A 72089-nucleotide genomic window follows, 5' to 3' on the forward strand; every position below is an offset into this window, starting at 1 on the left:
ATTGACACATTTTATCTTGTATTATAGATGATAATATAATTATCTCTGCCATGTTCCTTACCTCCTCCCCCTACCCCTGCCACGTTTAAACAAAAAATATTGATTCGCTTATGCACGATTTGTGCGTGACCTTGAGCGGGACTTAGCCGCTGGCGCTTTGTCGGCTGGACTTTATCTCAATAAGATAAAAGATAAAACTTTGAAACATACAATACACTCGAAAAATTTTTACATCTTCTACTGTAACTTAATATGCTTTCCTTTGCCTGCTCGGAGTATTCATAATGTTTAGAACTGCTACCTGCTTCAAACGGGAGGATTCGGTCCCATCGTTTTTCAGACACTTGCGAGCTTGGGAGGATTCGGTACCATTTTTCCGACCGCGGGAGGATTCGGGGCTGGGCCCATCCGTATATACTCTACCGTTTCTGAAAAACACGACGTTGACCGTCAAGGTATTTTCGAGGTACTTTTACCGTGCGACATGCTTAGATGAAATCGTGGCCCAAGTGCTACAGTCGCGGCTTATTAATATTGCGCTCCTTGTTCTAAACCCGATTTTTATAGTTTTAATTTGTCTACCAAGGTCTGTGGAATGTTGTTAGGTGAAACTAAGGTGGGACGGTTGAGGAATTGTCCCAACATGGACAGACTGGAACCCCATGTCCTTGCGAAAGCAATCAACAGGTTCAGAGAAAAAAAAACAAAAAAATTGTTAAGACCAATAAGAAGCAAATACTATTTAAACAATTACCAAGATTTTAATTAATTTCCATAAAATAGATGTCAGGGCGGACACCTCCAACAAACAACCAACGCTGACTGAATAGCCAGTTGCAGTGGTAAGTTCACAGAGAAGTTAACTGAATGTCTCAGACACAGTTGCTATTAACTGACAAAACACCTGTCATTACACTGAAACCAAGAACAGTTTTGTTTTTTGTACAAACAGCGACCCATAATATTTAAAGGAAGGCAGGTGTGACTAATGCCTCCAATAAACAGTTTTAAAGAACTGAAATCGGTCGGCACTTAATGCACTGTTACAGTCAGCTAAAGGCTCTGAAGTTTAGGAGAGTTTCACATATACACCTACCATTAATTACAAGAACCATCAGTCGTTACACTGACATCAGAAGTACAGACTTTTGTAAGCAGCAATCAGTGATATTTAAGAGGATACAAGGAAGACCGCAGCTTTCAACAAACGCCTTTACCCAATTACCTTATTAAACAACCGGGTACAGTCTTTTGTGGGAGGGGAAGGGGGATCGGTAACCACTTAAAGCACTGAGGGAGCTTAGCAAAATTCCTCATATACAGCTGCCATTAATTATAAAACGTCTTTCATACATTGGAACCAAGAAAAGGCTTTCGTAAACAAGAAACGGCTGTTTTTAAATCATGGGCTTGAGGGGGGGGGGGGGGGGGGGGAGTGCAGGTTATCAAGCAGCCAAGACGTAGGATTTCTAGACAAGATATATGACCACTAAATGGACAATAACAAACAGTTAACTTTACTTGGTAAATTTAGGATAATATCTCATACACAGCTGCCATTAACTATAAAACCTCTTTTCAGACGTTGAAACCAAACACGGGTTTTATAAACAACAAACAACTATTTTAAAAGGAAAGGCAAGACAGCAGCCTTCAATGAACGGCTATAGTAAATAACCCTAACGCAGTGGGATAGATCAATCGTGAAGATAACGCAAAGCCTCCAGAAACAGAAAGAGCAAGAGGAGACATGAGAGGCAAAGGCAATTCACTTAGCTTGGGCAGGACGGAGCCGTTCTTCTTCACCATAAGAAGCCAAGAGACCTCGCCGCCTCCGCTAGCGTCTAATCGGTCAAAAACAACTCCAAGTAGCCGTCACCTTCAGACCATGCTACGGTGCTCACTAACAGAAACCACATGTCGGGACAGACAGTGACCGCTTGTGAACCAGACGCTCTACCGTAGGGCTTGACCGTTGGGCGTCGCACCATCAAAAGCCTCGAGCCGCTCACACTTCCAAAATCACCTACCTTACTGATCACAAACCCTTTCCACATTGCACTTTTATCGCTATCGAGGGCGCCATTCGCGAGGTCCTAAGTTAAGAGGTAAAGACAGGAAATCGATTTAGAATCGAGCCCAAAGGGCTCAAGGGTTACTACACGAATGTTTCTCATCAAATTGGGTGATACAAGGGTGTTATAGCAAGTCACACGTTCACTACATTAATTATATATATATATATATATATATATATATATATATATATATATATATATATATATATATTTATATATATGTGTGTGTGTGTGTGTGTGTGTGTGTGTGTGTGTGTCTGTGTGTGTGTTATATGTTGAGGTGTTACAATCTTTCAATCTTTATCTTTTTTAAGTTCTCATATTCTGATATTTCACTCTCATATCAGTTCTTATATTAAGTCTTGTATTTTATTAAGATGTTTATTCTTCAGGAAGATTTGATGTATTGCCTTGGGTGATACCGATAGTAGAAACATCCCAAACACAGCTATCCAAACACCATGAGCATTGCTCGGCAGCACTTTTGCCACATTGATATTTTCTCGGCCGAATCTCAGTCGGGAAAGAAACATCGTTAACATTGGTGATGATTTCACTCGTTGGCAATAATTTCGCCCCAGACCATGCGTAACGGATCGCTACGGGAATTTCACCGAAAACTATTTAAAATAATGTTCTCATTCTTTTTTTAACTCACTCATCAGAAACACAATTAGTAGACGAATAAGGACAACGTTATAAGAATATACCTTGGAAAACATTTTTGCAGTAATCTATTATGGTTATAAAAATGGAAAACAAAAAATTAAAGTAATAATGAGGCTTCGAAGACAAAGTGCAAAATCAAAAAGCAGGGACGTTAAGCACTTTTCGCTTGACGATATTATGCGGTGAAACGCAGCTACAATACTTGGAAAATATTTTGATAACTTCGACACTCGTCTTTTTAAAAAACGGTTCAGTATCTACGGATATGCAGGGACACGTGCCAGCTAATTTTGACGCCTATTCCGCTGAGCAAAGCTTATGGGGAATCGCGTTATGGCTCTTGCCGTGTTCTCCTCGTCAGAAAACCGTTCATTTCATTCAACAGGTCTATTTACTCTTTCTCGCTTTCCATTAGGGTAGAAATATCGTCGGCAAATCTTTGGTAGAATTTCGGCACTTATGCAGTTTAGCAGGTACGGAAAAAATTTATCAATTTTCTTCAAAATTTGATCGATTATAGTCAAATTTGATACGCTGATTACGAATACGATATTTATTTTCGCCCCAGTCAATTATTTACATCAAAAGAAATTGTTTTAAATTTTTTTAAAATTTTTTTATTTTTCAATATTTTGTCGATATAGTGAATTCTGATGCGCTGATTTCGAATATAACATCCATTTTCATTTTCCCTCTGCCCGATAAGCGCAGCGCTGCCGATGACGCAACATTGCGTAATACACTAACTAATCAGTATTTTCAAATCATAGGCGGCCGCTGCCGCGGCCGCATTCCAAAAAAAAAAACTCCCAACCTAACCTCAAGTGGGCTACGCTACAGATCACTTTATTTATGAAAATACAAAGTACAATCACCAACAAACTTTACATATTCACCCACAAAGCTCTCCAAGCCAGATACATTTGGAATGAAAAATTTTTTCCGTACCTGCTAAACTGCATAAATTGATCTGTAGCGTAGCCCACTTGAGGTTAGGTTGGGAGTTTTCTCTTTGGAATGCGGCCGAGGCAGCGGCCGCCTATGATTTGAAAATACTGATTAGTTAGTGTATTACGCAATGTTGCGTCATCGGCAGCGCCGCGCTTATCGGGCAGAAGATATCGCCGACAGTCAAGGGAAAATGAAAATGGATGTTATATTCGAAATCAGCGCATCAGAATTCACTATATCGACAAAATATTGAAAAATAAAAAAATTTTAAAAAAATTTAAAACAATTTTTTTGATGTAAATAATTGACTGGGGCGAAAATAAATATCGTATTCGTAATCAGCGTATCAAATTTGACTATAATCGATCAAATTTTGAAGAAAATTGATAAATTTTTTCCGTACCTGCTAAACTGCATAAGTGCCAGAATTTCTTCTGGTATTTTGATTTTGCATCACACTCTTTTACAGTTTTTCTGGGTCGACAAATCGTAATGAAGTGTTTCGATTCTTCTTAGGCATGCCTTCCACTTCGAAGGGTAACTCAGAACTGCCGCTCTGGCGTCTTCAACGTGCCTAAAACAAAAATCGTCCTCTACCACATCCTCGGCTTTCTCTTCCACTGTTTTGTATTCTGCCTTGGTAGCATTTGTCGCGATGATTGGATAATATTACTCGCATTTATTTGCTCTTCTTGTTTTTGTGAGTCTGCGGAAGACATTCTTTCGAAAGTGCGACAATCTGTCAACAGTGTGATAGATTCCACACAATAATTTGGCTAGTCTTTTAGTTGCCATTTACCTCAGTCACTTTACAAATTCCGAGGGGATGTTGCCTATCCCTTCTCCCTTGCTTGAACACAACTTTTACAAGTAGCTGTCAAAGTCTGACTAACATTAGGCCCCCCTGTACTTCAATCGATGTAATCGCAATCTTACTACATTTACTTCTTATATTCCAGTTCCTTTTAGCATTATTGCCTGTTTATGTAATGTTTCTTACCGAGCTGTTAGTTTATGGGCTCGAAAATTAGTATCCACTAGAAAATCAGAGATGGTAGACATGTCGATACAGTATTAGGAACTGAATACTGAGGACTTAAGTGAAGAAATATACAAAGACAATACTTCATTTATGCCTGTTCCAAATTCTATTTGGTTTGTTTCAATAAGCTCGGCTTCTTGCTGGGTCATTGGTACTGAGAATCATTAATTGTTCCTCAACACACGGACCGGGAAGTGGTTTCCTCTCCTTCATTGACGTAGGAAAAGTCAACATATTAAACCAATTTTAATGTCAGTTCTCACATTAAAGGGAGCCACCCGTATGTATCTGAGTTGCCTAGCTGCCCATCAATGGTCACAACTGCTCCAATCTAAATCATTTAATACTCATCAAGTCTGTTATGAACTTCACTGATTTTTATTGGACCTAGAAAAAAATTCAATGATTTTCGAAATAAATTTGTAACATTATCTGTTTCCTTGGCGGTCGAAAAAGTGAAATATTTATACTTTTGTATCTTGGTAGGATCTAGCAAGTGAACATTTAATCTCCTTATTGCAACAAACTGAAATACATAGCCCTTAGTATTCAAGGATTCATGATAGCAAGTAACTCAATTCAACTACATTCCAACCAGTGTGGATCTAAGTTGCCAATTCAATCCAGTTAGATAATATGCATATTGTCATTTTATACAGACTGTATATACTGGTCGTTATTGCCTAAGGCATTAAGATAATGGCAACTGAATGCGGTGTAAGGAAATCAACAAGGCTGTAGACTTATTACACTGTTTAAACACACTTTCCAAGCTGAAAGGTTACATGTGCTTACATATGCATTCGGTTGCTGCATGCCGTAGTTCAGGAGAGAAATACATATAATCAAAGCAAGATGCACGATGATTAACCGGTTTGACCTCCGTTCGGTCATCATTAACGAAAGGAGAGGAAGTTTGCCATTCGTTCTGCATGATTATTCATAAGGTAGAGATAGCACTTAGCACGTTTATTCTCCGCATCTTAATATTAATGTGGAAGTGATGACACAAGTGGCATTGAACCCAGTCACTATAACATCCCAACCAGGTGGGCACATTCAAGAAACATTATATTAAAATTCTATCTTTAGAAGAACTAAGCACAATCCACTCGTAATGTTCCACAAACAAAGCAAAATAAGGAAAAGATGACGTTTTAAACAAAGAAATTATTCGTTTGGGATTCTGAATAGGGTACAAGACATAAAAAATTTCAGATAAAGACAGAGTGAAAATCTGCGGGCATTTCCAAGTAATAAATTAGATTTCATCCTGAGGAATAAAGTTTGCAGTGATTCCTATTACTTTTTTCTTTTTTTGAGTTGTAAATTTTCTGACTGGTTCCATGCGGCCGCCCAGAAATATATCTCCTGTGCTAATGACCTAATGTAACCAAACCGAACATGACCTATAATTTCTTCGAACAGCACTCGTAACCAATATACTTAATATAGAAATCGGCCTGGATTATTTTTCAATCTATGCTCAGAAATTTGTGGAGCAAACCACAGCTTTATACTAATTGTAATTGGAAGAACTTCAGTAAATTTGTTTATCAAGTGATTTTCTAAGATAATTTAAGGAGTTAGTTAAAATATATAACATTAGAGTGTCAATCTAAAATAACTAAACAATTAGTTTTGTATATATTCGAATCGGTGTCTTACCCTGCGGCTTTACCCTTTACATCTCTCTCTAGTACCATGGAGGTTATTGCCGGATATCTTAAGACATGTGCTATCATCCAGTCCCTTTTTCTTGTCAGTGTTTTCCACACGTTCCTTTCTTAGCCAATTTTCCCAAGAATCTCCTCATTGCTTGCTTTACCAGTTCACGTAATTTTCAACATTACTGTGTAAGGTGTCAGTTAAGGATTCAACAGACCCCTAAGATGCTAAGAGGTTGGAGCCACGTGGCCAACACGGTGAAATGAGTCTCTCTTAGAGATCAAGTGAAATGAGAAGGTAAAGCCACGCAACGGATAACTACAAGTGTTATTCTGAAAGAAAGATTAGATTTCTATTGAGACACAAGCAGTCACAGACTTTTTTAAAAACTGTTTTCTTTAATTTCTTGTACGCTTCTGTATTTTTCTACGCTGATTCATTATTTGTTTGAACTCTTGTCATGAGGTTCAATAGGCTTTTGTATCCCTTAGTCACAAATGGCCGACGCCTGTCAGGATGACCAGTCATGAACTGCTTCATTCACCTCGTTATGTTTTGCGAAGCGCTTGCCACCAAGAAACTCGTGTCGGTAGCGGAACAAGTGAAAATCGCTCGGTGCCAAGTCAGGACTGTTCGGTGGGTAGACAGTCCGTTCCCGTCCAAAAGATCTGATCACTTTCTGGGTGTAAATGGTAGAAATGCGTCTGACAATGTCATGCAGCAGTAAATAAACCCATAACAATTTTTGGATGTGAGGTCCGCTATTTATGCAAAACTCCGTTTTTTTCAGTACCCAAACATGTTTCGTCACCACTGTGCCATCATCAGTGGGTTTTCGTTTTTTTATTTATTCTGCAATGTGAACATTTTGTTAAATGATTATAAAATTATGTGCTATTTTACTTCAAACAACAGATCAGTTCCTTTTGTAAATACCTTTACATTTTGTGTGCATGAACTTTCTGGATCACTTTTGTGTTAGTTACTACATGTAAGTTGTCATCTGCAACCAAACGATGTTGATGAGAATGCTTTTGCTGGGAGTTAACCTATCTTCTAGAATGTAATTTAGTTTTTGGCGATGTTTTCGCGCCTATTTTCGTATTTAATTACGTTTTCGTGTGGCAAGCGCTTCCATTCTCCACATCATGCTGAGATGTTGTGATGCATACGTAACTATAACAAGTATAACAAGTATTGACTCCACGTCAATCCCGTACCACGGTCGCCATAATCTTGTGTGTTGAAATTGTCTGTTGGCATTGTCTTTGGCTGGTGATGCCGTGTCCACGACTAACGTTTAGACTGTGGTCATGTGAAAACCCACTTCTCGTTCACTGTGACAATGTTCTCTAAGGCTGCGTTCACACTGCCGGCCGGGCCGAGCCGAATCTGGCCGGGCCGCCGCCCGCTTCGATATCAAACACATGGTTTTGAATTGCGGTGTTCACACTGGCGGCCGGGCCGCGCCGACACGGCGTGAGCCTCCCGGAGCCGAGCCGGCGACATCCCGAGTGTTTAATATTGCCGGCGCGAGCCGACCGCAGGCGCGAGCCTGTGGAGCAGCACTACAGCTTCTGCAGTACACGCATCACACGTCTCCCTTCTGCTTTCATCACAAGTGTGACTGCACACGTCTTTTATTTTAAGATGTTACCTCACATTTCACAATCAGTGAGGAAAAATTACGTTTATTATAATGATACATGCGAAATTACTTTTATTTTATTTATTTAATCTACCGTATTTACATGCATTTACAACAATAGCTTGCCAGCGATCGCGGCATTGCCGCCACTGAATAGTTCGCATTTACTTGTAAACGGAGACAGATATGAGTGTCACTGAGGGACGGAAATGTGTCCCTACCAGATGATAATGCATTGTAAAGTCATGCTGTGGCAGTTCCTTATCAGTGGAAATAGAACCACTGAGTCAAAGGGCATTATCTCAAAACTCTTCGCCTATCAATCTGCCTATCTTACAAGGTAATGAAAAGAATTCTGTGAGGTCATCAGTGGCTCCACATGATGAACCATCACCACTGCCAAGCGCTGCATCATGAAGAAAAAAGAAGAAAAAAGTTACAAAATTCTGAAGGAGTATTTCTGCGATTCTTCGTTGAAGGCACAGCAAGACATTACCCAAAATGACGAAGCTAATTACTTCCTAATGATTCTCAGGAGTCCCATAAACTCTCTTCCCCTCAGAGGTAAGGGTAAGCGTTTGTGAAATTTAAAATACAAAAGCATGACTACAATTAACTGGAGGTAGTGAATGCTGTACAAAGTTCTACTGCGAGCCAAAAAGTGTGTACTAACGAATCTTACCTTATCATTACACACAATTTTTCTTCTGCTGTTAGGCCGTGCGGTTAAAGGCGCTGCAGTCTGGAACCGCAAGACCGCTACGGTCGCAGGTTCGAATCCTGCCTCGGGCATGGATGTTTGTGATGTCCTTAGGTTAGTTAGGTTTAACTAGTTCTAAGTTCTAGGGGACTAATGACCTCAGCAGTTGAGTCCCATAGTGCTCAGAGCCATTTTCTTCTGCTGTTATACTTTGCGAAAATTTGTGTTCTGTTTAGAAATTTTGTCTTGAATGTTCTGCAACACATACTGAAATGTATTATGATTCGTTCTGTAATTTGAATAAAATTTTTTAAGGATAGTTTTTAAGTTCTTCATATAAAGAAAAAAACTCTCCTAATGTCTGTCGCTATTCATGGGATGAATCCATAACCTCCTCGTTCTTCTGTACTTCAAAACTCGACGAGTTACTGCAGAGTCAAAACAATACCAATAAAAGAGTGAAGACATTGTTCTACACGACAGCACAGACTAGCTAAAGGCGAGCAACTGTTGACTGCAGCTGCGTTTTCTACCGACTCGCTTGTCAGCTGTCGAAGGGTGGAAATATTTTTAAATTTATTTATTTGGCCTCCCGCCAGCCATTTAGCCAAAGAGTGGGGATTACCTTGACAGTGCAGCGCAGCCCGCCAAGGAAGAAAAAAAAAGCAATGAAGAACAATGAAACGCACATCTGTGCCGATCTACAGTAGTTTCATTAACTCTCCATCATTTTTTCTGTCAAAGTAGACAACGAGACTACAGAATTGCGCTTCAGTTATCTTTTAGTTCGAAATACGAAATGTACATCATACTAATTGTAGGATGTCGATGACAAATAATTGTTTGTCTTTTGTGATGCAACGTGTGGCCAATTATAAAAGCATAGCAGATGATTGTCCAGTAGCCGAGGGAAAATTCTTATACATTTGGATTTATCTAGAGAATGAGACCATTAAAAAAATAAGAGGGACCGGCACTAGGTCTGCGTTGATCACTAGTAATTAGTTTTTTTCTGTCCTGCATTATATGACTACACTAAACCAAGCTGTAACCGCGCGAACTACGTGGCTTGCGGACGCGGCACTGACGCCACTGAATAGCTCGCATTACTTGAGACCAGAGACAGATATCAGTATCATTATTATTTCAAAAACTTTTTGGTACTTTTAGCTACATTTCATTCCCAACAATGTATGGTCTAAAAGTGATCTAACAGTAAGCTACCCCCTACATAACTTTTTCACTACAAGATTTGTAAATCAAGTGCACAACGTTGACAAATAGCATCATTTCACAATGACTGTTAAGAAATATGGAAAGATAAATGATTCAATACGAAGCTAAGATGTTTCACTACCACGTGTACAAAAATCGGATTCTTTAGCCGCATACTTTCTTCAAAATCGGTTGGGAAACGTTACGAAACTAAGAAATCACGCGAAATGAAAAGTAGACTTTTTCTTTTTTCACGACGTAAGTAACGCTTTTAAGGAAAAAATAAGTTCATAAAACGATGTGGCGAAGTCTTATATACCGCTAAGAATTTTTGAAACATGAAAATCGGAGAAGCGGATTTTCCCCCATTTCGCCGTCCCGGCTCGTCGCGGGGCGCAATGTGAATGCACTACTCGTCGGCCTGAGCTGGATAGGCACGAGCCGAGACAGTACGCGTCAGCCCGGCCCGGCCCGGCCGGCAGTGTGAACGCAGCTTAAAGCTGATTACCATGCTCATGATATCATTCCAAAAAACCAAGAGCGCATGCCATACTTTCTGTTTTTTTCTTTTTTTCCTCCTTAGCAAGCAGCCTGGGTATCCAACGTGAGGAGAGTTGGCAAAATTGTAAACTTCGCTGTCACTCACAGCACTGGGTGATACACATCACTTATCAGTCTATGAGTTTCTGATGATGCATCGTTTCTTGCTGTCAGAAACCGAATCACTAGCCGTATTTCACAGTTGATGGGCTGCTTAACTGTTTTAAACATTTTTTACTGTCACTATAAACAGCAAACTGCGACAATATAAAGTAAACGACATAGTTTGACGAGCACGGTATGCCGGGAGTTGGTGATTACGCGGGTTTCAACGTTCACGCGACATTCGATTAGCAACAGTGATTCAGATGTTACTTTACGAATAACTCTCGTAATTGGCTATCTGAATTCACAGGAGTGACCCATCTGAACATAAAACTTGAGTACCACAACGCACAAATAAGTATTGATAATGGTTTCCATCAAGCTGCTAACTGAAACTAAAGGTCACTATAGTAAAATGATTTATCGCTAGATGCATTTATATGATTCTAATCACCCAATGACCGAGGGCATAAGGATGGACTGAGCTATACGAAAAACCTTCGCATAGTTGGTTTCGTTTTGAGATAGAATGATATAAAATCTGAATCCACGAACATCGCCAATGATTCCTGAATAAGTTTATAACTTAAAGAGAAGACCCCTGAAAGTGCCGATAGCTGGCTATGAATGACTCTTCGGCATTACGACGTACACAAATGTAGCTCATGCCATCTACTTTGCTGATGCTCAGTTGCAGAGGGTAGATGTAGCGCTGGCTGAGAATTCTACGTTCAGCCCAATGTATATGATCAGGTCGAAACTGAAGACATCTCCGTTCTTCCCCCTGCGATGAAAAAGTGTACCGGTACTGTTCTATGCCCTAAGACGAAGTGCGTTTCTCTTCGTCTACAGTGTAGTTGGTTCTGTTTGTGCCGGAATCTCGGTAGACAATCACAGCATACATTCCGAATTCCGACCGACTGAAACTTTATAACAACTGAAATGACATTCTGCTGTCATGGTTAACCAGTCCTGCTTAATTCTCTCCCATTAAGTGTGTGTTTTCGCATTTTCTGCCATCAAGAGGGCTGAACATAGGCAGTCTCGAGTTCTCATCTCCACAACCAAAATACGAGTAATTACTATAAACCAATCGTGGGCTTCCTTACAGGATTTAAACATATAAACCGGTGATCTCCTTCGACCCCAAACGGCCGTCTCCTACGCTTTGTGTCGTGATTTTCTCCTGCTATCACAACTTTTGTTTATTCCTTTCATGAAAGGCATTCTGTAAACGCTTTGTTTTTTGAAAGTTTACTGCTTGATGAGCACCCTCTATCGGTCCTCCGCCCCCTCCGTTACCACCTGTTTCCGCGTCTGTCAAAAGAACAGCACTCTGTCATCGGCCCGTACCTGCCTGACTCTTCGCTTTCATCAGAAAGCAGACGGCGCTTCATGTGATACGAAAGCAATAATTAGCACCACAACTGATTTTAAGCTAAGACGTTGATCTTTATAAAAATACTCAACATATTGGTCGTCTTTCATCAACAATAACTGTAATCGAAGGACAATATTATGAGCAGCACTATACAACCTGTCAGTAGGTGTGTGAGAAATTGCCATCGGATGTCGTCTTTTAGCATCCATAACGATCGCGGTAGACTTGCGACATCGGGTAACCAATCACACAACCAATAATCACATGAACTGAGGTCTGGACACCTGACTCCTACTCTCCCTACAGGTCTTATTATACACGATTCTCATACGGTGTCATTGACGTCTTGTGTCCAGTGCCATCTGTTGCCGCGTTTTTGCACCCTCTTTTGATTTCCGTAACACCCCGTGTCATATCAGGATTGTGTGTCAGGTTTTATTCTCTGAATTAGTGCTTTTCAAATGTTAACGGAGTTTTGGGTCACCTCGTATATTAAAAGTCCTTCTTATATTAAGGCCTTTTTGTAGCTGAGATCTAAGGCGCTGCAGTCATGGACTGTGCGGTTGGTCCCGACGGAGGTTCGAGTCCTCCCTCGGGCATGGGTGTGTGTGTTTGTCCTTAGGATAATTTGCGTTAAGTAGTGTGTAAGCTTAGGGACTGATAACCTCAGCAGTTAAGTCCCAAAAGATTTCACACACATTTTAAATTTCTTTTGTAGCTGAGAGCTACCTGTTGTACTAATTCCATGCCCAACATCATCCACTGGCCCTGAGAGCAGAATCGTCTGAATTTCCATTAATGTTAATTAATTTTATCCCTAGTTGCTGTTTCAAGGAGAAAGCCATGTAACGGAAATTTAAATAGTGAACTCCAGAAAGACTTATATCAGCGTTTACAATTTACTAAACATTCCAAATAATTTTCTTTCAAAGGGCACGTGAGATTGGAGGTAACAAGAGCAGGGGAAGGATGCTGATTTGCACGTTGGGATGAAGATGGACTTAGTACCTGCGTAATGATATCTTCTTAACAAGTGAAACAAACTGCTAAAGCTATATTTACATCTAACACAACATACAAATACGAGCAGCCCATAATAATGTATCGACTGTTACACTATCCAACAAAATGTTACTTTTTTCTGTAACTGGTATGAAAACAGCTAATATTTATGTTTTCAAGAGTGATGGTAACGAAAATGTTAATGAAATAGCAAATTTAGCCCTCGTTTTGATGCTATGAGAACTTTACATTATAGCCTAAATAAAAATTGCATTTACCGTGGTGTTACCCTTCTGAGGAAAGTCAGTCACAGAATACAGACACATTTACCGTCTTGTCAAGTCAGTACCACTGTTGTAGTCTTGACGCCAACAGTTCAGCTTTACCTTTCGGTAACACCAAGTATCTCACTAGCTAATTAAGTTCATACTGTGTTGTTTTGCCACTCATCTTTAGATACAAAATCAGGATCTTTCCAAGAAGTAAGTTTTGAAGGTGATGGTCCAGTACTTGCTACACAACCGCACCACCGCTGTCACAATCAGATGGGACAGAAACACACAGTCCGTCTACGTGAGGCACTGGTACCATGACCAAGTTAAGAGATGTCAAAGAAGACGTTTCCTTTTTGGAATTATCGCGTGATAATGAGTTGGATAGGAGGAAAGAATACATTGAAAGACTCTATCAGGGGCAAGATTTGTTTGATGTGATAGAAGAAGAAACAAGAGTCGATTTACAAGAAGCATGACATCCAGCATTAGAATCAGAATTTAAAAGAGCTTTGGAGGACTTAAGATCAAATAAGGCGGAAGGGATAGATAACGTTCCATCATAATTTCTAAAGTAACTGGGGGAAGTGACAACAAAACGACTTCATGTTGGTTTGTAGAATGTATGAGTCCGGCGACGTACCACCTGACTTTCGACAAAACATCATCTACAAATCCCGAAGACTGCAAGAGCTGACAAGTGCAAGAACTTCCGCACCATCAGCACAACAGCTCATGCATCCAAGTTGCCTACAAGAATAATATACAGAAGGACGGAAAAGAAAATTGAGGGTGTGCAAGATGACGATCAGTTTGGCTTTAGAAAAGGGAAAGGCAGCAGAGAGACAATTCTGACGTTGCGGTTGATAATGGAAGCAAGATTAAAGAAAAATGAAGACATGTTCATAGGATTTGTAGACCTAGAAAAAGCATTTGACAATGTAAAATGGTGCAAGATGTTCAAAATTCTGAGAAAAATAGGGATAAGCTACATAGACAGACGATTAAATACAATACGTACAACAGTCAAGAGGGAATAATAAGAGTGGACGACCAACAAAGAAGTGCTTGAATTAAAAAGCGTGTAATACGGGGATGTAGTTTTTCCACCCAACTGTTCAATCTGTATATCGATTAAACAATGATGGAAATAAAGGAAAGGTTCAGGAGTGGAATTAAAATTCAAGGTGAAACGATATGAATGATACGATTCGGTGATGACATTGCTGTCCTGAGTGAAAGTGAAGAACGAGAAAATGTCTGCGGAATGGAATGAAGAATGTAATGAGTACAGAATACGGATTGAGAGTGAATCGAAGAAACACGAAAGTAATGAGAAGAAACAGAAATGAGAACAGCGAAAAACGTAGCATCGGGATTGATGGTTGCAAAGTAGAAGAAGTAAAGGAATTCTGCTACCTAGGCAGTAAAATAACCAATTACGGAGCAAGGAGGACGTCAAAATCAGACTAGCACTGTCAAAAGGGGCATTCCTGGCCAAGAGAAGTTTACTAATATCAAACATAGGCCTTAAGTCGAGGACGAAATTTCTGAAAATGTACGTCTGGAGTTCAGAATTATGGTAGTGAGACATGGGCTGTGGGAAAACCGGAACAGAAGAGAATCGAAGCATTTGAGATGTGGTGCTGCAGAGGAATTTTGAAAATCAGATGGGCTGATAAGACAAGGAATGAGGAGGTCCTGCGCAGAATCGGAGACGATAGGAATATGTGGAAAACACTGATCAGGAGAAGGGACAGTGTGATCGGACATGTGTTAAGGTAACAGGGAATGACTTCCATGATACTGGAGGGAGCTGTAGAAGACAAAAACTGAAAAGGAGGACTGGGATTGGAATACATCCAGCAAATAATTGAGGACGTAGGTTGCAAGTGTTACTCTAGCAAGAAGAGATTGGCCCAGGAGAAAATTTCGTGGCGGGCCGCATCAGACAAGTCATATGACTGATCACCCAAAAAACGAGAAAGAACAGTGAATTCTCATACGACAAGAACAATTATTCACATGGTTTCATGGTTATCACTTGATCATGGGTACAGGAAATCGGTAATTACACCCACAATCATTCAAATGAAGCGACATCCGCGTTTGGGATAGGTGGCGGTAGGTACATTGTGAGCTGACTATCAATTATAATTAAGATAGCAATAAACACAAACTAGGTTCTTAGCGTGATATTCACACATGGGATGGGAAATACGAGTAAAAGCAGGCAGAAAAAGCTACTCTTCGTTGCTTATCAGGGCCAAACTCAAACCACGACTCTCCAGTGAACACAACTGCTGCTCCAGTCTATAAGACCCCAGGCCGAAGACGTGTCTGAAGACGCCCCAGACTGTTGCCCGCCGTATGGTAGGACTGATTCCATGGGGTGCCATTTCATGTCATAGCAGGACCCCTTTGGTTGCCCTCCGTGGCACATTCACAGCACAGCGGTACGTCGACAATGTTCTGCGCCACGTTTTGTTGCCCTTTATGGCAAGCTATCCTGGACTTACATCTTAGCAAAGTAATGCCCGCGCACACACTACGAGAGTTTCCACTGCTTGTCAAATTACTTGCCAAACCATACCTTGGCCAATGACGTCATCGGATCCCTCCCCAATGGAGAACGTTTGGAGCAGAAGGGAAAGGCCCTCCAACTTTCTAGTGATTTTGTCGATGTGAAGCGCAAATTGAACAGAACTGACACGATATCCCTCAGGAGGACGTCCAACGAGTCTGTCAGTCAGTGTCAAGCCGAATAAATGCTTGACTAAGGGCCAGAAATAGGCCAATGCGTTGTAGACTTGCTCAGTTTGTGAAGCTCCCTCTCTTGAATAAATCACCAATTAATAAATGAAAAGCACCAGTTTGCTTTTGTTCTACTGATTGAGGGTCACAACTACCAGCCAGTGTCCCATGTACTTCACTTAGCAAACAATGGCCATAAACTCAACCTGCTGGAAGCCGTGGAAATTAACAAACATCTTGCTCACAGTCCAGATCTCATCCTAAATGAACAGATACAGCTCAACACTTCCCCTCTCCTAAACTTCATATTATCATCTTTGTTGTTCATTACTTCCCACACTCTCTCTTCCTACATATTCCCATTTTCCTGTATTCATTAAGTTGTTTTGTTTTATTGAAGTTGTCATTGTATTCCACATAGACTGCAGTTTCAATAGTTAAGGCTTCCTTTTAACTGGTGCTTGTATTACTGTCCATGTTTAACACACCTTGCTGTGGTTTCATCAAATTCCGCTCATATTTTACTTTGCTCATTTATTTAATGAAAACTGGTACACAGCCACTGCTTTCATTATAATGTTAATGTTAAAATGCAGTGCCACCGCACTTCAAACTGTAGGTTCCCTCAAAACCTTCATTTTCCTGCATTAATTTATTTCTGTGTATCTTACTGATATTGCTTAAGTTCCTCATGTATTCTGTATTTACATTGATAACTGTCTCTTCTTTTAGTTGGTTGTGTATCACTCCCTATGTTTCATACCTCCTGATGCAGCCTTATCTGGTACTAATTTTAATTTAATTTAACATTATTAGTTCTTTTTATTAATAGAAACTGTTATGTAGGCATACTATTCCTATTTTGTGCCAAAGGTTTTCCTGTCTACTCCATTGTTATTTATATACTGTTCAGTTTTTACTTTTTCATTTCAAAGATGTTACTTACTGTATGTTTGTACTTCAGTCTAGACGTGTTACTTCTCTTCCAATGTATTCTGCTAACATTTAACTTTGAAAGGTCTTTGTTGGATTCCTTTCATGTTAGTTTCTTAAATCTGTTGTTATTTACGGCATAAATTCCTCTTCTAAATTTACTGTGGTGTTTCTGACTATCTGGGAGGAGACTGAGCAGTGAAACGTGTTACTTTTACATATAAACAAGAACGATTTGTCACACTACTACACATGAAAACACAGTTTATATGTAATTCATGTCACACAGTCTCATACGGAACCTACATCCGCTTTCTTTTATATACTGTATATGATAAGACACTGTTATCCCTCTTCCCTTCTGTGTGAGAGGATGAATGAGCAAACGTATTTCTGGTTGCATGCTTGATGGTAGCAGACAAGCCTATCTGCTAGAGAACAGTAGGACCAACGTCGGAACAGGTAGCTACGCTTTCTAGAAGCAAAGAGGTTTCTATTCTTAGTATGGTCCTGTCCGTCCCTTGTCATGTTGGTATAGGAAGCTGCCTCTCTGGTCACTTCCGTTTGTATTTGTGAGGCACCCCTCAGGAGAGACCCACGGCAGTCTGTCCATGGCGGGCGTCTGAAGTGGTAAGATCTCCAGCTAAGCGCGTTTCTGCTAAGTCCGTAGGACAATGGATTTCTTAAGTGCAGCCTAACTGAAAATTTAATCACCTTTATTTCAGGTTTAGCTCTAAAATATCTAATGTTATCTTAAATTGCAACGCAGTGTAATTCGAGTGTGAAGTTCAGAATATCTTCCGGTAGTTGCTTTGTCACTACTTTGTGAGTAAAGTGGAACCACGTGTTGATCAGTAACTCTAACTAAGATCATCAATCTTAAATGCGAATGTGCGTGAGATTATAACGTCTCGTCTTGACAATATTTTTCAATATAGCAACTTTTCTTTATGTTCAACAGACGTGGGGTGTACTTTGTGAGACCAGTATCACGTGCTTATAGAATTGTTTGACCCACCAGGTTAATAGTAAGACGATAGTAACCAGTTCGAGGTTTTTCTTTTGTAAATTGCGTTTCGTTGTAATTTATTTTAATTCTCAAAATTATTGAGGAGTTACACTCCTTGTATACACAAAGTTGACCACGTGAAGCATGTGATGTAAGCATCAAAGTAGTCCTCAGCTATTCTTTTCAGGAAGATTTCACAGAGAGTTAGTATGAATTTAGTATACCAGTGTGTGGTAATTTCATGACAGACAGGATTGCGCTACGAACGTAACGTCTTTGGGTGAAAATTGAGTCGGTTGGCTGTAGTTAATTTCCTCTTGGATACGTTACAACGTTTTTCGTGTGTTATTTTATGAATGCATTGTTATATGTAGTCTCCCAATCTTGGCTCCCTATTTGATGTGTTCCGTAACATTACAAACTCACATTTACACAATCCTAAATAAGGCACCAGTTTAGTTATGAATAAAGTTTGATACGTTGAAATTTTAACGGAACAGTGATCAATGTTAAAATAAATGTCCAAATATAAACTGATTTATTTCTGTTAGTCTGGTTGGGAATTTGGTAAGCTAGACTGGATACCTGGCGAAACAGTTGCGCAGTAATGTAAGGTTAACTTCCTCAGATAGCTCACAGCTTTTAACCCACTTTTATGGTCTTGAACATCAGCACCGCTTTCAGAACAAATTAAGCAATAACATTACAACTTCTTTGGTGATAATACTCAGTAAATGTCTGAAGATGGCCTTGTAAGCCGAAAACCGGTTAACAATAAAAGTAATATTGTAGAACAAAAGCAAACTGGTGCTTTTCATTTATTATAATGTTGTTCCACCAAGAACCGACGGAAGATTCTGTCAATATAAATCACCAATTTTTTCTGAAATTGTAATCATTGGTTTGTCTGTACGTATACATCACTTCTACTGCTTTCGGTTCATTCAGATAACTTCTTCGCTGTGCATCTTTTTTTTTGTCATGTAACATCGATGTAGAGCCAGCCCAGATTGATCAAGGATGAGTAGGAATAATGTGTTAGTGATCGTATGTGTAAACATACTGGCTTCAAATGGTTTCGTCAAGCAATGAAATTCGAAATTAGGATAACTAGATTGGGGACTGGAACCACTGTGCTCCTGGCTACGAGTTTGCGCTGTGTCATTCGGCGCCCTACCAGTGACAATATTTGTTACGGACCATCCACTACAGTCATTTGTAATCCCCACATAAAATGCAAGTGAAAGAGACTAAAGAAGGGGATATTTTCTGGCAGGTAGGAAATGTGCCCTGGAATTAATAAATCAGACACCAGAATTCGCCAAAGCCAACTTTCCCAAAATAGAAGGAGAAAGAACTTGTCTGTGCCCCTTGTCCAATTACCCACAGTGGTTTCCGTAACAGCCTTCTTTAGCCTGCGGCAAAACTGAGCCCAATTACGGCTGACATTGCTCTGATTGGCCTCCGTAGATCCTCCTCCCGACGAGGGATCGGCTCCCGTGTTTCTCGTCGTATCCATGAAGGCCGCTCGGGTGACTGCGATGTATCTCCGACAGGATAGCTTTGTAACCTGGCAACAAGGAAGAGCCAGATAGCTGTACTGTACTGCTGTTCTATAAAGGAAACAGATTGTGCCTGAAATTACCTCATTTTCCTATCGAGTATTTCTCTGCCTCGTGATGACTGGGTGTTGTGTGATGTCCTTAGGTTAGTTAGGTTTAAGTAGTTCTAAGTTCTAGGGGACTGATGACCATAGATGTTAAGTCGCATAGTGCTCAGAGCCATTTGAACCTTTTTTTTTTTCGAGTAGTTTCATGTGACTTACAGATCTCGGCTTGAAAATCCTCAGCGGTCAAACCCAACGCTACATACAAGAACGCTTATGGTAACCCCAAATTTGTTGATGGTATAGCGTCTTCTGAAAAAGTCGGAAACTAGAAGATTTGATATTACCTGAATGTCGGCAGAAGTTACAATACAAGCTGTCTGCCTCCTTCAGCTAAAATGTACACTTCTCCAACGATGAAATGTAAGATATGAAAACTAAAGTACGAAACTTTTTCATAACGTAGCATACCCACCGTTCTTTTAAGCAACTGAACCACTTGTCGAGAAAGAAGAAGCATAAACTATTGTGAATTTTTTCAGACCAAGTTGTCGAACGTCTAAAGAAAAGCTATTACTGAAATAAAGGACACTTCTCGGACTTTTAAGTAGTGAATGCAGTATTTCAAGTACTCAGAATTGGTCCGTTCCTTAAGCAACTCGCTTTTATTTATAGGATAATTTGACGAAAGCAAGACTAAAATCTCTGTCATGGAAGCATCATATCTACTGATAAAATGTCTCGAACTGTATGTCGGAGAGGTTTCTTCTTTAAAACACTAGCCAATGTATTTTGTGATCCTATAGTAACTCAGCTGTTGTTCCGTCCCTACGACATCGATGGCCGGCCGTTGTGGCCGAGCAGTTCTAGGCGCTTCAGTCCGGAACCGCGCTGCTGCTACGGTCGCAGGTTTGAAACCTGCCTCGGGCATGGATGTGTGTGATGTCCTTAGGTTCGTTAGGTTTAAGTAGTTCTAAGTGTAGTGGAGTGATGACCACAAGTGTTAGGTTCCATAATGCTCAGAACCATTTGAACCATTTGACATCGATGTCAACTTGACATAACCTATTATCGTTTCGTAAAATCACAACAGAAGAATGCAGTTGGCTTTCTCTTTCTGTTAACGTTTCTTGAATTCTTTACAGTTCAATCAAATGTTTCATTTATGTTTCTGCGAGGATAACTGTCGGAGATGCATACCTCGTTTGATCAAAGAAGGAGGTACATCAGAGGTTTAGTTACTCGTTCTTGTATACGAAGGCGTCATGTACGTCAGTAGAAAGACTAAACATTAAAACCTTTCGTTGTTCACGAGTCTGTCAGATGGCACTGCTGGAAGAGCACTGATCACGAAAGGGAAACTCATAGAGGATATCACTATATTATGCCGATGTTAAAGATTTCACATGCAGTTTATTTGTCCGTTAAAGGCACTCCTTCTCTAATACGACGCTTGACTACTACACTGCTGGCTTTGACGACATTCGTAAGACTTGCGACGCAAATATCGATTACCGAAACTTGCTGCGACCTTAAACACCTGTTGATGTTCGCCACAAATGGACAGGTGTTGTGTGTGTAACCGTATCTCACATATGGCTCCCCGCACATACTCTTACGACGACACAATTACGGTTATTTCTCTCTGCCTGGTGCATGTTTACGATCATTTACATGCTAGCGCGCACCATCGCTAATAACAGCGTAATGATAAGTCTCATATGCATAGCGGCGCGGAAGTTACCCGCCGTCTGGCGGCCTTGAAGCTCTTCTTGCAAAAATTCTCTCTGTCCTGAAACTATGAGATCGTGGAAAGAGAATGGAACTCATGTTTGAAATCTAGTCAAATGTAGTATTGTAGGAACAGTATGTCGTACAAGAAACGCTTTATGACTATCTTATCTACGTTGAACTACTATTTTTCAAACCTCGGGAAAACGATCTCTTTTGTCGCTTTCATTAATTGTAATACACGTTAAATTTTTATGCTAATACGAATGATGTTTCAGCATTTCCACGCAACTTAGATTAGACAGAACGCTTGTAAACTGCAGTCAATGTTCTATAGCTTGCTTTACTACACAGTTTCTGTCATACTTCACGTGTACGATACTTATGTACATACACCCGAAGTTCGGACAATGAACCAAGCAAGAGCCTGGTCAAGTTGCTTGCCTTCCTACACCCTACTAACTGAATATCTGTATGGTTCTGACGACGATCACATGTGTTGTGTATGTGTTCTTAAGGTTTCAGGGCTCAATAGAATACGGTGGCCGTGTGTGTGTGTGTGTGCGTGTGTGAGTGTCTATGTGTGTGCGTGTGAATGTGTGTTTGTTTGTATGGGGAGGGGGGGGGGGGAGGGGGAAACATAGCATGGATATACAATGGAGATGGTTATAGGTCGCAGCATGCAGTCCACCCGAGTTGTCACAAGATTCGTAATCATCGTCAATCAAAATATATAATTATATGTTCTTTAACAGAGTTCAACTCATTTTTCATCTTGAGTCGCAGTGAATACATTTGCCGAAATTTGATTGTAATATTCGTTTTTCAAACTTCATTGCCTTGTGAGCTTGCATTTTGTAGGTTTATCTGACGCGTTATTTCTGATGATGTATTGATTCGAATTAATAATTTTTTATTCACATTATTCGACAATACATGCGAGTTATACAAAATGCTCCAGTTCATGGTAGCCTGTCTGTCCTGATCGTATTGTAAGTGTACAGTTGCATAATGAACCTACTCGGGACAGTCAGAGTTTGGTCGTCTTTTAGGAACGTTGAGTCACAAGTCGTAGATCATAATTTTTTGAAAAAAGGTAGTTCATTCCTTATTCTGACTACAAACGGGTGCGCTCATGTTAGTTTGCAATGCGCCATCCAGCTGTGGCGGCTCCGAGAGACGTTGCTTTAGAAATGTAAGCTAGTTTTTAGGACAGCAACGTCCGTTAAGGTATTAAGAAGGAAACTCATCGTAGATAGTTGGAACCGGTGTCAGCGAGAGATTGTGGCTGGGAGCCGAGCCTCTCCGGCGGCGACCAGCAGTAAAGTCGTGACTGCTCTCCCACGTCCCCTGCTGGATACATACGGCGTGTGCACAGAGGGAGTTTATCAGCAGTTCACTTATCATGGGAACAACACAACCTCCGCTAAAGCGACAGTCTTACTTGGCACGTCTATGAGAAATAATTGTGGTTGAACATTACTAGAAAACTCTTTAACAAAACATTCAGAATAACTGTCTGTATGGATGGCCGTCCACAGTTCTTATTCCCATTGGCTCATCAACTTTCTTTTGTTTAAGACTGCAGCTGTGATATACTGGCGATCCCATCGGTATTAACCGGCCACAGTTCCGCCTTTCGCCCGTCATTGGATGCTATATGGGAGGAAGGGAGGGAGGGAGGAGCGGGGTGGGGAATCAGATCTCCCGGCCGTTGTATGAAAATAGTCAATGCTAACAGGGAGTTTCTAAATCCACTTGTAACGTCCACGCTCTCGCGTACGTTAACTCTTGAAAGCCTGTACTATGATAAGTTGACGGGCTTCACCTTATAGGAAAGGATTTTAGTACGTATGTTGACCGCGTGTACCTGAATGGAAGCAAAACCGGACTTATACCCAGTCAGTAACAACAATGATACGTCAAGCAAGTATAAGTGCAATTACACATTAGGACAGGTAAGAAACGTACACTGCAGATGCTACTAATGGTTAATAATACAGTCGCCAGCCTAATCAGGCATTGAGTGAGTTTTTCCCTTGTACAAGTAGATGTATGTACAAGCATAACCACACGTAGTAATACTGTATTATATGGTGGATTTTAGTCCCAGAAAAATCTACTGAATTAAGATTTTCCCTTTTTGTACTAGTTTGAACAAGCTATAAATACACAACATTACACTACAATGATTACTACGAACTGCGTTTTGTCTATTGATCCGACTGAAATCGGACGTAGGTCACCCTAGAAATAGCACTTTTGACACACACACATACTATGTCAATTTTAATAATGGTAAAACACTGATAAATTTATGTTTTATCTTGACTTTAACTCTGCTGGTCAAATCAGTGCAATCACTTCAGAATTTAAATGAATAGAAAAGAAAAGAGTGAAAGAGGGTGGGGGGAACCCTGAAACTGTTATGATCACAATGTTAAAACCATTAACTATTGGAAACATTAATTACTCAAGATTTAAAAAAATATGAATTATTACTCTTATTGTCCAATTACTTCCTCATTTAACTACCATTATTTTTGTCTCAAATTAATTAAACTTCCTTACTAAGTCAATTCCAAATTTATCTTAGTACTCTGTCAGACCTTTGCTCTTTACTCATACTTTCATTAACAATAAAGCTCATTAAGATTCATTCTAGTATAAATAGGTCTGCAGTTAATTCTTATTAACATAAACTTTAAATCTTCATTTCGGCACACTCGGATTGCACAACATGTGGAAAGGACCCTGTCTAGGTTAGTGATTAGGATAATTCATTGATAGAACAAATCTGGTAAAAGTTAAGTTATTATTGAACAGTCAGGAAAAAATTAACACTGGTCCACACGAATACAATTCTAAAGATTCAACCTGTGCGAGTCGATGCGGCGGTTGGCGGGCGGCGAGATGGCGAGACGCACAGCACACATACAATCACAGCTATGGCTTTTGCTGTAGCGGCACTTTGCTTCTTCTTGGCGTCGTAATCCTTTTCAATCCAGTGCCATTAGAATATAGCCATGCTGTATAGTCGTCGGACACGGCACATCCGAGGCTCAATGGAACCACTTTTTCCAGGATAGCCTCCTCGATCCGGTACGTGTTCCTCAGACCGATGCCCAACTCCGACTAGTACCGCTGCTGAGCCCGTTATATCGTACCGCGCCCGTGTGCATTTTCCCGCGCTCGCCTGCCATCCACCTTTTTCCGCTCCCTACAGATAGGGTATTCACCAAAGGTTTTACATTCCACATATCTTAATACATTGCCTACGCATGGACCAGGCGCACAATTATAATTTCAAACATGTTACAATAGATTCAACAGGGATTACACTTCAATTTTGTTATAGTATTGCTTGAAATCTGACATAAATATTACTATTCACATCTAAAGTTGCTTACAGTTTCTTTAATATAATAACACAAAAAGAAAAAGAAATGACATCAGAACATTGCTTATACTAATTTATCAAAAAATCCGAAGAAAAAATTTATTATATGTACAGTAGTTGTTGTTACACACTCAGGCAGTTTTATGCTAATACCTACACGTTTGACTCGGTAAAATTTTATACGGGTTTCCCTTTAGCCATGGTTGCGCACATGCTGTGATTGAGGTGATTTACTCAAAATGCCTAGGTCTAGTTAAACCAATGTTTCTGATTAAATGCACTCAAGAACACTGCACATGAAGCTGAGTTCAGGCGTGAAAGCAGACCTGCACCTTGAACTTGGCCAGTCAGCCTCTTAACAGTAGTGGTAATAGAAAATTGATACAGGCAAAAGGACTGAAAACGATAGACACAAACAACATAATTCAAGATTAAGAATACATTCGCTACATTCACAGCTTGAAACATATAGATCGTCATAATACGGGGACCATCACGGCATGTATCACATGATACACAGATTACAAACGAATACAGCACTGAATGAAATACAGCCAATGAGAATTTGCTAGTCAAGTAAGGGTAACTGACACGCATAAGTTAAGTCACATTACATGCAGCTTTGAAAAAACTCGTATAATGGAAATGGTTGGATTGTATGCAGGGTCGCTTGACGTAGAGAACTGAGGACAGGGGCGCAGAGCGTTTCTGTCTGAGCATCACGTCAGCTAAAGGCGATGACAACCACTTTAAGCGATAAACTACAAAAGATTCAGTTGAAATATCGTCGCAAGTACTTCATGTACGGGGTGGCTTATTGTAGTAATTTCTTGATGACCGATAGTTTTGGCACCGAATTACTATTTGCGTGAGTTTTAATAGTTGATTAGTGAATTTTCCTCGCAGTTGTACAATTTAGGACCGTACCCCTCCCTCTGTTTGTTCTTAATGAGTTGTTTTCTTGAGTAGAAAACCATACGATGATGCACCAAAATGGCGGAAAATCGTTACTGAAATTAAATTACTTTGCAACACAGACTGTTTTTCAATTTGAAATAATTTGAAACGGTTGCTGTACTAGCCGTCCAAAATGAAATGAAATAAACTTTAGTCTGGCCAATGTTGCTGAGAGAAACGACAATGTGAATTTGTAGTGCGCAGCTCGTGGTCGCAGTGGAGTACGGGTCACCTTGAAGTGATTTCACAAGTTACAGTCGGTAACCATCGATGACCCAAAACATTCTGAAAACCTGACTAGTAGCGTGTTGGTCCTCCTGTGATGCACAGTACGGCAGCGCTTCTTCAAAGAATATATTCGACAGGCACTGGTAGGATTCCGGAGGTATGAGGAGCCAGATGTTTACGCACTAACTGCGATATTCCCGTAGATTACAGCACAGCGGTTGGGGGCGCGAAACTCCGTCCGAAAGTGTCCGAAGTGCTTTCAGTCGGAGAAACTGCGTGCAATGGAAATCTGTAGTCGGTTACCACATTAAAAGTCATTACTGGCAGTGATGCATAAAGTTGCACGTCTTCACTACACCAAACGCCATATGAAATGAGTTGTACCTGTCTGGTAGCAGGTACCGTTGTCCGACGAGGTGTGATTTTGGCTCTTGTGAAATGATGTCGATTACCCCCTCAATGTGGCGACTAAGCTGCAGTGTATAGAGGGTGTAATTCACGCCGCAGGTGGTGTGTGCTGTTTCGTGGGTTTTTTTCCGTACTATGACTAGGGCTCGTTTAATCATTCATAACGAAGTTTATTTTAACATTCTCGGTTACCAAGTTTTGCCCTTTCTTCTGTGTCTTCTTGAAGAATACGCTGTGGACGCCCACTACTTCCAAGGCTAGAACAGCCGTGTTCACAGTGCGCCACGGGTATATTCCTGGTTTCTCGATCCCCCAGGCCTCCTACAGCACACAGACTGATCCACGAAATCAGGAAATCGTAATATAACAGAAAATATCTGGAATTATTTTAACGGTGTGGAAAACTGGTGAATGACGTAAAGAGTGGACTACATCTGTTCTAATTCCCTTTCACAAAAATGGTTTGTGAAGGACTGCTCCAATTTGCGGATTATAGCATTAAAATCGCATGAGTGAAGTCGTCCGGTACATAATGAATCATCGCCTGAAGAAATTCCTGCAATCTCAGATTTTAGCAGAAGAAGCAGGTTTCTCACCAAGAAGGCAATCATGAAACTGAGCCAGATAAATGAAATTGTCTAGAGTTTTGTGTCCGTGTCTCCATTTGTTTTTTAGATCGAATGTCATGTGAGACAAATTATGGAATGTGCTCAATGACTTTGGTGTTCCGAAACACATGGTATTATTACTGAAAGTTCGTGATAACAATCATAATTCAACCATAAAGGCGGATGAGATTTTCGAATGTGATAAACATAATCAGACAAGTTTGGATACCATAACCTCAGCTCTATAACATGCATGCAAATAATGTCATCAGTCGCGCACTGGGTGGCTGGAATGGTGGAATTTTTAATTCACGCCAAGATAATCAACAAACTACAGTTTAGTGGTGATAATTCCCTCGTTGCAAGAGGTGAGGAAGATCTATCCTCCAGAATGAAGAATGTTAGTTTCATCCTAGAGATAAACTTGAAATACACCACACTACTGTTTATTAATCGACAGCCGTGCGGGGTAGCCGCCCGGTCTTGGGCCCTTTGCCACGGTTCGCGCGGGTCCCCCCGTCGGAGGTTCGAGTCCTCCCTCGGGCATGCTGAGCGAGTTGTCTTTAGCGTAAGTTAGTTTAAGTCAGATTAAGTAGTGTGTAAGCCTATAGACCGATGACCTCAGCAGTTTCGTCCAGTAGGAACTTACCACAAATTTCCAAATTTATTAATCGACAATGTTCAGACCAAATTCTAGGTTGCTTAAAGAGTGTGGAGGCCCTGTGTATATCTAGGGTCTGTCATCAAAGAAACTGGAAACTCTGCTAATAAAATAAAACAACGAATCGACTTTGGCCGAGACGCAATGCTTAAACTCACCAAGACCCAGGAGAATAAGGTAGTACCCAACACACCATAAGGTGCGCTTTCTTGCGTCATTTGTGTTCTCTGTATTTTTGAACGGCTGCAAGACCTGGCCCGTGAAAGTTAGTGAAAAGAGTGCCTTCGAGATATGGTGTTAGCGGTATATATTACGTGCACCACACAAACAAAGAAGGAATAAAGCTTCCATTATAGAAGGATTTAGAATCACAAGAAGTTTATCTTCCCGTGTCAGTCAAAGCTACTTCCAGTTCCAGGCACACATTTTGAGAAGATACGGGGGTGGTTTAGAAAAGACCCTCTTGCAAAGAAAATTTCAAGGTTGAATATCGTGAAGAACAGCAACAAGTAGATTGTTGGATCAAGCCCAGACGATTACGGGCCTACCTCTTCATATCATATTAAGAAGAGCTAAAGATAGCTGTCGTTGGAGACGTCTAGTGAAGACTTAGTCACCTACAAAATTAATGAGTATATCAGGTCACGACACTCAACATTGAGTAAACCGACTAATGATGTGATGTTAGAATAGCGGGTGAAATGAAACATCCAACTTCCCACAAATTAGTAGCTCTACAGTATCTATCCATCCATAACTGTCTTCAGCTACACAGAGCGTTCAATAGGTAACGCAACACTTTTCTTTTCCTGAAAGCAGATTGGTTTTATTTAGGATTCCAATACACCATATTATATCCTACTCTTTTGGCTGCAGAACCCTATTTTTCAACATAATCTCAGTTCAAGGCGATGGCCTACGCCACCTTACCGTGACGGCCTGTATACCCGCGTGGTACCACTTTACATGTCGACATCGGAGTCTACGTCTTGCTGCATCAATAACCTTCTCATCATCCACGTGCTGCATCCCGCGGAGTGCATCGTTAATTGGGCCAAACAGATGGAAGGTACGAGATCGCGGCTGTAGGCGAGATGAGAAAGAACAGTCCAATGAAGCTGTGTGAGCTCCTATCGGGTGCGAAGACTTTTCTGAGCCCTTGCGCTATCATGGGAAAGGCGAAATTCGTTTACATTTTTGTGGCGGCGAATAAGCTTAAACCAATTCATCGATTTCCTGAGGGTAGCATTATTTCCTAATTGATTGTTGTGCCATGAGGCAGGCCATTAGGAAAACTCCCGTAAGAGTCCTAGAAGACTGGCTGACAGTGCGACTGGATAAAAGCGCAGGTGACGACTGTATATAAGAAGGGTAGAAGGACGGATCCTCAAAATTACAGACCAATATACTTAACATCGGTTTGTTGCAGGATTCTCGAACATATTCTCAGTTCGAATATAATGAATTTCCTTTAGACAGAGAAGTTGCTGTACATGCAACAGCACTGCTTTAGAAAGTATCGCTCCTGAGAAACGCATTTCGCCCTTTTTTCCCATGATATCTTGCAAACCATGGATGAAGGGTATCAGACGGATGCCATATTCCTTGATTTTCGGAAAGTGTTTGACTCGGTGCCCCACTGCAGACTCCTAACTAAGGTACGAGCATATGGGATTGGTTCCCAAATATGTGAGTGGCTCGAAGACTTCTTAAGTAATAGAACCCAGTACGTTGTCCTCGATCGTGAGTGTTCATCGGAGGTGAGGGTATCGTCTGGAGTGCCCCAGGGAAGTGTGGTAGTTCCACCGTTGTTTTCCATCTACATAAATGATCTTCTGGATAGGGTGGATAGCAATGTGCGGCTTTTTGCTGATGATGCTGTGGTGCACGGGAAGGTGTCGTCGTTGAGTGACTGTAGGAGGATACAAGATGACTTGGACAGGATTTGATGGCGTAAAGAATGGCAGCTAACTCTAAATATAGATAAATGTAAATTAATGCAGATGAATAGGGAAAAGAATCCCGTAATGTTTGAATACTCCATGAGTAGTGTAGCGCTTGACACAGTTACGTCGATTAAATATTTGGGCGTAACATTGCGGAGCGATATGAAGTGGGACAAGCATGTAATGGCAGTTGTGGGGAAGGCGGATAGTCGACTTCAGTTCATTGGTAGAGTTTTGTGAAGATGTGGTCTATCTGTAAAGGAGACCGCTTATAAAACACTAATACGACCTATTCTTGAGTACTGCTCGAGCGTTTGGGATCCCTATCAGGTCGGATTGAGGGAGGACATAGAAGCAATTCAGAGATGGGCTGCTAGATTTGTTACTGGTAGGTTTGATAATCATGCGAGTGTTACGGAAATGCTTCAGGAACACGGGTGGGAGTCTCTAGAAGAAAGGAGGCGTTCTTTTCGTGAATCGCTACTGAGGAAATTTAGGGAACCAGCATTTGAGGCTGACTGCAGTACAATTTTACTGCCACCAACTTATATTTCGCGGAAAGACCACAAAGATAAGAGAGATTAGGACTCGTACAGAGGCATATAGGCAGTCATTTTTCCCTCGTTCTGTTTGGGAGTGGAACAGGGTGAGAAGTTGCTAGTTGTAGTACAAGGTATATGTAGGTGCAGAAGTGGCATTACTTACTGAACGCCCGCCGTAGATAACGCATAGCTGAAGAACCTGATGGTTTTCTCACCAAAATCAGGTCGTTATCAGGGGTACAAGCGGTGTTACATGGAATTAACATTACCTCTCCCAGGAATTCTATTTTTCAGGATGACTGGTGCTCAGTATGCTGAAGCTAGATTTCGATTCGCCGCTGATCAATAAATTATGAGATTTTTTTCGAAATAATACTCTGCAAATAGTCACAAAGATACTTCAACAAGTAGTGTAGTAACAGCGATTAGTCTATCTCACTGCTAGCAAGTCTAGTATTACGTGAGACAGCACTCTGGAGGATAAGAGGCTGAAGAATGGGGTTCCGGACTACGGCGCCCGCCTCCAGCTGGTGTGGCCTGTTCCAGAACCCCCTCTCCTACCCACAGCGCCGACACGCACACGGTCACAATTCTCTTCTTCGCAGCCGGCGTGTTTCGCCGCCTATCCACGACATTCCGTTCACCTCCGGCCGCCTCCGAGCACAGCGCGCCGTGTCGGCCTGTGCGCGCCGCCTCTGTTTCCGGGCAGCCATACATCACGCCAGTCGACACCTCTCCGTGTCCTCCCGTCCTCCCTCCCTCCCCTCTCCCTCTCTACCCATCCGTTCTTTTCTGTGCCGACCAGAGAAATACCGGAATAGGCGCGACGCCATTTGTCGCCTGAAACAAAGGGTGGCGTCCGGACACCAGGGGGCTCTTCTCCCGTTACGCGGAGGCGCGGAGTATATAATTTTTCAAGTGATTCGTGAAATGCCCGCTCAGCGACCTTCGTTTCCAGTCCACAGTAGCTTCAGGGGTACACACTTGACAGTAGTTCCATTACTCTAGTGCTCTGAGAGAGATTGCTTTGAATATTTTGCGCGGGCTTCCAGTTGAATATTGTTCGATTTCGTGCGATCTACATTACGTGGAATCACAAACACTCGTAGATAACAATCACGCATAAAGATACGCAGCACGAATGTCATTGGTTTGTCTGAATTGTTTGACTGTCATAGTATGGGGTATATTCCAAAACTACAGTCCGGTGACCAATATTTAAATGATGGCAGGCCTGAATGAAGTTTCACACATGAAGCGCTGTCTGTCGACTCTTTAGGTAACAACTTTAGTGTTGGTTTGATTCAGCAGTCGTTTTCCAGTTGATGAGAGCAGGTCGCAATGGTCGAGGCAACCGCAGGTTCGGCCAATTGTGAAGTGATCGGTGTGATTAAATTTTTGCTGACAAAAGGATCTTCAGCCGCTGAAATCCAGCGTGAGTTACGCCTTGTGTATGCACCGGAAGTAATGAGTGGCAAAAAAAGTTCTAAAACGCTGTCCAGAATTCAGAACAGCCGCACAAATGTCCAGGATGAACAGTGGAGTGGCAGACCCAGTAATCGGACCGACGACATCATTGATCAACTAAATCAAAAACTTCGAAGTGATCGGCGATTGACGGTTAGTGGTCTGACTAATGGATTCCAAAGTTCCTCAAACCTCAATTTACAGGATTGTCACTGAAGAGCTTGCTTATTACAAACCGAGTGTGAGGTGGATTTCTAACATGCTAACTGATCAGCACAAAGAGCAAAAGAATACGTAGAGCACGGCAGGTTTTGCAGTTCTATAGGCAAGATCGAGATGATTTGTTGTCCCAAATTGTTGCGGGCGAAGACCTGCATATCGTACACAAACACAGAATCGAAACAACAGTTAACGTAATGGCACAATTCAGGTTCACCCAATTGAAACATGTTTAAGTAATTTTCGATCTCAAATACAAAAATGATGGCTACAGTTCTTTGGCATGAAAATGGCGTCCTTTTGATTGATTTCACGGACCTTTGGTCAACAATTACAGTTGACGTATACTGTGAAACACTAACCAAACTGAGACGTGCGAAGCAAAATCTAAGACGCGGGACACTCTAATCTGGCGTAATAATCCTTCACGACAGCGCATGCCCACATACCGCTGCCAAATCCAAGGAGAAGATTCAAGATTTTCGTTAGGAATTTCTCGAACATCCTCCGCACGGTCCCGACCTTACACCAAGCAGTTATTTCCTCTTCTTGTATTTGAAAAAGTGACTGGGTGGACAACGATTTCAAAACGACGATGAATTAAAGACTGGCGTTACCAACTGGGTCAATTCCCAGGCGGCAGAGGGGTGAAAGAAGCTGCTGCATTCACAGAAAGTCTATAGATGTAAATGGCGATCATGCGGAAAAGCAAAGCACATCGTACAGTAAAATATTACTGCCAATAAAAACCTTTTCTCATGAGCTAATTTTTAGATGACCAAACCGATGCCGCGCGGGATTAGCCGAGCGGTCTTGGCTCTGCAGTCATGGACTGTGCGGCTAGTCCAGGCGGAGGTTCGAGTCCTCCCTCGGGCATGGGTGTGTGTGTTTGTCCTTAGGATAATTTAGGTTAAGCAGTGTGTAAGCTTAAGGACTGGTGACCTTAGCAGTTAAGTCCCATAAGATTTCACACACATTTGATCACACACACCAAACCGATCTTAGTTTTGGAATATGTCTCGTAGTTATTAAAAAACTCACTTTACAGAAAACCATGAAAATCGTTTCATATCTTCAGTAAGGACAGTTAAGCTTCTTTTTACATTTTAAACTCACATGGATTGAGAAGTAAACCGTAACAAATTGCAGAAGCCATGGCTGGAACACAGTATTTTATTTACAATATGACACCTGCAGGTAATAGTTCAATACAGTCCGGTGCCTTCTGTAACCAATCGTAATCCTAGGAACAGTGACTGTGAATGGTGATTTACGTTTTGGACGAAGTGCTATTAAAGACGTGAGTCTACGAGTTAGTTTTCATGATCATTTGCATGCGTTTCCGCACATACGTTTAAAACACCTTATTTAAGTCGAAAGTATGGGTGAAAAGGACATTTAAATTTCCTGTTTAATCTTACATTCCATGCTGTTAATGCCGGTTCTGTATGGTAGTTACTATACGTTGTTGTTACTTGACACTCGACAGTTTCAGCTCCACGTTTCGCGTGTCAGTCTGGTAATTTGAGAATTATTTAGTTTTGTGTGTGTGTATCTTTTACACAGTTGCTCCTGTCAGGTTGGCAGGCTTAAAGTGCTTTATTGGCGAATAAACTCTGTCGTAATTCAGTAGCGAGATGCAAAAGAATCCGAAAATGATACCAGTTTACTTACTTACGTACTGTGGATATAGAATTTTTGGTGTTGCATTACAATCCTGAAGAGTTAACAAATGTCCCAAAATGTATTTGAAAATAATGAATTAGAAGCTTAACTATTAAGGGAATTGGTCATTAAATATAATTGTTCTTGACAATACACACAATTGAAATGAGACACGCTCTAATTTACATCTAGAAACAACAACACAAAACAAGAACTGTTAAGATTGAATAACAAGTAAAGTGTTGTAGTTCTAATGACTTCATGTTTATTTCTTACTTGTTTTCGGTCCCTCGGGCCACATTCAGGGAACAAATAACTATTGTTCCCAAGGGACACTAGTTCTTAGGTAACTAAATATTATAAGAAAAGATAAAATCCACTTGCACAGAATGCTGTGCACCAAACTTGTTTTTTAATGTTGTAAATTACACTTTACACAATGGACAGTATTAAACGCAATAAATAATTAAATTACACAGTATTACAGTATGAGCCGGCCGCGGTAGCCGTGCGGTTCTAGGCACTTCAGCCCGGAACCGCGTGACTGCTACGGTCGCAGGTTCGAATCCTGCCTCGGGCATGGATGTGTGTGATGTCCTTAGGTTAGTTAGGTTTAAGTTGTTCTAAGTTCTAGGGGACTGATGACCTCAGATGTTGAGTCCCATAGTGCTCAGAGCCATATTACAGTATGAGAAAAAGGTAACAGTAACTTCCCCAAAATAGGAAGAAGGGGCTGAAGAAAATACGTTAACATGAAAGTTTTCTTTCTGCAGCACGACGTCATTGTGTAAGTAACGGTCACTGACGAAACCAACGTTCGGCCATTCGGTACACCGAGAATTAGAACACTGTAATCATGTCCCATACGCTCGTTTCATCAGTGACACTGTTTTACAATATGACGCCCTACTATACCCAGAACACTCTTACGTTAACTGTCTCTGGCCAGTTGTATGAAGGAAATAATGCCAGCCACCACTGATCCATTTAGAAGCACGCATAACAACAGCGTGCGGACTAGCTTTCACAGTTATAGTTTCAAGTGAAATTCTGATAGTGGACAATTCATACTTCGATCTTATATTGTGTAAATTTTGAAATTGTCAGAGTTTTGACAGTTTGTTGCTATCATAGCTATTAACTTAGCTGCATGACACAGGAACTTTTCAAATTATCGGACGGATCCTTTATCCCATGCTGCATTTCTCTGAACTGCAATTTCAGGAAAGGTCTGCCAAATTGTTGTACTAAGCACTACGTTTTTATTATTATTATTTCTATTACTGTTATTATATCAATTACCTTAAAACGTTTCATAAATTTTACTGTGGTTACATAATTAATTTCTGATATTTTTGAAACAGTAAACAAAGCAAATGAGGTCAGTATTCTGGATTTTGTATGTTGTCACTAGTCAGATGCATCCCAAGTGTCTCGGACTGTGTGATGTATCGTCGCATTATTCTTGCAAATGGCAGTGAACTGGTTTTCTGCAGCTGTCAGATAGATATTTTGTAAATGCAAATGGTTTTCAAGTGCCCACTGAAATCTGTTGCCACTGCTCCTAGTGTGCAGAGAAGCAGTGAAAGTAATTTCGCTGGTTTCCACCAGAGTCACAGTAATTTCATTTTCAAGTCCTCGTAAATGGCAAGTTCTTCCGGTTGAGTTTCGTCTCTTGTGTTACTACCTTCGATGACAATGTCAACGATCCACACTTTGCTTTCCCCACAACTGTGACTGTGCATTGTGTTCCTGAATTCGATCTCTCTGAAGTCGGAAGACCCACAGTAAGTTTACATGTTCGTTTTTGACAGCAATTTTTGGCTTGTGGTCTCACTAGTTCTTTGGTATCATCAGACTGTAATTTTGGCTTTAGTTCCAGAGGATCATTTGTGTCACAGTATTGTGCTTCCACATGTAATCAGTAGGAATGATATTTTCGCCACAGCTCAAGATGTGGTCCACTGTATCCTGAGTTTCTTCGCGTGTCTGTACTTCGGACCTTCTGTTGATATCTCGATTCTGACTTTGATGGCATAGTTACGATAGCTTGCTCCAGTGCAGCAGAAAGAAATCTTCAGTGTTCCTTTAGTCAGCCAATTACAGGTCTTTTCTTTATCAGTTGGACCTTCTCCAACTCCAGTCCTTGCAGTCCTTTAGTCAACTATCGCATGGTCTTGAGAACCTGATCACGGGGTCTCCTTACTTTTGAATTATTGTATTGTACGTTAACTGGGGGCCTAAAAACGATGGAGGGTCTCTGTCCCCGCCGCACCGCCGCAGTCGCACTGGTCCACAACCCCACGACGACTACCGCAGTCCACTTCACCCCTCCGCCGCCCCACACCGAACCGCTCTTTCAGGGTTATTGTGTAGTTCGGCCCACGGCGGAACCCCCCCCCTCCCTCCCCCCGGGAATGTCTCACACCAGACGAGTGTAGCCCCTATGTCTATGTGGTAGAGTAATGGTGGTATACGCGTACGTGGAGAACTCGTTTGAGCAGCAATCGCCGACATAGTGTAGCTGAGGCGAAATAAGGGGAACCAGCCCGCATTCGCCGACGCAGATAGAAAGCCGCCTAAAAACCATCCACAGACTGGCCGGCTCACCGTACCACGACACAAGTCCGCCGGATGGATTCGTGCCGGGGACCACGCACTCCTTCCCAATCCGGAAAGCCGTGCATTAGACCGCACGTCTAACCGGGCGGGTTTACTTTTGAACTAAGTAACGTGCAATTAAAATACACCGGGATTATACCTACGCGTGGCATTTTGTGAACAAACGTTCATGCAGTGTCCATTTGAACATAAGACCACGTATCAGGGAGTTATAGAGATATAGCTATAGAGATTCCTACCCCCACTGGATATGCATGTCCTCTATAACACACATTTTTGAATGTTGAAAGCATAAAATATGTAGGATTTACAATGAAAGTCAATCAGCGATTCGTAAAACTCAGAGTACAGGTCATGAAAGTAGTAAAACCTTATGAGAAACAGAGCAAGGTCTCTACAATAAAAGGAAGAAAGGAGCAATCGATATGGTAGATCACACCCCAGCTAGAACTGTGACACAAGTCAAAAATACAGTACTTGGAAAACTCAGAGAAATAAGCCTATAAAACTTATACTGAAATACTGTTAGGTTTCTTTACACTTAGGTGACAAAAAAAACATGTGATAGCGATATGCACATACACGGATGGTGGTGGTATTGCATCGCAAGGTATAAAAGGGCAGTACTTCGGTGGAGCTGTCGTTTGTGATGATTCGTGTGAAAAAGTTTCCAACCTGATTATGGCTGCATCACGGGAAAAGACAGATTTTGAACGCGGAATGGTAGTTGGAGCTAGACATATGGGAAATTCTGTACCAGAAATCGTTAGCGAATTCATTATTTCAAGGTCCACAGTGTAAAGAGTGTGTCGAGATTATCCCATTTCAGGCATTACGTCTCGCCACGGACAACGAAGTATCCGATGGCTTTCACTTAACGACCGAGAGCAGCGCCGTTTGCGTAGACTTGTCAGTGCTAACGGAAAAGAAATACTGCACGAAATAAACCGCAGAAAATAAAGTCAGACGTGCGACTATCGTTTCTGTTAGGACAGTACGGCCAAATTTTGCGTTAGTGGACTATGGCGACCGACGCGAGAGCCTTTGCTAACAGCACGACATCGCCTGCTGCTCCTCTCCTGGGCTCGTGACCATATCGGTTGGATCCTACACGACTGGAAAACTGTGACCTGGTCAGCCGAGTTGCCATTTCAGTGGTAAGAGTTGATGGTAGAGTTGGAGTGTGGCGCAAACCTCACGAAGCCATGGACCCAAGTCGTCAAGATGGCACTGTGCAAGCTGATGGTGACGTCATAGTTGCGTGTGGTGTTTACATGGAATGGAGTGGGTCCTCTAGTGAACGATCATTGACTCTAAATGCCTATGCTCGGCTATTTGGAGACCGTTTGCAGCCATTCATGCATTTCACGTTCCCAAAGAAGGATGGAATTTTTATGGATGACAATGCTCCATTTCACAACATTCTGGTCACTTCGATTGAATGATTTTGCTACCCAGATCGCCGGAGATGAATCCCATCAACCATTTATGGGATATAATGGGAGATCATTCCCGTCGACCCCTTATGGGATATAATCGAGAGGTCACCTCTTGCACAAAATCCTGCACAGACCACACTTTCGTAGTAATCGACATCTATAGAAGCAGCATGGTTCATTGGTCAGTATTTCTGCAGGTGACTTCCAAAGACTTATTAACTCTATGCGAGGTCGAGTTGCAACACTAGTCTGGAAAAAGGTGGTTCGGCACGATATTACGAGGCATCTCATGACTTCTGCCACCTCAGAGTACATTTCAAATAAGTGTTGTTGGCAGTAATTTGCTTTGTATTTTACGTCCACGTTGGGGAAATTCACCCATTTCAGTAGCATAAACTAAACGTGCCTTTTTTTCGACTTATGCCACTCTGCTTTCTAGTTTGCGGTATATATGACGATTGACAGTGCAGAACCTCGGGCTGCTAGATGCTTAAACAAAAGCCCCTAAACTCAGTAGAGACGACACGGAATATACAATAACGGTGGCATCCCGATACATCTTGCTGGCGCTCCTCTTCCGGCTGCAAGAAGTTAATGTTAACTCAGCAGATGCTGGGACGCCCCTGCGCAGCACTCACTCTGTCGCAGGAAGGCAGCATCAACAGCTGAAGCTTGTATACAGGGCGCAGCCGCTCCTCAACTAAACATATAGTCGCAAATACTAAAAATATGCATCAACTGCATACTCGTTCCGTTTATTTATAAGTTCGCAGTTTCTTCTATTTCGTAACGTACAGGGTGAGTCAACAACTATTGCCACCTAGAATAACTCCGAAAGTATGATAGGAGCTGAAAAGTTTGTGGGACAAAAGTTGCATGGGATAAATTTTCTGATAGCGGCTATCGAGACGACTCCAATGATGTGTAACAGTAAGGTCTTTGTAGGTCAACGAAGGTCAAAAAGGTGGCATGAACGTCCATTTACGGAAGGTGCTCGAAATGATGACCATTGGTATCAATGCAGTGCTGCAGTCTTCTTATCATAGCTTGAGTGGTATTCCTTATCACGGCTTCACTTATCGACGCACATTCTCTGACAATTCTCTCTCGTATGTCTTGAAAATAGTAAATATTCGCCGTATACGGTGTATCCATCTAAAGTGCCATTGACATGTAAAAACCATTCGACGGTTTCGCAATACAACACTAATAGTATCATCGAATCAAGTGAATGTGAATGATGCATTCTTTCGATGAACAAGTTGATATGCTTCTCATGTACGAAGAATGGCAACGAAATTCAGTGAGAGCTAGAGACTTATACGCTGAAAGATTTCCTCAACGTACTCACCCTACACGTCGTACATTTAAATACGGGTATAATAAATTGAGAACAACTGAATCTTCAACCAATCGGAAACATATCCGACAAAGGAAAGTTACTAACGAGGAAACGGAAACTGGTACTCTTGCCACTGTGGTTCGAGACCCTTGAGTTAGTTCGCGTCAAATCACAAGGGAATCTGGCATGAGCCAGAGTAGTGTTGTTCGTGTTCCGCATCGCCATAAATATCAACCGTACCATATCAGTCTCCAACAAGAATTAACTGGTATGGATTGTATGTGCCGCATTGAATTCTACCGGTGGTCTCAACTTCAGATTCAGAGTGCTGACACATTTATTAATTTTATTTTATTTACTGATGAGGCTATATTCATGAACGATGGAAATGTTAATTTGCATAGCATGCATTATTGGCGAACAGAAAATCCATCTTGCCTGCGGCAAGTTGCACACCAAAAGCCGTGGCCGGTGAATATATGGTGTAGGATTCTGGAGTACAGAATTATAGACCTTTATTTCATCGAAGGAAATCTTAATGGTAGGAAGTACACCACATTCCTGCAAGAAACATTAGGTCTGTTATTGGAAGAAATACCTTTAGGAACAAAGAACAGAATGCGGTATCAACACGATGGGCGTCCGGCACATTTTTCGCTGATGGCTATAAATGAGTTGCAGAGACAATTCCCGAATCGTTGGATTGGACGAGGAGGAAGTAAGTAGTGGCCGGCTCGTACGCCAGATTTGGCGCCTCTGGATTTTTTTCTTGTGGGGATTCGTAAAAGACATTGTTTTAAAGATGTTCCAACTACACCTAAAGATAAGTGAGAGAGAATTGTCAGAGCATGTGCTTCGATAAGTTCCGATGTAACATGGAATACCACTCAATCCATTATAAGAAGATTGCAGCACTGCATTGATACCAATAGTCAGCACTTCTGACACCTTCTGTAAATTGACGTTCATGCCACCTTTGTCACCTTCCGTTGACCTTCAAAGACCTTACTGTTACACATCATAAGATTCGTCTCGATAGCCGCTAACAGAAAATAAGTACCAAACTACAGCATCCCATTTAAAAAAGCAAAGTTAACCTTCATATCTTTCAAGCGATCCCACCTAGAACCAAAAAACCAAAGTCATATTATGGCCCCCTTTGTCCCATGCAACTTTTGTCCTACAGGAATTTCAGCCGTACGTCCGTCCTTTAGCATAGATAAGCCTAATGCTGTTTTACAGCTGCCGCAGGTATGTTCCTTAAACCTCAAGTTAATGGGTCTGCGTGTTTGGTCGATATAGCTTTTCTTGCAATCACAGCACGATAATCTATACACGGTGCTCTAAAATTTCCCTTATAAATTTCTAGGACTTGTAGAAGAGAGTGAATTGGAATCCATGTCCGAAAACGTACAGTTTCCGTGCTACTACCTGTTGAAAATAGTTCTTTACGTCCATGCTTTCACAGATGGTTGTCGGAATTCGCCCGTTCAGTACAGAATGTCAAATCAAACCCCTTTCAGCCGTCAAAATTTCCAAATTATTGTTTTTTGGTCTACCAATTTCGGCGATGTATTGCGCCATCTGCAGTCCCCCTGACCGACGTGTAGGAAGATTCCCAGCTTTGACCCAGTCAAGATAGGGGCCAGCATTCAGAGACAGCGATCACTTTAAACATCATCTGCCGACTATTAGACAAACAGGGAGCCTGAAGATGGCGTAATATATTGCCGAAGCTGGTAGCCGAATACAACAACAATTTGGAAATTTAGACGTCTGAAAGGTCTGTTTGTAATATGGAGGCAACGCGAACACTGTTGCAAGTAGTACAAGACTTGTTTTGCAGTTTCACACATTAATAGCCAAAGAAGGCTCTTGTACTCGTTCAAGAATTCTTTTCAACGTGATGCAGAACAGGTTCTTCCAGTTCGGGTGCGAGGCGTTTCCATGAAACACCACAGTCACTGCTGCTTTCGGTGAAGGTACCGTTTCTCGAAATAGTTGCCTGATTGTGGCAAATAGGATATGCGATTGAGTTTACGTTGGGGAGAACGATCTTGATAAAGTTGACGAGCAGCTCTTCCACTAAAGTGAGCTTCACCACTCAGAAGGATCATGTCGATGAATTCAGCAAACGTGTACTCAACCAGTTGCCGTAACACTCACAGGCACTTGAATGCGGGTCGAACCAGGTCAGAGAGGTACAGTAGGACAGACGTCAAATGGTATCAGCCGATACACGTAACCAACATCCCTCAACCCAATGCCGACCGCGGTGGTCTCGCGGTTCTAGGCGCTCAGTCCGGAACCGCGCGACTGCTACGGCGCAGGTTCGAATCCTGCCTCGGGCATGGATGTGTGTGGTGTCCTTAGGTTAGTTAGGTTTAATTAGTTCTAAGTTCTAGGGGACTGATGACCACAGATGTTAAGTCCCACAGTGCTCAGAGCCATTTGAACCAACCCTCAACCCAATATTATTACCTGCTGCATATCCACCCAGCAAACATGTTTTCAAACAGTTGGTTCCTATTTAAAATTTTATATTCTCATTCCACTCTACAAGTCCTAGAAGTTCGTAATGGCAATTTCCGAGTCCCTGTAGATGCCACATTTCTCATATTTATTAACCTATGCTGTAAGTTACAGTGCAACCGCTTTATTGTACTGTTTAGTGTCTTGGGTGCACTTTTAACCCTGTTTCTCCAGAATACGTGCTCAATGTTATATGACATTTTGTCTATGTATTTCATAGCGGCATATTTGACCTTACAGGATGCCGTTTGTGCATGTGGTTTTCCTGTTCTTTATATTTCTATTTCTTGTTATCGTTTTGAGAAGGCAGTGATTTACGTCTTTTGAAAACTGTTGAAAACTCATGGTTTCACGCAGCTCACAGCTGTATTAATCAATTTATTACACTAGTATTTTCAGCTCATCTTCATCTGTAATGTAAAACCGTAACCAGCTGTTGACAATTCATCATAATCACTTCATCATCATCATCATCATCATCATCATCATCACCATCATCATTTATTGCACATAAACATGCCATTTGGGCCCATGGCAGAAGATAAGTAGTACGAATACAAAAGACGAAACATAACGGAATGATCAACACATCCAGTCTATGAATCATGAGTTGACTCAATAGAAATGTTTGACCATTTACTTCTGTCTTGGGTTTGCTTGTTCCGGGATCACTAAAATTTTCCCTTTACAACTCTTGGACGCCTACCTGTTTGCTAATATCCGCTCGGAGAACATGCCTCACTCGCTGTAGTCTTCTTCTTGCAGTGACCCTCCCAATTACTTCTTTTTTAAACAGCCAATACCGATCATCATCGTGCTTTCTTTCCCACTGTCCAGTTTCTGTATTACACTCCTGGAAATTGAAATAAGAACACCGTGAATTCATTGTCCCAGGAAGGGGAAACTTTATTGACACATTCCTGGGGTCAGATACATGATCACACTGACAGAACCACAGGCACATAGACACAGGCAACAGAGCATGCACAATGTCGGCACTAGTACAGTGTATATCCACCTTTCGCAGCAATGCAGGCTGCTATTCTCCCATGGAGACGATCGTAGAGATGCTGGATGTAGTCCTGTGGAACGGCTTGCCATGCCATTTCCACCTGGCGCCTCTCGCAGTGTCCGGAGCAAGTATGGTGGGTCTGACACACCGGTGTCAATGTGTTCTTTTTACCATTTCCAGGAGTGTATATACCGAACCATACATTTTCCTTATGATCTCCCTCATGGTTGCATGCTACTGTATAGGTCAATTTATTACACTAGCAGTTTAAATCGTTAACTGGTCATCTTCAGGTCCATTGTTAAATCGTAATCGCATGTGGGACAGCTCATAACCAGACGTGCTTGTCAACTGCTTCTTCTAATTCATATACGAAGCAGTTGTCAAGTGCCTAGTCTGAGAATTACTTGACACTATATGTGCTCCCGCTACATGTTAAACAGAAATAAAATTAGTAAAAAACAGTCTCGATCGTGCATCATTCATTAAAAATAAGGCCGGTTACGGCCTCCAGTAGTGAGCCATCTTCAGAATGACAGGTGGGGGGGGGGGGGGGGGGACAGATTACAATGACGTACCGTTACCCATCCGGTTGAAGATGGTGACACTTGAAGCAGTAGTGCTGAGCCCAGTCACAAAACTGCTGTTGATGGCTAAGCAGTCACGGATTAAATAACGTCAATGTCAGAAAATGGGAAGCGATTTATGTGTCGTATGTTAAAAGCTTAGCAGGAATTTCAGTACCCTACGGATATCGTATGCATTAAAAACAGACTTATAAAACATTAAATAATAAGCCAACGTGATAAGTTAAACTGTGACCCAGAACGCCGTTTGGAGGCTATAGTTAGCATTACGAAGACGCTGTTTCCATAGCAGCTGCTACTAATTCATGATTTATATATTCGCAATAGAATAAGACATAAAAAGTACTCACGTAATGATGACCGTGCGGTCGAGACTACCGCTTGGCCTAATGGGGAAGTCTTAGAGTAAAAGAATGTATGCATGGTTCTGAAGTAGAGGATAACTAGAATAGGCACTGATAATCACGTCCTCATGTGTCGGTTTCCAATATACGTGTATGCCGTTTATGAGTCTTAAAAAAGTCATCTAACCAGTTTCACATTTTCTCATGAATTTGATGCTGGAATGCACACTGTTCAATTTTTTAGCCATATTCTCTATTTGCATCTTGCTCCCTCTGTGAAAAGTAGCTGAATAATCAACGTATCTCGTCTAGGTACTTGTGAGTTTCTAACTGGTGGCTCTCTTCCTCCTACCACGACCCAAATTCGGGACGGGTTCTTTTACCTAATGCACCATTTACTGACCATACACTTCAGATAGTATATAGTGAAATGATCCACGATTTTCTTCCTTTTTGTACTGTTAGCTGGTGAAAATTGCTATCGAACTAATGCATTGTTTCCCAACCCTTCCGAGACCATTACGTCCCAGTACTATCAGATATTAACTATTAACTTACCTCCGCCCTCCCCAAAATCTTCCTTCCACTATCATTAACATTAGCTCCCGACTTAACTTTAAAAATAAAAAAAAATTTCTTTGAACACATTCATTTTCAAAATTTCGAAAGGTTTACATTCAGTTTTTGTAGATATTTTTTTAAATCTTGAACTGGTGAATCAATGAGATAATGGATGCTGCTTGATTCTAATAACGTTTTTATAGAATGATGAAACTAATCACTGAAAAGAAAGCTGACCCTCCTCACTGAGGGTAGACACTTGCTACAATAAATACTCTCTCTGTACAGGTCCTCTCCTTAGCGACACTTGCTTAGCCTACTCCTGTACGTCAGTTAAAATCAATCACATCAAAAGATGTCTACTCTACTTTGACCTACTGTTTGCAACTCACCTGACTGACGGAAATTGGAAGACTTCAGGCTGCCAATGTTTTGTATCTGACCACTGCCACTATAATAATAATAATAATTATAGTAATAATACCGTGTGGTCTAACGCACGGCTTTCAGGGCAGGAAGGAGCGCCTGGTCCCCGGCACGAATCCGCCCGGAGGATTTATGTCGAGGTCCGGTGAATCGGCCAGTCTGTGGATGGGTTTTAGGCGGTTTTCCATCTGCCTCGGCAAATGTGGGCTGGTTCCCCTTATTCCGCCTCAGCTACACTATCTCGGCGAATGCTGCGCAAACAAGTTCTCCACGTACGCGTACACCACCATTACTCTAGCACACGAACATAGCGGCTACACTCGTCTGGTGTGAAACGTTCCCTGGGGGGGTTCACCGGCGGCCGAACCTCACAATAATCCTGAGTTCGGTGTGGGGCGGCGGAGGGGTGAAGTGGACTGCGATAGTCGTCGTGGGGTTGCGGACCACTGCGGCTGCGGCGGGGACGGAGCATCTCCGTCGTTTCTAGGTCCCCCGTTAACATACAATACAACACATACAATAATACAGTGTACGTCCCACAGCAGTGTATCACGGTGGTCTGTGTTTTGTTGTCCTGTCACTTATTTAGTTTGCTTTTATGAAGTGAGTAATGAATCCAATTGTATTCTGTTGTGGGAACTACCTACAAGGTGGGAAAGGCATTTCCCTGAGATGTTGAAGCATACTCGATATGACATGTATGTCTCAAGTTAACTGTCGCAGATGCATAGTACAAAATATGTGTGTAGTGCATGGGCTATGTGAGGAAGATATTGTTCATACATTCGTTTCACAAGCTGTAACCTCAATAATGTTGTGTTAATGGCTAATGCTAGCATTGAAAAAAAGAAAGTAATTTCTGGCAAGTTATGTAATCAGTAATATAGTCTTAGGAAATAGTCTTCTAAAGATAATTCAGTTTTGTGACCAAAAGACATTTGAACCCTTTTGGTCCCTCCCCCCCCCCCATAAAATGACATATTATCCTTCAGGAGGTAATTACTCCCAGGTTGGGACAATTGAACTAATGCAAATTTACTGTGTACTTTTTCCTAGGAACGTTATTCATCCTCGTACAGAGACTCAGGTCTCCTGCACCAGTGTACGCGCAGAGTAACGCATCTGTTATCGATGGCAGTAAATCACAAACTCTTTGTTATCCTCCCGGTGCACGGCCAGGGCCTATCCGTCGCAGGAAGGCGTAATACGAGGGCGCAGTCGAACGTTACGCGGCGGGTCGTTAGCTGCCGGCGCTCCAGAGGTATCTCGCTCTGTGCGGCGCCTCCCGCTCGGCCTCCGCCACTTTCGCGCACGCTATCCGTCGCTATCGCCAGCAATTCTCGCCATCCCTTTCTCATTTAGGACGGAACTTAATTACCTGCGCCGCCGAGCGGGGGCTGCTAATTGCGACATCTGGCGAGATAAATGAGGCGCCAGCGGGGACTGCGTCGGCGTCTGTCGTGGAGTCAGCCCGACATAGACTGGTTGCCTAGCAACCATCGCGTACAGAGCACTTCGCCAGCAGCCACTTCTCGTTTACTGGACACGCTGGCGCTAGTCATCAGTTGGGGAAATACTCCTGTTGCTTTTTTGCAGCGGAACATAAATTCACTTGCGTATATACACTCAGGTGACAAAAGTCATGGAATAGCGACATGCACCTACCCAGGTCGCGGCAGTATCGCGTACACGAGGTATAAAACGGCAGTGCATTGACGGGGCTGTCATTTACGCTGAGGTGATTCATGCGAAAAAGTTTCTGACGTGGTTGTGGCCGCACGACTTTAATTAACAGCCTCTCAACGAGGAATGGTAGTTGGTGCTAGAAGCATGGGGCATTCCATTTCAGGAATCGTTAGGAAATTCAATATCCCGAGATCCACAGAGTCAAAAGTGTGCCAAGAATACCCTGTTCCAAGCATTACCTCTCAACACGGACAACGCATTATCCGACGGCTTTCATTTAACGACCAAGAGCAGCGGCGTTTTTTGCTCGTGTGTCATGTCATTTCTGGAAACCCAGAATCAGCTCTGTAGGAATCAACATGGATTCCGGAAAGAGCGATCGTGTGAGACCCAACTCACTTTATTTCTTCATGAGACCCAGAAAATGTTAGATACTGGCTCCCAGGTAGATGCCATTTTCCTTGACTTCCGGAAGGTGTTCCATACGGTTCCGCACTGTCGCCTGATAAACGAAGTAAGAGCCTACGGAATATCAGAACAGCTGTGTGGCTTGATTGAAGAGTTTTTAGCAAACAGATCACGCCATGTTGTTCTCAATGGAGACCCGTCTACAGACGTTAAAGTAAACTCTGGCGTGCCAGAGGGGAGTGTTATGTGACCATTGCTTTTCGCAATACATATAAATGACCTAGTAGATGATAGTGTCGGAAGTTTCATGCGGCTTTCGTGGATGATGCTGTAGTATACAGAGAAGTTGGAGCATTAGAAAATTGCAGAGAAATGCACGAATATCTGCAGCGGATAGGCAATTCGTGCAGGGAGTGGCCACTGACCCTTAACATAGACAAATATAATGTATTGCGAGTACATAGATAGAAGTATCCTGTATTGTATGATTATATGATAGCGGTACAAACACTGGTAGCAGTTACTTCTGTAAAATATCAGGGAGTATGCGTACGGAACGATTTGAAGTGGCTTACAAAACACTCGTTCGACCTATACTTGAGTATTGCTCATCAGTGTGGGATCCGTACCAGATCGGTTTGACAGTGGAGATAGAGAAGATCCAAAGAAGAGCGGCGGGCTTCGTCACAGGGTTATTTGGTAAGCGTGATAGCGTTACGTAGATGTTTAGCAAACTCAAGTGGCAGACTCTGCAAGAGAGGCGCTCTGCATCGCGGTGTAGCTTGCTGTCCAGGTTTCGAGAATGTGCTTTTCTGGATGAGGTATCGAATATATTGCTTCTCCCTACTTATACCTGCCGAGGAGATCACTAATGTAAAATTAGAGAGATTCGAGAGCGCACGGAGGCTTTCCGGCAGTCGTTCTTCCCGCGAACATTACGTGACTGGAACAGGAAAGGGAGGTAATGACAGTGGCACGTAAAGTGCCCTCCGCTACACACCGTTGGGTGGCTTGCGCAGTATAAATGTAGATGTATATGTAGAGTAGTCAGTGCTAACGGACAAGAAATACTGCACGAAATAACCGCAGAAATCAAACTGAGACGTACTACCAGCGTATCTGTTAGGACAGTGCGGTGACATTTGACCTTCATAGACTAGGGCAGCAGGCGACCGGTGCGAGAGCCTTTGCTAACAACATATCGCCTGCAGCGCCTCTCATGGGCTCGTGACCACATCTGTTGGATCCTATACGACTGGAAAATCGTGGCCCGGTCAGATGAGTCCCGATTTTTATTGGTAAGAGCTGATGGTACGGTCTCCGTGTGGCGCTGATCCTATGAAGCCGAGGACCCAACTTGCGAACAAGGGACTGTGGAAGCTGGTGTTGGCTCCATAATGATGTGGTCTGTGTTTACATGAAATGGACTAGCTCCTCTGATCTAACTGAACCGATCATTGACTGGAAATAGTGAATTTCAGCTATTTGGGGACCATTTGCAACCACTCATGTTTTTCGTATTTCCAAAAACCGATGGAATTTTTACGGATGACAGTGCGCCATGTCACCGGGCCTCAACTGTTCGTGACTGGATGGGAGCACACTCTGAAAAATTTGAGCGAATGATTTGGCCATCCAGATCACCCGACATGAATCCCATCGAACATTTGTGGGACGTAATCGAGAGGTCAGTTTGTGAACACAGTCCTGCACCAGCAACAATTTCACAATTATTGATGACTACAGAGGCAGCATCCTCAGTGTTTCTGCAGAGGACTTCAACACTTTTTGAGTAAATTCCTGGTCGAGTTGCTGTACGAAGCCGTGAAAAAGGTGGTCCGACACTATGTTAGGAGGTATCCCATAACTTTTCTCCCCTCTTGTGGTTGTCTGGAGGGTGTATGCATTCGTCGAGGAATATTTCCTTCGTTGTCCGTTAGGGAGCGGTAGGAAGCTTCACCTCGTTGTGTGCAAATTGCTCCGCGTGGCTGGTACAAAGCAACTGCGTGGCGTTGCGTAGGAGGGGAGGACTAGGTCGAAGTAAGGGTCGAACATCATTCGTGACCAAAAAATTTATTGAACGACGTATGGGTTAAAAGATCTATCAAACCAATTAAGAAAAATTTATTTGTAAGCTTTCAATAATTAATTAAAACACGTTAAGAACAATAACAACAACACTCAAAGGTAATCAAATTTCATTAACGTGCTCATCCCCAATCATGGGCTGCAGTGTTTACTCTGCACTGAAGTAACACTTTAGTACAGTGTCAGACTGATGCACATTTTACTATTAAAAACACAGGAAACCCAAAATGTTGTTTATGGTTTTGAAAATATCGTTGTTCAAAGACAGAAAATATTTTTTCACTAAACTATCACAGTTATGGACAAAAATAATTTCAACAACCCGCATCACAGAAGCAAAGAAATTTGTTGCAGTTTCCTGAGAATTAATCCACTTATCACTATAATAATATACCATGTAATTATTAGGAGACAGAAAATTTTTTTCATGCTAGCTCATGTGTTAGACGAACACTGCAAAAATTTAATACAGTATCAATGCTTCAAAACGACAGCTACATCAAGAAGACTTTATGTAACAAACAATTTCGTAGTACGCCTTGTATTTTCTGACAGCCTATTTACTCATTTGCAATTGCTTAGTATCGCAGAATGTTCCACTACACTAGTGATCAAGGGAATGAAAACTTGCTGAAACAATGACCTTAAAATCTACATTCAGTTCTCCAAAACGACACATAATTTTTAAAGAAACAGCAGTTTGCGTTAAGCAGTTTTCTGCTTCGCGAGTAATGATCATTAAGAGGCAGCCCAAACTCAGAATCTGGTTACACCCACGTAGCTACTCAGCGTAAAGCAGATACAGACACCTCCTGGATAATTGGGACAATTCGTCCCATGGCGTTGGCAACTACTAGTATTACCTGGCAAAAAAAAGGGAAATTGAATTTCCACAAAGAATCAGATCATAAATGATCTTTAACCGCCCAGTGAAGGAACTGAACAAGATATGGCTACGGGCGTAATCACATACCCACGTGTCAATAAAGAGGCGGAAACCAAGCCCTCAAGTATTAATAGCAAGAAAAAATCGTGATTTATTACCGAACACACATCAAAATTTCAACAATAAGTTAAGAAGATTCGTCCGCCAACCGCAAATCAGCTTCAAAACAACGCTCAATGGCGTAACGGTAGGAAGGGGCCGCCACTCGGGACGGAAAATCAACAAGAGCAGAACTGATGCACACGTCTTGCACACGAACTTCAATTACATTAGCACGCACTACCTGAAATACCAAGAAAGAGTCATGAATCCTTTACTCCCAGAATTAACAAGTTAAACAGCAAGCATCAAAGCCACTCACAGCAATAAGTGAGGTAACTTAACCCAAAGTGCACAAAGCTGTCCTATACGAAGAGGTGAAAAGACCGTATGTAATCCACAAATTTACACTGGTATAATAAGTAATTGGTACAAACACGTGCAGGACTGTTGATCTGATACTCAGCGTACCCGCGACCGGGGCTTAAGCAAGTAGGAAGATTGAGCCGGTATGTATTTTTTTAGTTCTAATAGCTGTGAAGGCGTGTAAGGCGCATAAGCAGACGGTGAAGCACAGGACAAACAACAGAAAGGAACATTTTGAGAAGTTCAGGTTGTCTCCAAATTCACTCAACAGAAGTAAGGTACGTCACGGTTGTGTTAAGACGTCACACTCCCCTCTTAACAAAGGCGCCGAAACCACGGACTTTCGCAGTAGGAATAACTTCGATCGCCTCGTGTCCTCCGGAGCCACCAAGATGAAAACGTATTATCGGACACTTGACTCGAAGCGGAATACTGAAGTGCTTAAATAAACACTACTCTTTTTAACAACAACATGCAGTCAATAATCCAAATAAAGTATTACATCATAATATAGCTGCCTGCTCAATCACACATTACTGCAACTGTAAAATTGATTTAAAAATAAAACTGGTGTGCCATACTGCATTTATATTATTACCACTGTCACATTATTCATGTACCTCACGTATATGTTGTCACCTATTTATTGCACTGTATTTACGCAATACCATATAAGTAACATTCATACAACTGGCCATCACATTTTCCCAATTTATTTGTAATCAATGCTCTGTGAATATGGTATTCTTTGTAATATAAATACTTGTAATGTATTTGTAATGCTACCTTAATTCTTGGAAAACAAATTACTGCTACTATGCTTGATTCAAAATTTAAATGCACCATAGATAGATGTTAATACAATTGTTACTGTCATATTATTCTCTTTATCTCACCTCTATGTTGCTCCTTGTATATAGCACAGTATTTACATAATACCATATAAGTAGCATTCACACAAGCTGGTTACTACGCCTGCTAACTTCATTTCTAATATTATACGTTTATAATGCAAGGTTTATCATTGTGTTTTAATTTTCATTAAGGTATGTTATTCTTTAAAAACAGTCATTCTGTGAAATCAAAGCAACCTGTATATTGTGATGTCCCTGAGAGAGAACGTCTCTGACACTAGTGTTTGTAAGTCTGCAATCTCTGTGATAACTTCACATGTGTCAAATTGTTTTTGGTGTGTGTGTGTGTGTGTGTGTATGTGGTGCTTTGCACAAGATGGTGATGTTCGAATTACGTAGGTGCTGGATATATTGAGAAAGATTCGAAAAATACAATCCTGCAACTTCGCAACAAACTCGCGCGGAATTTTCGACGTAAGTACCATAACCACTTAACCTCACATATTTATTTACGCTGTATTTAATCGTTTGGAGGTTAGTTATTTTCACATAGGGCGCTTCTAACACTGTCTTTCTACCGTAAGGCAACAACACACCGAAAATACTTCGCCACAGTGGAATAATAAAAATCGAAAACGGAAAATGTAAAGTGTATCTTGAAAACCATGTGAACAGCCGTCTGATGATGAACTTGCCAGTTCGAAACCGGTAACGACACTATTTACCTAAATAAATAGCAGTATTAATAGTGGCTGGCTGCTGTTTTCTTCTTTGCAAGAATTAACCTACATGAAGTGCAGTCGTCCGACAGAGAAATCTATCTGCCCAAATCACAACACGCCATGCCTGAAGGGTCCCCCCTGTACCACCGCCTGCCGCCGTCCGTCTCACTCCTCAAACAGCGACTTGCTTACTTCAGAACGGCGCGCCCTCTGCTGGAGGCAAAGACGGCCTGCGGAAGACGTACCGCGACCTGTCGACACGGTACGGCTCCCTGACCGCACCCAGGGACTTTCTCCTATCTTTTCCGAGTTCTCCCTACTTTTTCTGTATTTGACGTCTGTGCTTTTGTATCAGCATACAAAATCTTCTATCTTCAGTATTCTGTTGGCCTTATCTCTGACCAATAACACAGCTTCATTCTTGCTGTCTCATTCGTGTCTCTCTTTCTGCATTTTATAAATAATTTTCTTTCATTGCTTGCGTGTCCGAAGGATCATTGCAATGTAATTCGCAAAAACAAGGGCACTGCAATTTCGTACACTACCGGCCATTAAAATTGCTGCACCACGAAGATGAGGTGCTACAGACCCGAAACTTAACCGACAGGAAGAAGATGCTGTGATATGCAAATGATTAGCTATTCAGAGCATTCACACAAGGCTGGCGTGCAGCATACGTGCTGACATGAGGGAAGCTTCCAACCGATTTCTCATACACAAACAGCAGTTGACCGGCGTTGCATGTTGAAACGTTGTCGTGATGCCTCGTGTAAGGAGGAGAAATGCGTACCATCACGTTTCCGACTTTGATAAAGGTCGGATTGTAGCCTATCGCGATTGCGGTTTATCGTATCATGACATTGCTGCTCGCGTCGGTCGATATCCAATGACTGTTAGCAGAATATGGAATCGGTGGGTTGAGGAGGGTAATACGGAACGCCGTGTTGGATCCCAACGGCCCCGTATCGCTAACAGTCGAGATGACAGGCATCTTATCCGCAAGGCAGTAACGGATCGTGCAGCCCCATCTCGATCCCTGAGTCAACAGATGGGGACATTTGCAGGACAACAACCATCTGCACGAACAGTTCGACGACGTTCGCAGCAGCAGCATGGACTATCAGCTCGGAGACGATGGCTGCGGTTATCCTTGACGCAGCATCACAAACAGGAGCGCCTGCGATGGTGCACTCAACGACGAACATTGGTGCACGAATGGTAAAACGTCATTTTTTCGGATGAATCCAGGTTCTGCTTACAGCATCATGATGGTCGCATCCGTGTTTGGCGACATCGCGGTGAACGCACATTGGAAGCGTGTATTCGTCATCACCAAACTGGCGTATCACCCGGCGTGATGGTATGGGGTGCCATTGATTACACGTCTCGGTCACCTCTTGTTCACATTGACGGCTCTTTGAATAGTGCACGTTACTTTTCAGATGTGTTACGAACCGTGGCTCTACCCTTCATTCTATCCCTGCGAAACCCTACATTTCAGCAGGATAATGCGAGACCGCAAGTTGGCAGGTCCTTTACGGGCCTTTCTGGATACAGAAAATATTCGACTGCTTCCCTGGCCAGCACATTCTCCAGATCTCTAACTAATTGAAAATGTCTGGCCAATGGTGGCCGAGCAACTGGCTCGTCAAAATACACCAGTCACTACTCTTGATAAACTGTGGTATCGTGTTGAACCTGCATGGGTAGCTGTGCCTGTACATGCCATCCAAGCTCTGTCTGACTTGATGCCCAGGCGTATCAAGGCCGTTATTACAGCCAGAGGTGGTTGTTCTGGGTACTACTGATTTCTCAGGATCTATGCACCCAAAATGCGTGAAAATGTAATCACATGTCAGTTATAGTATAATATATTTGTCCAAAGAATACCTGTTTATTATTTGCATTTCTTCTTGGTGTAGCAATTTCAATGGCCAGTAGTGTACTTTTCCGCCGTCACTGGGCAAGCGGCTTTCAAATAAAATGTCTCCCATGCGTGGGAATATAAATAATGGATGTACGAGTACAGGTCTTAGACACGTGCTGGACGACACATGAAAGTTCGGATATGGTCGTGAGTCGTGCTGTCATATCCTGATTGTAAGGCGATCGCCCGTGATAAGCGGGATGTCTGGGACAAATTATCATTGTCGTCATTCGATTGTACAACTGATGGTTGTCCATATTCGCAACTGCGGATAAATTTCGCGAATTTCATTACTATTCTGCGGACCTTAGTAATAATAATATCTGTGAAATAGGGAAGGTGGTAATTCAATTGTGCCGGCAATATGTAAAATCATCAACTAATACCTAAACAAATAAATACACTCCTGGAAATGGAAAAAAGAACACATTGACACCGGTGTGTCAGACCCACCATACTTGCTCCGGACACTGCGAGACGGCTGTACAAGCAATGATCACACGCACGGCACAGCGGACACACCAGGAACCACGGTGTTGGCCGTCGAATGGCGCTAGCTGCGCAGCATTTGTGCACCGCCGCCGTCAGTGTCAGCCAGTTTGCCGTGGCATACGGAGCTCCACCGCAGTCTTTAACACTGGTAGCATGCCGCGACAGCGTGGACGTGAACCGTATGTGCAGTTGACGGACTTTGAGCGAGGGCGTATAGTGGGCATGCGGGAGGCCGGGTGGACGTACCGCCGAATTGCTCAACACGTGGGGCGTGAGGTCTCCACAGTACATCGATGTTGTCGCCAGTGGTCGGCGGAAGGTGCACGTGCCCGTCGACCTGGGACCGGACCGCAGCGACGCACGGATGCAAGCCAAGACCGTAGGATCCTACGCAGTGCCGTAGGGGACCGCACCGCCACTTCCCAGCAAATTAGGGACACTGTTGCTCCTGGGGTATCGGCGAGGACCATTCGCAACCATCTCCATGAAGCTGGGCTACGGTCCCGCACACCGTTAGGCCGTCTTCCGCTCACGCCCCAACATCGTGCAGCCCGCCTCCAGTGGTGTCGCGACAGGCGTAAATGGAGGGACGAATGGAGACGTGTCGTCTTCAGCGATGAGAGTCGCTTCTGCCTTGGTGCCAATGATCGTCGTATGCGTGTTTGGCGCCGTGCAGGTGAGCGCCACAATTAGGACTGCATACGAACGAGGCACACAGGGCCAACATCCGGCATCATGGTGTGGGGAGCGATCTCCTACACTGGCCGTACACCACTGGTGATCGTCGAGGGGACACTGAATAGTGCACGGTACATCCAAACCGTCATCGAACCCATCGTTCTACCATTCCTAGACCGGCAAGGGAACTTGCGGTTCCAACAGGACAATGCACGTCCGCATGTATCCCGTGCCACCCAACGTGCTCTAGAAGGTGTAAGTCAACTACCCTGGCCAGCAAGATCTCCGGATCTGTCCCCCATTGAGCATGTTTGGGATTGGATGAAGCGTCGTCTCACGCGGTCTGCACGTCCAGCACGAACGCTGGTCCAACTGAGGCGCCAGGTGGAAATGGCATGGCAAGCCGTTCCACAGGACTACATCCAGCATCTCTACGATCGTCTCCATGGGAGAATAGCAGCCTGCATTGCTGCGAAAGGTGGATGTACACTGTACTAGTGCCGACATTGTGCATGCTCTGTTGCCTGTGTCTATGTGGCTGTGGTTCCGTCAGTGTGATCATGTGATGTATCTGACCCCAGGAATGTGTCAATAAAGTTTCCCCTTCCTGGGACAATGAATTCACGGTGTTCTTATTTCAATTTCCAGGAGTGTAGAATGTTATAGAAGTCTTCAATCGTCGGAGTGTACTATCTTTCCATTTCTTCCTATTTCCGTTGTCTCATGATAATTTACCCTATCCAGCCTAAAGGATTCATCGATTTCCTGGATAAATGTTTCAAAGAGCAGTGTGCTGTGCGGTGCTTTGAAACTTCCTGAGTGAATGAACCGCGTGCCGGACCTGACCACGAGCCCAGAACCAAACATCTCACCTGCAGTGTCCTAGGCCGACTGAGCTATCGATGCATACCCTCACCATCCGGCCTCACAGCTTCACTTCGGCCATGATCTCTTGTCATGGCGTCCAGTTTTAATAGAACCTCTTTAGTGTACATTTCTGAAATAATACTCGTGGAATAAAGGATACTGCGGAGAAATGACTTAGCCACAGAGTCGGATATTGTTTGTAGCATGAGATGTTTTGTAAGATCCTGGCACGTTAAGACGGCGACAGTTAGGGTCCCGACCCAGCACACGCTTTTAATCTGCCAGAAGGTTTCATGCTTTGATATCTGTACGAAATCTCATTTTCGCTCTTTGTGTCACTTGCAAGCCTCTCTAGCGGGACCCAGACTCTCTCCAGTACGTCAGCGTCGGTGTCTTCACTGCTTGACAAATGTTTGTGCTAGTATCTTTCATCGCGTTGTTACTCAGCGCTCCGCTGATGATCTTACATACACATTCGAAAAGTTTTGCCCACGTTTCTGCACCTAAATCCCTCTGGTATATTTTGATAATCACTTGCAATATTTCGAAGAAGAGTATCACAATTGGTTCTATGTTTGTAACTGGGAACTTTCCAATTATTGCATGCCTCATAATAAATTACTTTTCCACGGTGTTTATTGCTTGACTGCTGGTTTTTCTGGTTCAGGGAATGATGAAGCTCTACGCGCTTTAGTCCGGAACCGCGTTGTGGCTAGGGTCGCAGGTTCGAATCCTGCACCGGGCATGGATGTGTGTTATGTCCTTAGGTTGGTTAGGTTTAAGTAGTTCTAAGTCTAGGGGACTGATGATATCAGATGTTAAGTCCAATAGTGCTCAGAGACATTTGAACCATTTGAATGATGAAGCGCAGATCAGATGGTAGTGATAATGCTCAGCACTTTGTTCCTCGGGTGAAGCTCGGTCACCCTACGTGGCCCACTGTTCACCACCAATTGGCACTGAAGGAAATCACTTATGCTATCATCTGCTTCGCCTCTGACGTTTACAGGGTGGTCCATTGATAGTGACCGGGCCAAATATCGCACGAAATAAGCATCAAACGAAAAACCTACAAAGAACGAAACTCTTCTAGCTTGACGGGGGAAACCAGATGGCGCTATGGTTGGCCCGCTAGATGGCGCTGCCATAGGTCAAACGGATATCAACTGCGTTTCTTTAAATAGGAACCCCAATTTTTTATTCCATATTCGTTGTAGTACGTAAAGAAATATGAATGTTTTAGTTGAACCACTTTTTTCGCTTTGTGATAGGTTGCGCTGTAATAGTCACAAACATATACGTACGTGATACTATAACAGTCCGCCAGTGCGGACGGTATTTGCTTAGTGATACATTACCCATGTTAAAATGGACCGTTTACCAATTGCGGAAAAGATCGATATCGTGTTGACGTATGGCTATTGTGATCAAAATGCCCAACGGGCGTGTGCTATGTATACTGCTTGGTATCCTGGAGAACATCGTCCAAGTGTCCGGAACGTTCGCCGGATAGTTATGTTATTTAAGAAAGAAGAAGTGTTCAGCTACATGTGAAACGGCAACCACGACCTACAACAAATGATGATGCCCAAGTAGGTGTTTGATCCGCAATCGTGGCTAATCCGCGAGAATCGGGAATCTCGTGAACGTCGGTGTAGAGAATGCTACATCAACATCAGTTGCACCCGTACCATATTTCTATGCTCTAGGAATTGCATGGCGATGACTTTGGACGTCGTGTACAGTTCTGCCACTGGGCACAAGAGAAATTACGGGACGATGACAGATTTTTTGCACGCATTCCATTTAGCGACGAAGTGTCATTCACTAACAGCAGTAACGTAAATCGGCGTAGTATGCACTATTGGGCAACGGAAAATCCACGATGCCTGCGACAAGTGAAACATCAGCGGCCTTGGAGGGTTAATGTATGGTGCGACGTTATGGGAGGAAGGATAATTGGCCCCCATTTTATCGATTGCAATCTAAATGTTGCAATGTATGCTGATTTCCTACGTAATGTTCTACCCATGTTAATAAAGATGTTTCACTGCATGACAGAATAGCGATGTACTTCCAACAGCCGGCCGGAGTGGCCGTGCGTTTCTAGGCACTACAGTCTGGAGCCGAGCGACCGCTACGGTCGCAGGTTCGAATCCTGCTTCGAGACTGGATGTGTATGATGCCCTTAGGTTAGTTAGGTTTAATTAGTTCTAAGCTCTAGGCGACTGATGACCTCAGAAGTTAAGTCGCATAGTGCTCAGAGCCATTTGAACCATATTTTTTACTTCCAACATAGCTCGCGCGCGGTTGAAGCGGTATTGAATAGCATATTTCATGACAGGTGGATTGGTCGTCGAAGCACCATACCATGGCCCGCACGTTCACCGGATCTGACGTCCCCGGATTTCTTTCTGTGGGGAAAGTTGAAGGATATTTGCTATCGTGATCCACCGACAACGCCTGACAACATGCGTCAGCACACTGTCAATCCATGTGCGAACAATACCGTAGGCGAACTACTCGCTGTTAAGAGGAATGTCGTTACACGTATTGCCAAATGCATTGAGGTTGACGGACATCATTTTGAGCGTTTATTGCATTAATGTGGTATTTACAGGTAATCACGCTGTAACAGCATGCGTTCTCAGAAATGATAAGTTCACAAAGGTACATGTATCACATTGGAACAACCGAGACAAAATGTTCAAACGTACCTACGCTCTGTATTTTAATTTAAAAATTCTACCTGTTATCAATTGTTCGTCTAAAATTGTGAGCCATATGTTTGTGACTATTACAGCGCCAACTATCACAAAGCAAAAAAGTGGTCCAACTAAAAAATTCATGTTTCTTTGCGTACTACACGAATATGTCATAAAAAAACGCAGTTGATATCCGTTTGACCTATGGCAGCGCCATTTAGCGGGCCAACCATAGCGCCATCTGGTTTCCCCCTTCAAGCTAGACATGTTTCGTTCTTTGTAGTGTTTTCGTTTTACGCTTATTTCGTGAGATATTTGGCTCGGTCTCGATCAATGGACCACCCTGTTTATGCTGGTCAGCATCGACGCAGTCTACGCCCTCTCTCTTTGAGACTCCAAGAATGAATTGGTTTTGAGCCTCAGACATGATTCCAGAATCTGGTGTCCAACAACTATCCCATTATTTCTAAACCATTTATTGGCTAAAACGTACTTATGTAAATTTTGATTAACTACGCCGTGGTCAAACGGCCACTACTACACAGGCAGGTGGGGAAAATATAGATAAGTGGAACTCCTATGGTTTATCAGCTTCGGATTCAATACACGCTTATATAGTTTTTGATTATCTGTCACATTTTATGAATGAAAACAGGTATTATTCTGTAAAATTGATGACACTTGACCTATTAAATCTCGTTGCAAAGCAGTAATAGAAGATTATAGCACGAAAATAGTGCAAAGAATGAAGATAAATTCTTCAGCGGTAATCTCCGCCTATGATACTTGAAAAGACGACAGCTATCAGCAAATGTTACCGAAAAGAACAACACTTTTTTCCTGATCAAAATCTTCCAGAAGTAAACAAGCAGAAAATGGGCATGTCCACGATCAAATGCGACTACAAACAAAATCGATTCTCTTTTATATAACTGTGAAGTAATTATACAGTCTAAAATCATTTTAGCATTGGGGAACTGTTTTGTCTCCAGTATATTTTACCCAAGAGGATGCCATCATTATTTAACCATACAGTAGAGATGCATGCTTTCGGTAAAAATAACGGCTTTCTGTTAACCTTCCGCAGTTCCAGCACAGTAATGCTATTTTGGTTGCTGTTACACGGCTAGATGAGTCAGTGGTGGAGACTGTTGTCTCTGCTACTACTGACAAGTCAGGTGCCCCTCTTCAGCAACCACATGTTAGTGTGACCTTTTAACAGGCACCCCTCTGTTGTGGTTGCACCTACATTACGGCTAGCTGTATCTCTAAGGCACGCGAGCGACCCCGCCTAGGCAAATTCTTTGGTTCATGGACAGCATGAGAGAATACACTCGAGTAAACAGAGTTTCTCTCTCTTCGACATGATGTTGAGAAAATTTACAGAGAGAAGTAACTGATCACAATAGGAGTATGAACCAGACCACTAATGTAAAGTGATCGTTACCGAACATAGAGTTCAGTTTTTAGAAGGCACGTGGTCGTACACTAACCATGACAGTGTGAAAAATTCTAAAGTATTTGAGGATTTCTCTAAGTGTTACTATAGTACAATCAGAAAGAGTGACAAACTGTATAATGTAATAATGAAAAAACGATGGTACAGAAGTAAGATCAGATAAGTTGCGTAAGGAAATTCGAGGTATGAAGGAAGGAGAAGAGTCAGGAAACGACGACGTTTCAGTCGAAATGTTTAAAATTGGTAGAAATATAACACGAAAGGAACTTTCAAAATTATTTGCATAAAGTCTGCGGGAGATGACGATTCCCAAAAATTGGCACAACACAGTAGTAATTCTACTTAACTACAATGGATGCATAACATGTGTAACACTACTCCTTCCCACGCCTTCCTCAGTAACGTATAAGCATCGACAAAACCAGTTAGCAACCGCATACAAAAAGAATTTAAAAACGACTTCAGTATGGCCACAGAGCAAGCTGATGTTAATATAGTACTTTTAAACCGTTAATACAGAAGTAGAACGGTTGCACAGATTTCTAAAAGAATATTCACTCAGTTTCAACACAATTAATACTAATAACTCTTGAAAAGAAGCTAATGCCGCACAGTTCACTGATTTCTTAAGTTAATCACTGCGCAATGTGTACAAACGCTATTGAACAACGTCAAAAACTGGTGCTAGATTGTTCTGCCTTCGCCCTGCCTGTTTAGGGAATAGTGTAGTAAAGATAATCGAACACTGGTCCGATGTGTGTATCTCATCAGCTTAAATAAATAAATGGAAAAAAAGAAGTTGTAAAGGTATATAAAGTCACGATACCGTAGAGAGGCAACAAGTCCGTGGGAAACGGGCACTTGATAACAAGTCAGCCCAAGGACATTAGTAGCAAAAGAGGCCCATGACATGTTCATCTTTGTGATAAGCATGGTGATGCATTTCATAAATAAATTGTAGAAATCAGCGAAATTTCTAGAGAGAGTTGCTGATAGCTGTTCATCTACACAAGTTGCAGATCTGGTAATAAGTATAGGTGAACAAACACCGATCTTGTCCGCTTGTACTTTTTTCCTTATTAGTTACAGTAATGGGTGCCTCTACAGAACTAAGTCACGGAACTACGCGAAATTTCCGCTGAGTTACTGCAATATTCACGCAAATTAGACGACTATTTACGGTTCATGGGTATCAGGTGAAGAAGACTGACAAAGGATGAGCTAGGCAATCGGCCTTGCCGTCCCTGAAGGAACCTTCGGGCAGTGACGTCACGCTGAAAGGAACCGTTTAACAGAATACAGAGAATAACAGTCCAGTGTTTCAGACAACGAGCAGTGGATCGTAGGTGTAGACATCATCAGATGGATGTAACCACCAAGCAATGATAATGTCGACTATTTTTAGTCCGTGTAGGCTTGCTGGGTTCTTAAAAATTCATTTGTTTCTGCCATTGTATTTCTTACTTTTGAAACGATCTTCATCGATCTTAGAGAGCGAGGACTGAGTAGATAACCTTATAGAATACGGGATTAAACAGCTTGTACGAATCATCCAAATGCTGGATCCCTATTCCACACCGAGCGCGGTGGCGCAGTGGTTAGCACACTGGACTCGCATTCGGGAGGACGACGGTTCAATCCCGTCTCCGGCCATCCTGATTGAGGTTTTCCGTGATTTCCCTAAATCGTTTCAGGCAAATGCCGGGATGGTTCCTTTGAAAGGGCACGGCTGATTTCCTTCCCCATCCTTTCCTAACCCGAGCTTGCGCTCCATCTCTAATGACCTCGTTGTCGACGGGTCGTTAAACACCACTAACCTAACCTAACCTATTCCACAGGAGCGGCTTTAAAGCCGCCGTACGGCCATCCATTGCTAATTTTCTCTTCTTTCTACATCACTAGACGAATTCTGGTTCAAATGGCTCTGAGCACTATGGGACTTAACTGCTGTGGTCATCAGTCCCCTAGAACTTAGAACTAGTTAAACCTAACTAACTTAAGGGCATCACACACATCCATGCCCGAGGCAGGATTCGAACCTGCGGTCGTAGCGGTCACGCGGTTCCAGACTGTAGCGCCTAGAACAGCACGGCCACTCAGGCCGGCTGACGAATTCTGGGGTGATTTCTGAAACAAGAGGTCACCGGTCTCCACATCGATCCTGGACCAACCCTGGCTTTTAACATGCCTCTAATGAGGACGGTAAAGGTGACTTCACAAAAGTTATTCCTTGTAGTTCGAGAAAGCCGAGTAAGTTTCGCCAGTCAATTCACTAGCTCAGTAGAACGAAGAACTTCTCATTTTTACTATCTGTCAGAGAGTAACAAAATTTAATACCACTTCTTAAACTGGCGGGGAGTATTTCATACCGTTTCCCTTTGTCCCGGCTCATTCCCTCTGCGGCCAATGTTTCTCGTCTGTCGCCATTTAAAAACCGGGGCTGCGGAACGTCAAGAAGTTTTTTGAAACATTGCCCAGGAAATCCAGTTGGGAACTTTTGTTCTTGGTCCGTTTCTTCTGCAGATGGTGGAAATGGAGCGGAAAACTATATGGGGCAGCTACTCCGAGAGACGAGCGCCGGTCTGCGGCAGAAAAATGCCGCGGCCGGGCTTACGGAACAAACGGCGCCCTGAAAGTGCCGGCGCGATAAACGGCCGAAACCACTCACGGCGGGCTGGTCCTAACGGCCGGTCTGCGGCCTGCGCCGGCGGCCGGAAGGGGAGCCTAATCCAATCAGGCCCTGTAAGCACTCGTGTCTCCGCCGCGTTGAATTTGGGCTACAGGCGTCTACCCGGCTACTTCTGCGGCCTGCTCTCTTTCCGGCGGCAACGTCAATTATTCAACAGTTCCTTAGCTGAAACTGCCAAAGTAAATTGCACGGAATCGTCGGACAATAATGATAACTGCCTACATAAGGGCTCGGTACATGATCAAAAAATCTGTCGAAATTTACTATTTTTTCCAAATATTTGACTGTATATGAGTATTTTTGACGTGTTTGAGACAAATTTTGTTTTAGGGCAGGCTTTACAGGGTGGCGGACGTCGTTACAGTTGAGGAATCGCATTTTTAGCGAAAAAGAATTTTATTTCAATTTATCTCACTGCATTGCGAGTTTCCACAACTATGCAAACTGCAGTCGAGGATAGAAACATCAGTTACCAGAATGGTGGAAATATTACGTCAGTATCGATACTGTGATACAAATCTCATCTATTGCCAGCTCTTTGGTTGCCCTGTTTTGGGAGGGGGTAGTAGGGACCATAACAAGAAAAACTTTTGATGTAAAACCTTAAGAGCTATGAGCTCGTGTGCAGTAGAAGAGATGTTTTCCATAGTCGAGTAGATAAACAAGTGCTCATGGCTCTTAAGGTATGCTCTACACAGCCCTTGTTAACCAGGAATTCTTGCTTCGAATGATCGTTCTGTCATATCCGTGAATATTGTCAGTATCTCCAGGGACACTCTGTACATTGCGCATTAAGACCATCTACGGACGATGTATCTCTTCCCGCTTTATGATAGTTTTAGTGAATTATAATTATAGGAGCAGGAAGAGGAAAATAAATATTCACCTACATGTGTCTTCTGTTTTACTGTGAGTTATTAGAAGTTTGGCAGCCCGTTCGGAAAAGTTAATGTAATCACCAGCTTCTGAGTACAAAATTTCCCTTCACAGGTTTTCATGAATATATTTCTAGTTAAATTTCAACCATTCCCTGGACCAGCGTCTTTTTTCGCTGAAGTCAATGAAAGGAGTGCTTTGTCTGCATTGGAAGTCTTCCAATTAGTGTTAAAACAATTCACAACACCAACAATGTCTGCTTCAGAAGTGTAATTTATTTCACAAACTTTGTTGGTGCATGTTTGGACTACTCTGGGTTGGTCTTTCTTTTCATATGAAGAAATAAAAGAAGCGTAACTGACATTTTGAATCTTCGAGATTGTGGTGCAGTTAGTGAATCTAAGGAATCTGTGAGAAGGGTAGTAATGTGAAGTAATTACGACCACGAAAATTGTAACGTAACTAAATGACTTTATTTGCAGCCCTGGTACACACAGCGTAGCAAATTGCTGAAGGAGCCAAAACAAAATGGCACACGTCGTTTATGAATGGCATATCCTCGGGTATTTTATCCGAATATGAAGCGGAACAACCACGCAAAACTCCATGCTGAGTTAGAGGCAATGTATAGAAACAACGCGCCATCGTAACAGACATTGGGTGAGTGGGGCAGACTTTCACTTCTCCTTCGAACAAGTCTGTTTGACGAAACGCCACTCCATCTCGTTGGGAAGAACTGCGAATCGCGAGAGATATTGAGACCATGGTGCTCCAAGACAAGCGTACAACAACAGAAGCAATAACGCGAAAAATGATAAATTAGTCATGGATCAGTTTTCATCTTACATGACGTTCTGAGCACGGCAAACCTCAACGGCTGAGGATATCCAAGACTGCTCACAAACAATCAAAATATCCGTGACAGGCCAATCCAGATGACAGCCTTATCCCAATGGACGTGTAGTGGGTATATCACTGTAACCAAGAGACATAGGTACATATCACGCAGTGGAAACTTTTGACATCAAAACCGACGGAGAAGGCCAAGACCCATAATTGGGCAATGTTATGCTGAGTAAGTTTTCGGAAGTGTCGTGGTTCACTGGTGCGGTACTAGCAGATTGTTTTCATAAGAAGAAACCGTCAGAGAAGTATACTATCGAAATATTCTGATGAACTTGCGGTAGGTCGTCATGATAAGTTGGATGCTGTCAGAGAGTGTGTTTTGGTTCCAAAACACAGATACTATGACCTTGGTCTGCGCGAACTCATCCAGAGCTGGAAAAAAAATTCACATTGAATGGTGAAGAGAAGGCGTAGCACCAACACCATGTTTCGATATCACACCCTAACATTTCCTTGGGGATAATTAAGGACGTACGAGTGTTACTGATCCTCGCATTTTCGATACTAAACCTATTGCGTTCCGTATCATGACAAGAAAGTAAGAATTCGTTGCCAAATTTTTTACCCATCTGAGAAGCGTACGATGCGCCACAACCAGGATGTGGCCCTTATCAATTATTCTTGAGGGACTTACTTAAGAGCTGGGCTGAAGTGTGTCATGCGTTTCACAATTGACGAATTTCTTTTCTGAAAACATTGTAAATGTCTATTTATGATCCGTAACGTTACGTTGCGATGAAGTCACCTGGTCTCAAATATGATCTTTGATAGTGCCTTTTTCATCTTTCACACACTTTTTAAAACGAGCGAAGAAATATCAACACTTTCGCTACAACGGGATTATAGAAGTCTTTTCAGCAATAAGCTTACGGTATGACGCTGTGTCAACATTAAGGTCGCAAGAGATGCAGCTGCTACTCATCGTCCGATAGTAATGGAATGAACTGTAACATTTTTCGTCGCAGAGATTTATGTAAACAAAACAAAGTCTAAATAAAGATAACTGGGCAGAGATTTGTACCCAGCTTCTTCTGAACATGCGTCCACTGCCTTACCATATGTGCAAATTTCCTCGGGTCTTTTTCTTTTTGCTAAGTCAGAAATTTTACACTGGCGATTATAAAGAAAGGGCTTTGCATTATTATCGAGAGAAGCATATTCTCAGCGAGTAAGAGAACACTGTTTACTCTCCGTCACAAGTCCACTGGCATGGGAACGTCCACTTTAACAGAATTCCATCGCTATTTGAAACCGTCCCGTAATGTTGGCAACAGTATGGCTGCCCTCGCCATTAGCTACGGTGTTTATCGGACCTGTCGTTCCCTTTCCCCCTTTTTGTTGTCCTGGTCGAGCCGTGGGCAACTCCTCCGCATACGTGATGTGACTTGTATAAGTAGGGACCGTCGGTTCCTCCCCCAGCCCCCCACCCCCACCCCCGAGGGCGCCACACGTGGTAACACGAAGAACGTGGCTCGCAACCATGATATGAACTCATTCCGATGATCACAGTACTGCAGCATCATCTTAATCGCGAAAGGTTTCTGTGATGCACAGATGTTAAGCACCTTACATATATCTTTCGGCACTGCGATCAGTGGCCAATGTTGTTGCAAGTTCACCCTGTGAGGTACATTAGTTCCCACTGTCTCAATATGCCAAGGGTAACAATTTACTGCAAATGTAAATTCCATGTAAAGTTATGACGTCTCTTCCTTCGTAATGAATCGGAAACAAACACTCCTCTGAGTAGAGGATTATACGACTAACTCTTTGTTTGTCCATTCATGATGAAGGAAGAGACGTCATTAAGGAAATTATTTCAGTATTACCTAAACAATGTTGTCACTACTCTGCTTTAAACTATCGCTGTAATTGTGTCTAATATTATCATCACGTTAAACAAAACTACAGAGTGAACTTACGTCATCCATGACTGGTAAGAGAAAAATGTAAACAAAAAAAGAAAAAAAGACTTAAATAACCCTCAGTTTCTGCACAGGTCAGAGTCTTGCTACAGCTATATGTAAATTTCACATACCACTTTACGATGTATGGCGGAAAGTACACTAATGTTCAGAGAAAATGGAACACCTTAAATGACTATAGGTAGGACGTTCATATACACAGGTTATGGACATTAGTACGTTCCGCAGAAATAATTTGCATTTGAACCATGTCGGTCCATGGGTTCAAGGTCAACATCGACATTGCGGCGCTATACCAAACGTGTCTGCGGCTCTCGTTTTCGCTATAAACCGAAGATAACAGACCAGTGTGACTAGAGCAGATGTGCAGAATGCCTCGCAGACAGATGTGCGAACCGTACCGCCAAGTCCGTGAGTTTGAAAGAGGGAGGATTAATGGCACGAGAGAATGTGATGCATCTATTCAGGAAATTGCTGCTCGTATGGGAAATAGTGATGAAGAGTAGCCTGAAGTCTAAGACATTAGTCAGGAAAAATCAATACGCAAAGAAGTTGAATATAGATGTACTAAGGAATGACGAGATACGCTTGTAGTTTTCTAAAACTATAAATAAAGCAATACAGAAAAGCTCAGTAACCAGTACAATTGAAGAGTAACGGACATCTCTAAAAAAGGCTAGCACAGAAATTGGAAAGAAAATCGTAGGTACAAAGAAGGTAACTGCGAAGAAACCTTGGGTAACAGGAGAAATACTTCATTTGATTGACGAAGGACGTAAAAAAATGTTCCGGAAAACTCAGGAATACAGAAATACAAGTCGCTGAGGAGTGAAATAAATAGGAAGTGCAGGGAAACTAAGATGAAATGGCTGCTTGAAAAGTGTGAAGAAATCGAAAAAGAAATAATTGTCGGAAGTACAGACTCAACATACAATAAAGTCAAACCAACCTGCCCGCATCTCGTGGTCGTGCGGTAGCGTTCTCGCTTCCCACGCCCGGGTTCCCGGGTTCGATTCCCGGCGGGGTCAGGGATTTTCTCTGCCTCGTGATGGCTGGGTGTTGTGTGCTGTCCTTAGGTTAGTTAGGTTTAAGTAGTTCTAAGTTCTAGGGGACTGATGACCATAGATGTTAAGTCCCATAGTGCTCAGAGCCAAACCAACCTTCGGTGACATTAAAAGCAAGGGTGGTAACCTGAAGACTCCTACTGAAATTCCACTGCTAAATGCAGAGGAGGGAGCGAATAGGTGGAAAGAATACACTGAAAGCCTCTATGACGGGGAAGATTTGCATGATGTGATAGAAGCGGAAACAGGAGTCAAATGGATCAAATGGCTCTGAGCACTATGGGACTTAACAGCTGTGGTCATCAGTCCCCTAGAACTTAGAACTACTTAAACCTAACTAACCTAAGGACATCACACACATCCATGCCCGAGGCAGGATTCGAACCTGCGACCGTAGCAGAATTGCGGTTCCAGACTGAAGCGCCTTTAACCGCTCGGCCACTTCGGCTGGCCTTACCATCTTACTTTCGAGAAAATATCATCCACACAGTTCCGAAGACTGCAAGAGCTGACAAGAATAATATACAGAAGAATGGAAAAGAAATTCTGGGATGTGCTGATTGGTGATCAGTTTGGCTTTAGAAAAGGTAAAATCACGAGAGAGGCAATTCTGACGTTGCGGTTGATAATGGAAGCAAGACTAAAGAAAAATCAAGACACGTTCATAGGACTTGTCGAACTGGAAAAACTCTCGACAATGTAAAATGATGCAGGATGTTCGAAATTCGGCGAAAAATAGGGGTAAGCTATAGGGAGAGACAGTTAATATACAAGACGTACAAAATGTAAGATGGAACAATAAGAGTGGAAGACCAAGAACGAAGTGCTCGGATTAAAAATGGTGTAAGACAGGTATGTAGTCTTTCACCCCTACTGTTCAATCTGTACATCGAAGAAGCAGTGATGGAAATAAAAGAAAGGTTCAGGAGTGGAATTAAAATTCAAGGTGAAAGGATATCAATGATACGCTTAGCTGATGACATTGCTATCCTGAGTGGAAGTGAAGAAGAATTACACGATCTGCCGAACGGAATGAACAATCTAATGAGTGCAGAATATGGAATGACAGTAAATCGAAGAAAGGCGAAAGGACTGAGAAGTAGCAGAAATGAGAACAGCGAGAAACCTAACATCAGGATTGATGGTCACGAAGTAGATGAAGTTAAGATATTCATCTACCTAGGAAGTAAAATAACCAATGACGGACGGAGCAAGGAGTATGTCAAAAGTAGACTAGCAATGGTAAAATGGGACTCGTTGCCAAGAGAAGTCTATTAGTATCAAACATAGGCCTTAATTTGAGGAAAAACTTTCTGAGAACGTACATCTGGAGTACAGCATTGTATGGTAGTGAAACATGGACTGGAAAAACCGGAACTGAGGGGAATCGAAGCGTTTGAGATGTGGTGCTACAGAAGAATGTCGAAAATCAGGTCGACCGATAAGGTAATGAATGAGGAGGTTCTGTGCAGAATCGGAGAGGAAAGGAGTATGTGGAAAACACTGATAAGGAGAAGGGACAGGACGATAGGACATCTATTAAGACATTAAGACATGAGGGAATTTCCATGGTAATAGAGGGATCTTAGAGGGCAAAAACTGTACAGGAAGACAGAAGTTGGAATACATCCAGAAAATAATTGAGGATATAGGTTGCAAGTGCTACTCTGAGATGAAAAGGTTGGCACAGGAGGGGAATTTGTGGCGGGCCGCATCAAACCAATAAGAAGACTGACGTCTCAAAAAAAGAAAGAAAAAAGGGACGATGTGTTGTGGCAGTGCAACAGGTATGTACAGAATGGTTCATGGTTCACGGAAGGCAATATAATACGACGAGGGTCAGGTCGTATCACCGACATTGCCCCGAGAAGATCGACACCTCATCCGAATGGCATTACAGGACAGATTTGTGTCCTCCTCGGCTCTGGCACAAAAGTGTAATATGTCGCACACTATCAGGGGTGACAGTCTGTCGTCTTTTATTACGGCATGGGATATGTGCACCTCGACCGCTTCTCCGCCTACCTTTTACGAGTGTGCAGAAGCGTAATAGACAGCAGTGGTGTATGGGACGTCTTCACTCGATACAGGAAAGGCATCAAATAGTTTTTTCTGACGAAACCAGGTTCCATTTGTTTGAAAATGATGACCGCATTTTGGTTCTTCGCAGATAGTGGGAGTGACACCACAGTAACTGCATTCTCATAAGACATACAGTGCCAACTCAAGGTCTTAAGGTGTGGGATGGTACTGGATGCAACCACAAATCTTAGGTAATGCGCGTGCAGGGCACTGTGACCACTGTGACCTACAAGAATGACTTCCTGCGACTCGTAGCTACACCTTTCCTGCACAACACCCAAGACGCTATTTTTCAGCAAGACAATGCACGACCATATATTGCTGGTGAACACTTGTCTTCTTTATGTCACAGAGTGTCAGCCTTTTTTCCTTGCACGCCAGATCACCACACTTGTCGCCAATCGAAAATGTGTGGAATATGGCGAAACGATGGGTGTGGGGCTCGACCCATTGCCAACCACCACAGATGAACTATGGAGCCAGGTGAATGCAGTATGGATGGCTCGACCACAGGACGCCATTCGCGCCTTATACGCGTCGATGCCATCACATATGGAACAAGTTATCAGGGCTCATGGTGGAACCTGTGCCTACTAGGCAACAGGACACATGCTAAACCGAGCTGATTGAAATGTTAATCATTTCTTCAGAGTACACAATGTGCGTGTCCTGTGAATATGAACGTTCTGTCTCTTGTCGTTCAAGGTACTCTGTATCGTCTTCTTCTTTTAAGATGAGTGTACCTCTGATACCACTACCATTTCCCCCATATCCTGTTGTAACCGCTTAAGGTCCACGGGAAGACCTTCTGTAGGTAAGCCATCGGCTGAGTTCAAATTTCTGCAATTTTCCCGTCGTGGTCTAATAGAGAGATGTTTTTGGAGGAAGTAATATATTAACTGAGTCTTCTTGGAACGTATGCCCTCGGAGTCTTAACAGTAATCAAGCATATAAGCCCCTGTGTTGTAACATCTGTCATTGGAGTGCCCTATGAAAGACGTCACCCATCTTCATATGCCTGTTTCTATTAACAAAACGCAGTAATGATCTTGGACTAATGAACAACAACAGAAACGACAGAACACGTTCCTACGTTATTTCTTTCCTGAATGAGTTAGGTATCTTCGCGATTTTTTTAGTACTGAATCTGTAATAACGCTTCAACTGCGGAAGTCGAAATCACGCGACTGAGTCACATTTAGTCAGTACCTTACATTTACTGTCTGGCCACAAGGCGCATGATTATCGAATAACCGTTTGTCGGTGGCTCCGGCGCAACGTGTCAGAATACGAATCCTCAAGGTTTTTGATTCGATCCTAGGTCAGTCCTACGATTTTTACCTACCACTTACCATTTATTTTATTTCTGTAATTGTGTGTCAATGTGAAAAATTGCGACTGGTTTCGCGGTTCGGAGCTGTCGTTAAACTGCGTCCCCCCCCCCCCCCCCCCCCCCCCCCCCCCACAGACGGATCGTAGCCCAGATCCCTGATGAAAGCGAAGACATACCAACACCTATAAGACCATGCATAGGAAAGAAGTCTGGTGTGAAACCACCACCTCAAGGGTTGATGGCAGGGTCACATTTCATTTAAATTTCATTAACTAGTCAGCGCAACGTGCGTGTAAATAAGTATTTTCTGTCAAACTGGCTGCTAAACACGTAGGTCGATCGCCAATTGCAAGACTTCATACTTCATATTGCCGACATACGTACAAGACGTCATCCCGTATGTTCAATACATGAGGTGACAAAAGTCATGGGACACCCCATAATATCGTGCCGGACATCCTTTTTGACGGCATAATACAGGAAGTGGATACGGTATAAACTGAAAAAGTTACTAGAAGTCCCCTGCAGAAACACTGAGCCTTGGAGCCTCTATAGGGGTCCATAATTTTTTCGAAAGTGTTGCCGGTCCAGGATGTCATGCACGATCTGATCTTCCGATTATGTTCTATAAATGATCGATAGGATTCATGTTGGGCGATCTGCGTGTCCAGATTATTCTCTCAAATTGTCTAGAATGTTCTTCAAACCAGTCGAGAAAATTTGTAGCCCAGTGACATGACATCGTTGTTTTGGAACATGAAGTCCATGAATGGCCGCAAATGGTCTCCAAGTAGCTAACGTAACCACTTCCAGTCAATGACCTGATCGGTTGGAACAGAGGACCAAACACATTCCATGCGGTTCCATGCGGCTTTTCGCGGATGGTGCTGTAGTATACAGAGAAGTTGCAGCATTAAAAAATTGTAGCGAAATGCAGGAAGATCTGCAGCGGATAGGCACTTGGTGCAGGGTGTGGCAACTGACCCTTAACGTAGACAAATGTAATGTATTGCGAATACATAGAAAGAAGGCTCCTTTATTGTATGATTATATGATAGCGGAACAAACACTGGTAGCAGTTACTTCTGTAAAATATCTGGGAGTATGCGTGCGGAACGATTTGAAGTGGAATGATCATATAAAATTAATTGTTGGTAAGGCGGGTACCAGGTTGAGATTCATTGGGAGAGTGCTTAGAAAATGTAGTCCATCAACAAAGGAGGTGGCTCACAAAACACTCGTTCGACCTATACTTGAGTATTGCTCATCAGTGTGGGATCCGTACCACATCGGTCTGACGGAGGAGATAGAGAAGATCCAAAGAAGAGTGGCGCGTTTCGTAACAGGGTTATTTGGTAACCGTGATAGCGTTACGGAGATGTTTAATAAACTCAAGTGGCAGACTCTGCAAGAGAGGCGCTCTGCATCGCGGTGTAGCTTGCTCGCCAGGTTACGAGAGGGTGCGTTTCTGGATGAGGTATCGAATATATTGCTTCCCCCTACTTATACCTCCCGGGGAGATCACGAATGTAAAACTAGAGAGATTAGAGCGCGCACGGAGGCTTTCAGACAGTCGTTCTTCCCGCGAACCATACGCGACTGGAACAGGAAAGGGAGGTAATGACAGTGGCACGTAAAGTCCCCTCCGCCACACACCGTTGGATGGCTTGCGGAGTATCAATGTAGATGTAGAAATACAGCCCACAC

Source organism: Schistocerca americana, chromosome 7, assembly GCF_021461395.2.
Source record: "Schistocerca americana isolate TAMUIC-IGC-003095 chromosome 7, iqSchAmer2.1, whole genome shotgun sequence".
NCBI lineage: Eukaryota > Metazoa > Arthropoda > Insecta > Orthoptera > Acrididae > Schistocerca > Schistocerca americana.